Consider the following 71683-nt stretch of genomic DNA (forward strand, 5'->3'; position numbering starts at 1 on the left):
TTAATTTCTAAGCCGGTACTCTACCGCCGCTAATTTCCGATTCACCATTTTCAAAAATTCCATATTTTGAAAATTAGGGTTATTACATTCACTCCCCCCTTATAAAAATTCGTCCTCGAATTTTCATAATCCTTTTTCTTTTCAACTTTCAAACACCTTATACTTTTCTTTACTATTTCCGTAACTCGGAACTTTTTCCGATTCAAAGGTAACCTTACCTTTCACACCACAACATTTTCTTTACGGAATTTCTCACATATCGAAACACACTTGCTAAGACTACACTTAGTCTTAACTTAAGCATACCAACAAAATAACGTCTACTCCATAACTTAATATTTTCATGGAATTTCTATAGTTAAGTGTAACTAACTTTTAGTTATCTCTTAACTACCAATTTATCCTACATTCACTTAGGATAACCACACAATGTCTATATTAATTTATCTTCTATTACCTTTCATTTTATTTTTCTATAGACTTTCAAATTTCTTTTTATTAATTTCTCAAATCATATATGTATATTTTTTTTAGGATAACCCATTCTCATTATTCAAATTTTTTTTTAGAATTTAACATACTAAACCAAAATAAAAAATTTATCTATACAAAATTTTTATTATTTCCGGGAGTACTTGTCCGTTTTTACTCACTTTAAATTTTTTTTACAACTTTTTATAAAAATTTGGCCAACACAACATTTTCTTGAAAACATAAAATTTTCGTTCATAACTTCTAATATAACCGTAGCTCGGGATAATGACGGCTCTCACTATCAAGGAGTTGCATTTTTTTCTCTTTTAAACTTATTTTCATGATGAATGTAAATATTATCTTTATGCATTTTCAAAATTTTACATGCATGCCAAATACTTTTATGTTGGGTCCGAGCTTGCTATACCGTTTTAAAATACAAACTTTAAAATTTCATAGAAAAATTTTCGTAAGTTACTTTTGGATTTGTACTCCGAGAATAATTAAGATTTTCTTAATCTCAAATTTCTCTTATGATTTCTATTGCCATTTTCTCTTTATCTTATTCCATTATTGTATTTATTCACCACAAAATTCACATTTCACTCTACAACCGATTTATACTCCATATATTTTTTTTATACTCCTCCTTTCTACGTTAAACATATTTTTTTATATACTATATTACTCCAACTACTAATTTGTTGAGTAAATATATTTTACTACTTCCGTTTTATCTTTTCATTCATGTTTCATTTTATTTTATTTTCTATTCATTTTATCATACTATCATTTTTCACTTACCAATTATCTAACTTTTAAACTTAAAACGAAACTTAATCTTAAAGAATACCTGTCGCTACTCCCGAGATCTAAATCTCACTCCTAATCCAACGGAACATACTCCTCGGGATCCTCCTCCGGGTCTTCTTCCGGATCCTCCTCTTGCTCCTCATCATCGGGTATCATCACTCCAAAAATAGGATTCTCGGTATAGGGATAAAAATACGCTTGCGGTGGTGTTCCTCGGGCTAACATATACTCCTCTAATGCTAATGCACGTCCGTATAAGTACGGAAGTGGCCTCGCCCTCTCATTCAACAATCCATAAAACTCATCACCTAAACCGTAAATGAAACGGGAATGAACATCATCCGTATTCATCATCAAATCCGGTACCGCCGAATTAAACCTCATGAATTCCTCCATGTACTCTTGAACCGATTTGCTTCCCCTAGTCAAAGTATCAAGATAACCACCCAACAACACAAACCTATACCTCTCACGGCTCTCGGTTCTAGCCACCTCATCTAAAGCTTCGGCAACTCTTTCCTTAGCCTCAATAGCATTCATCTTAGCCTCTTTAAACTTGTCCACTCCCTTGGTGAACCAATCGGCTCTAAAGCTAGGGTTCGGTGGTTGCAACCCAACCGATACCGATTGAAAGCCATTTCCATTAACGTTGTTACCAATTTCAGCATTTGCGGTTTCCGGGGTCACGCTTCTTAAAAATTGCTCTACATTCACGTTGACCGATCCGGCATCCGCAACATACCGATTCCCTTGTGACATGTTATCCGAAAATCTAGACATACTGTCACAAAATAAAACCCATGTAAATCCCGTGCACATTAAACACACATAGTCACAATTTTCACACCATCGAAAACATCTCGGTTCAACCAATTACACCACGCAAAAAAAATTAAATCACATACTCACTTTGCACATTTTTCACATAGCAATTACACCATAAATTTTTCGGTTTCAATAACCCAATCAAATCTCAATTATCAATCACGTAATTGCAAATATTCACAAAACTACATTCCCAATTATCACATCCTACAATTGCAATTAATCACCAAATCACATTCTCAAGTATTAAATCACATAATTGCAATCAATCACAAAATCACATTATCGTTTCATCACAACATCACCAATTCAATTCCTAGGGAATGCTACGGAATAGAATTTTGAAAAACGATAACTTAGTCAAGACATGACATCGATTTTCTATTTTGCTGCAATAGATTTCCTAGGGATACTCATTCCTTCCTAGGAACTCGATAATCAACTCAACTTTTTACATCACGCCACATTATTGAAATTTTCGATTCGCACATCGAAAATAAAATCACAATTTTTCACTTTACAAAAATTTTCGATTCTCTTTTCAAAAATAAAAAATCACTTTTTCACACAATGGCCCAATTAATCGACCATTGCTCTGATACCACCATTGTCACGACCCGATTCCCGGATCGAGACCGGCGCTAGGGAATGGGAGTGGTTGCTCCGAAACCCGTAGCAAGCCTTAAAAATAAAATTCATTTTCTCTTTAAAACAATTGAACTTTTCTTATAAAAGTTTTCTCACATTAATTTGTTTCGAAATTCACTAACAACATTATTTATCTTGCATAATTCATACCAACAATATTCAAATTTAACATGTAAATCACATACATATAATTTCAACAAATACCCATTAATAAATTTTCACAAATTATTCATGAAATATTGAAATTATACATTCGGCCAAATCAAAATCCCACTAACACATTACATAAATTTCTATCATAAATCACATTTCAAATTATCATCTAATACAACCTAGATAACATGCAAAATTTCTAATAAGCATATCAAAATAACAATGGAAAAGAAATCATAAAATAATTCGGCAATTTCAAATAAAATGCCCAAAAATCTCCATTTTAAAATCTCAACTACATTCCACATATATTCACCCACATAACAAATTTTAACCCCAAAATAATTTATCTCATAATTATTATTATTATTTTTTTTATTTTTTTTAATCTCATTGTTTTCGGTTTCATAAAAAAAATATTAAATTTCCACACTTTAAACTTTAAAACCACCAATTTTTCTTAAGCAATATACCACATTTAAAACATGAAATTTTAAAATCCTACTTCATGAATATTGAAAATATTCGGTTCATAAACATCACAAATTTAACCCTTTAATTTTTCTTTTAAAATACTTAATTTTTTTTCCTCAAGAATCAACCTTTAACACCCAAAAATATTTATTTCCAGCTTTTTAAGCTTAGCTAATAAAACTTGTTATATTTAGAAAATTTAAAGCATAACTACCTTAAAAATTTTAAATTTTTCAAAACCAATCCTTACCCAAGTTTTATTCCACCCTCTAAAACCACAATCCATGATTGCATGCAAGTTTTAAACTCTTAAACCAAAATTTTTGTTAAAACCGAAAATTTCCAAAAATGAACAACACCCATAAATTTGATCCTCTTAAAAACCCATATTTTGAAAGAAAAATCATCTTTTAACAACTTTGAATAAAACCTCCCACTCAAGCACAAAACTTTAAAAAGAAAAATACCCCATCAAGAAGTTCACAAAGAAATCACTTAAAGAAGCTTTTATTCTTACCTTTTAAAAGCTTGAGTTAAAAAAAATTAATGGAGTTTGTTTTCTTCCTAGGGTTTGGTTCGGCTACAAGATTAGAGGAAGAAAGGGACTTTTGGTTTTTCTCTAGCAATTCTTTTTACTCCTAAGAAAATGGAGAAAAGAAAATTTCCAATTATAGCATTTTAGGTTGAAAAGTTGTGGGGTCTAAGTTGCCTTTTTTAATCTCAATCATTAGAACCACCATTAGTCATAGCCTATACTACATGCATCATGCCAAGTGTCTCACCATGTGTCAACTCTCCACCAATTGCTTTTGCTCCAAGTTAAGCTAATCTAGCTTAATTAATTATTTTTACGGTTTTCGAAGTTCCGTAAAATCTTTCTCGAAAAACGTTTCCGAACTAAATTAATCTCTTATAAGATCAAATCTTGAGCAAATATATTTATAATTTTTTTTTTAACGTTTTAATTATTTAAATCGATTTTATCATTTAATGGCCGAAAATTACAAAAATGCCACCCATGCACAATAAATCGATTTACGTAGCCATGCACACGTAAACATTTAAATAATTAATCTAAAATCACAAATAAATCAATCACATGCATTAAACACCGAAAAATTAATTTCTAAGCCGGTACTCTACCGCCGCTAATTTTCGATTCACCGCATTTTCAAAAATTCCATATTTTGAAAATTAGGGTTATTACAGAGGACTCGCCAAATATGAAAACAAATTCAACAAGGAAAAGCTAAAAATCAAATAAGGCATAAATATCTAAACATTAGCTTACTTGCGGGGGCGCTAATGATGGAAATCATAATATTATGAACCGAATCTTGTGGGATTCGCCTATTCAATACCGATAATAAAGGAGATTCTAGAAGATCCATCTTCTAGAAGAATAGGAAATATAATTCTTTTAGGAATCACATTCCTAATCAAGAAGTATAATCCTATTTAGGAGACTCATTCCTAAATAGACTTACACGTCAAGTAGGAATCCTTTTCCTATTTGGATGCTTATGTTAAATAGGAATTCCTTTCCTATTTAGAATATACAAGATACTTCCTCACTACTACTAGGAGTTTGAGGTATGCCTAAAACACAAAATTTATAACAAATATAATTATTCTCCCTTAAGCCTAAACTGACTTAAGCATTAGAGAGCTAATCAGACAATCCATCCGATCAGCCATCTATCTTCTTTTGCAGGCTAAACGTCGTCGAGAAGCCCGAACCCATCAATAATAATCAATCAATCGTCAATTTCTTTACATGCAATCACATTCCCAACTTGATTGAAGCATATCTCAAACTCACCAACATCACAAAATTACTTAAAATATCCATAATCGCGAAACACATCAATTATACAAAACTAAGAATGAAAGTTTAATCTAAATACCTTAGATCACTCTCCTAAAAAAAGTGGAACACTTCGATTGAAGTATTAGAAAGATATCGTCAATTTTGTACTTGAAAACTCTTTGAAGCAAGTTAGAGAAGAAAAATGTTCAATCTTCGATGCATGCAAGATTTCTCACAGTATAAATATTTGATTATCAATTTGAAAGTGTTTAGTGGTTTTATTTTTTAAATATAATGTCTCTACTCTATGGTGAAAATTAAGTTAGAGAAAACAATCAATAATAAAAATGGCACAATTGTGCTTTTAGCATGAGCTCCTATATGTAGAAGTTTATGCTTGATGATCATCTATTAGATTATCTAATCTATTGGTCCAAAAATTCACCCCCAGAAAAATCGCCTTCTCCAAATAGACGATTGTTTGGCTGCGGATATATACAAAACTCATAGTTTTACGATTAAAATGAATAAAATTAGATCCCAAACCAAAAAAAACAGCGAAACATTATGAAATACATTTTAAACATCCAAAGCATCACCCCTACACACAATAAATAAAAATTTACAATTTGGAAACAAACACATTCCGACAAACAAGACATAAACCAGTCGGAATTCACATTGGATAAGTACGAGATATTACATGGCACGAAACCAGCAATTGAAGCTGAGGTGAAAATAAATTGTTGGACCATTTGGAACTGAAGGAGTAAAACGAGACAAAATGTCTATTTTGAGGGTGTTTTTGTCCAAAACGACTATTTAAAGGGTGTTTTTGTCCAAATATCAAGGGCCAATATGAACCTTTGTTGATTAAAAACTCTCCTCAAAGAAAAAAAAAACAGAATCAATCTGATACTAATCTTCGTCTTCTTCCTCCTTTTCTTAATCCAGTAGTCCTAATCGGTACGTTTCCTTCGTTCTTTCATTCTTAAGCTGAGCACTCATTTGATTAATTATATCATAATTTTTGCTTTTGCTTAACAGCTCTGCTTGTGATCAAAATAAGCTAGGGTTAGGGTTTATCACTGTAAAACAAAATGAATTCTAATTCTAACTCCACTAAATTCTTTTCAATTGTATTGATATCAATAGGTTTCTGTGGCTTGTTTGGCAGTTTCTTACTTCACTTTATGCTTCCTAAGAAGCGACCTGTAAACGATCAACAACAAGAAGCCGAAGCGAAACCCGACGACTGCCCCACGCCCGCCCCTGCAGTGATCGTAACTGCTATCAATAAGAAGCATCAGATCAGTTCTGTTCTCTTAGAGTCAACGGCGGAAAATAACGGTAACAGCAGCAGCAGTAGTGGTGTGATAATGGCACCTGGGAGTGGTGACATGGCGCAGAATCAGCATGATATTGATGAGGATCTGCACAGCCGGCAACTTGCTGTTTATGGCCGGGAGACTATGCGCCGGCTTTTTGCTTCTAATGTTCTTGTTTCTGGCCTGCAGGGTCTTGGTGCCGAGATTGGTAATTTGTGAATTAATTTGTTTTATTTTTTATTTGGAATTATTTTTCATGATGATATGTGTTTTTTAGTGCATTTGCGACCGATTGATTGTGTGATATGTATATTTGAAATAATATACATGTAATTAATCATTTGCAACAAACAATTCAATAAAATGTAATTTTTGATGCCTTCTTTTGTTTGTTTATTTTATTGACTGTCGAGTTTCATTTAATTTAGGTCTTATAATTTTGGATCTTCAAATGCACTGTAGACATTATTTATACTATGTCATGTCCAAGATATCGAGTAACTTTTCATGCAAAAAATCAAGTTGTTTTTCCCTTCATTTCATCCCATTTTAAGTATTATCTTCTCTTTTTAGGTTGAAGAAAGAATTCTAGCAACTTCGTCGTTTTTAAACATGAGAATTGACTAACTAAATTTTAGTTGAATCAAGTTCTTGTACTTCTAGACTTTCTAAAAACAGTTGTTGGTTTGGTCAGTGGAACTCTTTCCCTTAATTATTGGCATTATTGTTTCTCTTTTTGTGTATGATTGAGAGGAAAGGAGAGTTGGTCAGGATTAGAACCTGGAAGAGTGCTATTTAGTAATTGGTCTTATTCAATTTCTAATGTCCCTGTGTCCTGCTATCTTATGTAATACACACACATCTTCGTGTCTGTCCCTGCTGCAGCTAAAAATCTCATTCTTGCTGGGGTCAAGTCTGTGACATTGCATGATCAAGGAGTAGTGGAGCTGTGGGATTTGTCCAGTAATTTCATTTTTTCTGAGAATGACGTTGGCAAGAACCGGGCATTAGCTTCTGTTCAGAAGTTGCAGGAACTCAATAATGCAGTGGTTGTTTCTTCTTTAACTGTGGAATTGACAAAAGAAAAACTTTCTGATTTCCAGGTTATTCCATCTTCTCTTTTTAAATCTCTTGCTGCGCGTCTATGTTTAAGAGTTATTTTTCTCTCTTTCTGTGAAACTTGTACAATAAATGGATCATATATCATGGTTGGCTACTACTAATTCATGGCTGGATATGCTACTGAATTTCATCGTACATGTGTTTAATTTGATTAAATTCAATCTGAATGATTGATTTTAATTTTTTAAAATGTTAATTAAGGTTATTATATTGGAGTGCGTGACCATGTGCACATTTAAGGTGATAATTTTGTTGATTAATTCTCTCTTTTTTCAAATATTTGTTTTTTTTTGGCTTATTTGACATATTTGAACAACATGTTGAACGTACTGATAAAACTTATGTTATCCAACATGAGTGAATAAATTGTTATTGCTGTACAAGTAGTGCATTTAATTTTCTTTCCCTGTTCTATTTTTGCCCGCACTTGTTGGGGAAGAATAAAATCATTAAAGGACATGTATTATGTTCCATTTTATTTTTGCAACTCACTTTTTAAGAGTGTTTGTCCTCAATCTTATTTCTGTATATTTTCTACGCATTATGCTCGACTTAATTCTCTTTTCGGTTAAATTCTGCCCTACAGGCTGTTGTCTTTACTGATATCAATCTTGATAAAGCCATTGAATTTGATGACTATTGCCATAGTCATCAGCCTCCTATCTCTTTCATTAAGGCTGAAGTTAGAGGACTTTTTGGTTCTGTGTTTTGTGACTTTGGACCTGAATTCACTGTTTTTGATGTCGACGGAGAGGAACCACACACAGGGATAGTTGCATCCATTAGTAACGACAATCCTGCTATAGTATCATGTGTGGATGATGAGAGGCTTGAATTTCAGGATGGAGATCTTGTTATGTTCTCTGAAATCCATGGAATGACTGAGCTTAATGATGGAAAACCAAGGAAAATTAGAAATGCTAGGCCATATTCATTTACTCTTGATGAGGACACCACAAACTTTGGTACCTATAAGAAAGGTGGTATTGTCACACAGGTGAAACTACCTAAAGTCTTGAACTTTAAGCCACTGCGGCAAGCACTTGAAGACCCTGGAGATTTTCTTTTGACTGATTTTTCCAAGTATGATAGGCCATCTCTTCTGCACCTAGCATTTCAAGCTCTGGATAAGTTCTTGTCCGAGTCAGGTCGTTTTCCTGTTGCTGGTTCAGAGGAGGATGCTCAGAAGCTCATATCTATGGTCAATAACATTAATGAACGCTTGGGAGATAAAAGAGTTGAAGACATCAATTCAAAACTTTTGCGTCACTTTGCTTTCGGAGCCAGGGCTGTACTTAATCCAATGGCTGCTATGTTTGGTGGTATTGTTGGACAAGAGGTTGTCAAAGCATGTTCTGGGAAGTTCCATCCTCTCTTTCAGGTCAGCAGTTTCTTTTCCGTTCCCCACAACCCATCAGCCTCTTTTTTAGTTTTAATTTCTTTCTTTCTTCCTTCCTCAACCTCACCCCACCCTGTTGACGACGGTCCAAGTAAAGTCCATATTTTCTATTTTCATATTCCATCCTTCCCTTCCTCTTCAGCCCCAATTGCTGAGCATCAATTTGATTGCTTCATTTTGTGACTAACTTTTCTTTCTGCCTGATGTTGCAGTTTTTATATTTTGACTCAGTGGAGTCGCTCCCCACAGAGAATTTGGATCCCCATGATTTGCAACCATTGAATAGTCGCTATGATGCACAGATTTCAGTTTTTGGATTAAAGCTCCAGAAGAAACTAGAAAATGCCAATACGTTTGTTGTAGGATCTGGTGCATTGGGCTGTGAATTCTTGAAGAATTTAGCATTAATGGGGGTTTCTTGTTGTAAACAAGGAAAGCTGACTATAACCGATGATGATATAATCGAGAAGAGTAATCTAAGTAGGCAGTTTCTTTTCCGTGATTGGAACATTGGGCAGGCCAAATCCATGGTTGCTGCTTCTGCTGCTTCATCAATAAATCCTTCAATGAATATAGAAGCATTGCAGAACCGTGTCAGCCCTGAAACTGAGACTGTCTTTGATGATGTATTCTGGGAGAATTTAACTGTTGTTATAAATGCTTTAGACAATGTTAATGCAAGATTATATGTTGATCAGAGATGCTTATATTTCCAGAAGCCACTTCTTGAGTCTGGAACCCTGGGTGCTAAGTGCAACACTCAGATGGTCATTCCTCACCTGACTGAAAATTATGGTGCCTCTAGAGACCCACCGGAGAAGCAAGCACCCATGTGCACTCTCCACTCGTTCCCTCACAACATTGACCACTGCTTGACCTGGGCTCGCTCCGAGTTTGAGGGTTTGTTTGAGAAAACTCCAGCGGAAGTGAATGCATATTTATCTAACCCAGTTGAATATACTGCTAGTTTGGCGAATACTGCTGATCCTCAGGCAAGGGATACCTTAGAACATGTTGTTGAGTGTCTGGACAAGGAAAAATGTGAGACATTCCAGGATTGCATTACATGGGCTCGCTTAAAGTATTCCCTTGATTTGATTTTTTGTTAACCTAATGATCATTGAACATGTTCTTTTTTTAGGTTATCACTTCATTGTTTTGACATTTGACATCATACTGTTTTTGTTATCAGGTTTGAAGATTATTTTACTAATCGTGTGAAGCAGTTGATTTATTCATTTCCTGAAGATGCTTTATCAAATACTGGCACTCCATTCTGGTCAGCCCCAAAGCGTTATCCTCATCCACTTAAGTTCTCAACTTCCGATCCCAGTCACCTCAGTTTTGTCATGTCAGCATCTATACTACGAGCAGAGGCTTTCGGCATACCAGTTCCCGAATGGGTCAAGAATCCTAAGCTGTTTGCTGAGGCTGTTGAGAAGGTGATGGTTATAGATTTTGAGCCAAAAAAAGATGCTAAAATTGTGACGGATGATAAGGCTACCAGTCTTTCTACTGCATCTGCAGATGATGGAGCAGTTATCAATGAGCTAATCGCAAAATTAGAACAGTGCAGGAAGAATCTGTCACCCGGATACAGGATGAAACCGATTCAGTTTGAGAAGGTACTCTTGACAGCTTCATTATGCAATCTGTATCTTTTCGCATTGCAAATTGTTGATTGATCATTCTGCTTGACTAAATATTATTATATCATCAACTAATCACAGTTATATGGTACTCAACGTCACTCTTGTTGTTGCATTTTCAGAAAATATTGTGTACTGAAGTAGAGTGTTTAACAATAAGATTGTACATTCGATTCGAATTGGTATATATTTATTTTCAAAATCAAACCAAACCAAGTTTAATAGTATAATTTAATAAAGTTCAAACCAAACTGAACAAGTCTTTTGGTTCGGCTCTGTTCGGTTGGTTGGCTTGGTTTAGTTTCCAGTTTGTACTGAAAGTGAACTGAATTTTATATTTTCACAATTGAATTTGTCGGTTAGGTTCAGTTGCTCAATTTGGTTCAGTTTTTGCACACCCCTAGGCGTTACTGATGTCTCCCATTTGTTTTAAGCAGATCAAGTTTCATGCAGTAGGCCCTTATTTTTTAAGATATGACATTATAACTCTGAATTATTTGTGGAAGTACAGGATGATGATACGAACTTCCATATGGATCTGATTGCCGGGCTTGCCAACATGAGGGCAAGAAACTACAGCATTCCTGAAGTTGACAAGCTGAAAGCCAAGTTTATTGCAGGAAGGATCATCCCTGCAATTGCGACATCCACAGCTATGGCGACAGGTCTTGTTTGCTTGGAGCTATACAAGGTTCTCGATGGAGGGCACAAGGTGGAAGACTACCGGAATACATTCGCTAATCTAGCACTCCCTTTGTTCTCTATGGCTGAGCCAGTCCCACCTAAGACTATCAAGCACCGAGACATGAGCTGGACTGTTTGGGACAGGTGGATTCTACGAGGCAATCCTACTCTGCGGGAACTTTTTGAATGGCTAAAGGAGAAAGGACTAAATGCCTACAGCATTTCCTGCGGCAGTTGCCTGCTTTGTAATACTATGTACCCTAATCACAAAGAAAGGATGGATATGAAGATGGTCGATCTGGCTCGGGATGTGGCAAAACTAGAATTGCCTCCAAATCGACGACATTTTGATGTTGTCGTCGCTTGCGAGGACGATGAGGACAATGATATCGACATTCCTCTAGTATCAATATACTACCGCTGAGTTGTAAGAGTTTCATTTAGGTGACTCCTCTTTTTGATCAGACAGCACCGTCTTATCATGTTGTATCTATGATAACAAAATATGAACACTTCTCCAAATTTTAAAAAATTCTAATAATTGTGTATACATATGAACTAGTGTTACAAATTGGCGGCTTTACATTGCCACCATTGCGATTTCTAATGAATTTTCTTGTGACGTTCGAATAAAATATTTATCCGGTACACTAAGACTTTAATTAATGTATCCTTATTTTTGTTATTCTCGCCAGTGATATTAGTTTTCGAGAAATTTGCTTTTGAATAATTATCATGTATTGTATAGTATGAGATTAGCCTGGTAGCAGCTTTCAATTGTTTGTGTTACTATTGTTAACTGTTACAGTGGTAGATGAAATCCAACAGCTCAGAACTACTTCAATCCAAAATCTGACTTTATCAGCAATTGGATAAAAATATCCATTATTGTAGAAAATATCTCCGTCCCAACAAATCTCGCTCCTGCCAAATATACATTACAGAATCAGACAATCAAAATATATCAGCACCCTCATCAAATCCATCAGAGCCCGCAACTCGGAAATCTAGTTGTTTCTGGAGCTTTAAACGACGGCGGTCATCAAAACATTCCCAACCTTCAAACTATAAAAAGAAATTAAGTAATTATTATTATGTTATACAGACCGATCCAATAGGAAATAACACAGGCAGAGAAGAAGATATTACCCGTCGAAGCATATCCATTGTGATTTCTGTGTTATGGAGATCCAGTGTCGAGAGTTGCAGGCACATCTTGAATAGTGTGGGAGGGAGAGACTTCAATCCATTGTTGCCGAGCTGTAGAGTCTGCGTTAAATTAGGAAATTACAAGTTTATATCGTCACTGAATGGCATATTCTTGCAAAGTTAAAATAATGAACGATTCCTTGGGACACTGTCATTGATCTCTTGCTAGGTGATATCGTAATTGGTTGGAATATTATGATTGTATTAGTAACTCGATACTCAAATGGCGGAACAAATGAATTAGAAATAAGAATGAAGTAGAAACCTTTAATTTACGCAAATTGCCAAATGATTCTGGCAAATCTGTCAGAAGATTATATGAAAGATCAACCTAGACCACGAAAAAACTTGGTCAAGACATTAATCAAACTACAACGAAGGGAAAAAAGTGCAAATTAGGAGTACATTGTATAAATTATTCAGTGTTATGAAAATTTTAAGCCCTGCAGATAATCCAAAATTGTTGCAATTCTAACTAAAACTTTTAACTTTGTCAATTATAGACAAACTTGAAAGATTTTATTTTAATCAATTGATCCTAATTTTGCTCACATGACAATTATTGAATAATCATTGTTTCTTATCTTTATCTAGTTTTTATTAAATTAGGCGAACTTGTTTATTATAGTCAAATACTTAATGTCTATCATGTGAGCAAAATTAGCTCAATTCATTCAATTAGATGGACTTGACTGCAAGTGAAATAAAATTCTTAAAATCAAGATATAATTCATAGAATTAGAAAATTTGTTTAAAATTGATAAAAGTGCCAAACATGTAGATTTGCCGAGTCATTAGGCGAAATTTTAAAGGAAGATGAAATCCTACCTCAAAAAGAGAAATACAGTCCCCAATAGATGTAGGAAGGGTGCATATCCTGAATCAAAAGAGCAGCGCGTAAAGCAGGCACCAAAAGAAAACCAAAGACGACATAAACACCTTCACCGACATTTACTTGTTTAAAGTTTTATGAATGTTCTGGATTACTCTATGCATCAAATTGAACAAATTCAGTATAAGAGCAAGTATTACATAATGAAGGTTGTATCACATATAGTTTCATGATGACCACTATATGCACAATACCTGTTATTATTGGCTTTCAAAACCTCCAGCTGAGTAAGGAGTCCAATTTCAACTGGGAGACAGTTCAACTTGTTGTTCGAGACATGAAGTTGCCTCAAAGACCTCAGAGCACCCAATTCAGATGGCAATGCCGATAAACTGCGTTCATCATGCTATGTTATTCACCATTTATAATACTCAAGTAACATCAACTAAGCCTCACTTCCAAGTTCAAGAGAAATAATCTACAATAAATACAATCCATCTTTTCAACTGTGTTTGACAGCTAACACCGGATGTACCAAAATTTTAAGACGTGGATTGCATTTTAAACCATAAAATAAGAAACTAATAAATTATTTTCTTTTCTCTGCCCCAAAGCTTAATATTTTCAATTCAAGTTTTTTTATAATTCTTATACTAAGTTCCCAGTGATATACTCCAATAGTATCCATAAAAATCAAAGGTTATGTTCATCATACCTACTTAAACTATAGAAGAATCTTCATTCTAATTATATCTTTGTCAATTTCTGATTTGAAATGAGTTAACCTTATTTTTAGAACTTATTTATGCAGCCCTAGTTTCTTGAAAAGTCTCACTGAAGAGCTTTTGTCCACTGTTTGCCGACATAAGATTTGCAAATTCATGCACAACACTGCCTTACTCTCCAATGTTAGGAACTGGCTAAATTACACACAACTCTCCAACAAATTTTGCACGGAACATCAGCATATACAGAATTCTGCAATGGAAGCACGAAAGTAGATGCAGCACAAATGATTTAGGCTGTTCATTGTAAATGCTAGTAGCTGCTTACAGGTTTTGGCTCAAAAAAAGTTGTGTCAGATGCTTTAAAGTGCAAAGTGCTTTCCACTGAATAGAATCATCTGAGAGGTCATTTCCATTCAGGATAAGTTTCTGCAAATATGTTAGACAAGAATTTTGTATTCACCCACAAAGAGTACAAGAGGAGCTTGAAAACCAGTACGTAAAAGTAAAAGCGTAATTCCATTTACCTGCATAGAACTTAAACAGCTAATTTTGGTTGGTATTTCTTGAATGTGGTTGTTACTGACATCAAGAACTCTTGTTGAAAGTCCACAAGCCCACACTTCATTTGGTAGCAACTTGCAAATTCAAGTAACCTCAATACTTAGAATATGTTATCCAAAACAAAGATAGTAATCAGCGACGAAGGAATTATCAAGAGCAAGGACAGAAAGGTTAGCCATTTAGCTGCTCCACATTAAAATTAAACAATGGTCTATCTGAACTATCTATTCCTAACCTGTTCAAAATTGACAGTTCCTAATCCAACAATACAACAAAATGCAAAGAAACCAAAACAGTAAACAATATCTGAAAATCAGGGAAATGTAGATGTAGGAACTCAAAAATACAATCAAGAAAGATTAGGTTTAATACCTTTAAGTTGGATTCAGCCAATGGAATAATTCCTGTAAGCTTCCATCGATCCAAATGAAACTTTTCAATAGAAACTTCAGCCTTTGGATTCACCGTTTTATCATTAGTTACATTAGCCCTTGAAATAGGACGAGGCTTAGCATCTTCAAGAATAGGGCCATCCTGTTTAACCCCAATATTTTATATCAATATTTTCCCATTTTGAACTAATTTAGCATGTCATAATCATATTATACAAAACTCGTTAAAGAACAACAAGCTGTCAAACTTAATTTTCCGAAAAAGGAGATACATAAAAAAACAGAAAAAATTACACTGCTATCAGAATCTGGATTTTTGTTTCTTATCAATTAGTGTTTCAACTTTTTAAGAATAAGCATTTCACGAACACTTCATTCAATCAACGTGTCCTGTTTCAGAAATGTTTCGGACACTTAACATTTCAGACATAAAACTTCATTTTTACAAAAGAAACCTTAAAAATACATCGTTTCGCTGTGTCTGTGTCTCGTGTCCGTGCTACCTAGAGTATTTAAATCTATTTTCATCGGTATGCTAAGAAAACAAACACAAGGTTCATTTTTGCTTAAATTTTAGTGTTATACTGGCAAAATAACATTAATAGTGTATACATATGATACATATTCCTATATGGCATCAAAATAGCAAAACAAATCAGACAATTTAAAATTTACATCCAACCTTATTAGCAATATAAAAAGTCGAAACACTAATTTAAACGAAATAAAAGTTCCGACACTAAAATAGCAAAGATCCCTATAATTTATCCAATAGAAAGGAGAATATACCCCTTGGTGCAAACCCTGGGAGGCAATGAGCATGATCCTGGCTCCATTAGTGAGCGCTGATTGCGCCACTGTCTTGGCGTCATCCAACACCGTGCCTGCAACAATTATCAAAGAAATTAAAGGAAATGAGTTAATTATGGTTTCTTGAAATTAAAAAAAATAGAGACCTTTGAAGATGAGCTTCTGGCCACGGGGAAGAACATTGGTGAGGGGTTGGAGAAGGGATTTCAGATCTTTGATTGTCGAATTTGAAGAGATTGATATGGGTATTGATCTTCCGCTGAATTTCACTGTTAGCTTTACTGAATTTTTCTCCTCCATTTTCTTTCTTTTACTGTTTCTGATTATAGTTATTTTTGGAAATGAAAAATAACGACTGACTTAAAACTATTTACAAAAAATACCAATATAAAAAATTAATTATAAAATATGGGGTGTATAATGTTGATACATCAAAACTATGAACCAAAAAATTTGAAAATAGTACTATTTGGTTTAATATCGGTATAATTTCAGTATATTTTTGATATATTAAAATAATTTTTTCTATATATTTTCTAGTTGATAACATATAGTATATTCTTTTTATATGTATTTTCACTATAGTTGGTAGTGAACCAGAAAATTTATTTACTATTAGTATTAGGGGTGGGCAAAAAAACCGGTCAAACCGATTAACCGAACCGAAACCGGAAACCCGAATCGGAAAATGTGGTTAACCGGTCCAACGGTTTAGGTTTAGGTTTTGATTTTTAGTTTTCATGGTTAATGGTTTAGGTTTAGGTTTTGGATTTCTAAAAACCGTGGTTAATCGGTTAACCGGTTTATATATATATTCATATATTTTTAATAATTAATAAGATATATTTTATGATCTGTAAAATAATATGGATTTTATAATATACACAATAAAATCTAATTATAAAAATATATTGACATATATTTTATTTAGGAATATTTATATATTTTAGGAGAATTTATATATGAAAATATTTTAATAGAAATTTGTTTTCCTTATTAAAATATTTACTTAACAGAAATAGGAATATTTAAGTATATAAATAGTAGAAAGTGGACGTGAACAACACCACAAACAATTCAAAAAAATACAAACCTAGCTTTAATATTACTCATAAATTATTTATAAATAATAATAGTTTTAAATATTTGCATTGACTTAACTATTTATAAGATAGTTTAGATTTATATTTTTAATATAATTTGAATTTCTATAGTTTTTTTTTTGTTTGCTAAAAAATCAAATAGAATTAAAATTTTATCTTTTTTGTCTTTAATTTTTCTAATGGTTATATGGTTAAAAACCGTAAAACCGAAAAACCGAACCGTTTTTTATGGTTAACCGATTTACCGGTTAACCGTTTAAAATTTTAGGTTTAGGTTTTTAATTTTAAAAACCGTATTACAATGGACCGGTTTACAAATTGCCCTCATGGACCGGTTAACCGGTCCATGCCCACCCCTAATTAGTATAATTTTAATATATTGTTAGTTTAATTTTTAGTATACGATAGTGTAATATTGATGTAATTTTTATTTAATATTAAAAAAGTCTACATATAATTTTGTTAATATTTTTAAAATTTTAGATATTTTTGTAAGAATCCCTAAATTTTAACATTTATCTTATACAAAATTTTATTATTTATCTGACCATTTAATTTAAAAATTTTATCACGTTGACAAATATTAATAAGATATATATTTTATTTAAAAGTAAATACTAGTTTACGTGATTATAATCAGATTAAAGACACAAAAAATATTTTAATTTAAATGGATACATCATCAAAATTAGATTGAAAATATTTAAAAAAAAATTAAAATTGAAGTTTGTTCATGTTAATAGCAGTGTTTTAAAAATCGGACAGGATCGACTGGTCGAACCGGGATCAGGTAAGTGGTCCGGTTCTAAAATAGCAAAAAAATCAGAATTTCAGTCGAACCAGACAAACCGGCAGTTGAACCGGTGATTGAATGCGGACAAACCGGCCAAAGAGAATTAGCGACGAAAAATATATATCCAATTTGCCCAAAATGAGAGTTGGTAATTGATATCGTAAAGTTTTAAAATTCGTATTGTAATTGCAAATCACACTAAAATTTGTGATTTCATTTGGAATTACTTTTGAGTCAATCATTAACCTAGCAGATCAGGATACCCTTTCATTTTTTTAACATGTATTGAAATTTATTCTAAAATCTCATAATTCTGAATCTCATAATTCTGAATAACACAACTTTAATATATTTTTCAATTCATTGTACTATATCATATACACAAGAACTCATTACAACATGAATTTACCTTACCCAATTGTATTATTTATAGAATCATTAGTATCACCCTTTTGATCAACAATAGAAGTAGACTGAGAAGACACAACAAACCCTTCTTCCAATTTCTTCCATTTCCCTTCTCTTGGCTCTGCAGATTCCTTTGCCGTGTCATAAGAAGCATGTAACCCGAACAGCAAGTAATACACCAATAACACACCAGTCCATATTCCAAATCTACCAAACGACGCGCCGTCTATCGATCCCAACAGAAAAATATTTATAAGAATCGAAGCCGAAGGCAGCCACGGCACCAACGGAACACCCCATAGTTTAGGGTCTCTTGCTTGCGGAACAAGAAACTTAAGTCCCGAAGTAGCAAATAGCCATATCAACACCGTTATCACATACCCGGTCCACTCGTCGCCTCCGAGCGCCCAGTTAACAGCCGTAGCAATGGACGAACCGAGTATTAGCGCGAGACAAACGACGAGCTTTACGTGATTGGCTTTCGTGGTTACGCCAGAAACGTAGTATCGACGAACTAGTAGCGCGATGGCCACGAGCATGAAGATGAAGAGAGTGGAAATTGAGAGTAGATTTGCGAGAATGTCCATTTTCGTGAAGAATGCGACAATGGCGGTAGCGACAATCATAACAACTGTGGCATGAACAGGAGTTCCCGTCCTTGCGTCGACATGAGCTAGCCACGGCGGCATCATATGGGTTCGAGCAATGTGGGTTAGATACCGAGCCTGACCTACTGCTCCCACTAGCAATGCAGTAGTCATACCTGTTAGAATTATGGCTTGATTAGTAAATGAGAATGATTAATTATATAGTACAACATGAGAGCTTAAAAATTTAAATGGTACTAAATTTTCACTCAATATTTCATTTTGATATCAAAAATTTAATTTTTATTTCAGACGACGAGGCTTTATAATACCTTGTAACGCACCAAAAGCGACTATATACTTAGCCCAATTCATTCCAACATATTCAAACGCAACCGAAAATGCAGCATCGCCATCGATCTTATTAGTCGGAACCATAAGGCACAAAACCGCTGCTAATAGACAGTACACGAAAGCAACTATCGTCATCGAACCGACAAGTCCTATCGGAACATCTCGAGCTGGATTCACAGTTTCTTCCGCCATTGTAGAAATCGCATCAAATCCAACATACGCAAAGAAAACAACAGCCGATGCCACGAAAATACCACGCGCCTCGTAAGGTGCAAACGGGGTATAATTTTTAATATTGGCTTGAGTTAGGCCCGCGATGATGATGAAGAGAATGGTGATAACGTGAAGAATGGAGGCAATGTAATTGAATCGCGAAGAGCCTTTCGTGCTAAGAACTGCAAGGAGACATATGATTGCAGTAACCCCGACTGAGATAGGGTCTAGATGGCTATAGTCATCGGGGAGACTGTGTGCGATGATGCGGAAATCATCGGGATCGTGGTTGCAGAGAGTTGCGAAATATGATGTCCATGATCGAGCTACTGCAGCTCCGCCTATTACGTATTCGAGGAGGATGTTACCGGCTGCAATGAAGGCCATGAAATCGCCAAGCTCTACTCTTAAGTAAGCAAATGATCCACCTGAAATCGGACGGAAATGTTAAAGATCATAGTAGAACTATTGTTGAAATCTCACTTAACAAATTCAAATTTTCGGTAAATTATAGTTATTTCACTTGATATAAAAAACTCTTCGTCGAAAAGTCTTACAATCGGATCCTTAACAATCCTAATTTAACAAAAGTGGACATTTACGTGTCGTTAGAGATAATAATAAATTATACTATATGATATATTGTCATGTTGGTATATAGTTTGGTATGATTATATAATGATTTCATAAATATAATATGATTTAAACTAATGAAAAAAATACAAATTGAAGTTCATATCAATTTGACACACTAACTAAAGTTTGAATACTTGCTTTATAAATAACCCATCATAAACTAAATAATTAAAAAAGATAGGTTGCATAAAATATAACTAGATGATAAATGTAGCCCTACTATGACAAAATAGATCTTTACAAAGCTTGTACTATAATTTTGCAGGCCGTCGATGTGGAAAGGTCAATGTAATCCACTATTGTTATACTATGGATCCATAAATATTATTTTAATTATATATATTAAAATAATACAATAAAAACAAATTATCAAATTTTAAAAATATTAAAAATTACATCATTATTTATTTTTAGGTAAATCCATTTGGGGCATGGCAATGCAGTCTTAAAGTGTAAATGTCAAATTTTGGGTTAATTTTTGGCCTAATGGTAAAAAAACCCAAACCTTTACGACTTATTGCAATTATATCCAAACCTTTTAATTTTTGTAATAATATCCAAATTGCATTTTTTTGTTGCAATAATATCCAAATTGCATTTTTTGTAGCAATAATAGTCAAATTGATGGCTAAATTTGTTGTTTTCAATTAAGATATTAGACTATTATTATGTTTTGAAGTATAATAATATAGTAAAAGTCCCAAAAAATTGCAAAAAATTCAAGAAAATTCACATAAAAAGTGCAATTTGGATATTATTACAACAAAATAATGCAATTTGGATATTATTGCAAAAATTAAAAGGTTTGGATATAATTGCAACAAGTCGTAAAGGTTTGGTTTTTTTTTGCCATTAAGCCTTAATTTTTGAGAGTTTAGACTTGAAATCAAAATGGAAGATAAGTCATTAATTGTCATTAATTATTGCGAAGTGTAGATAAACATAGTTTCTTGATTTGCTTTCCTATTGCTATCATCAAACTATTAGTAGTCAACTCAATTTGTCTGCCTCTGAGTCTTATAACAAGATGCGTAATCTACTAAAATAATAACTAAATTAATTTTACGTTATATCATATTCCATGTAAACCAGATTTTTTTAAGTCAAATAATCACTATAAACTACAAATTAACAAAAAAAACTTAACTAAGACAATAAAAATATATTATAATTTGTACGAGTTTATATTAATGACGAATAATTTATTTGGTTGAATGTCTATAAATAAAATATAAATTCCAATTAGATACAAAAAATCATAATATAATTTTTTTCATCTAGTATTCTATATCGTAAATTCTCTTTTTATGAATGAACGAAACAATATCTGTTTTCAATTAAATTAAAAAAATCTCCATTTCAATAGTGTGATATTTCAAATTACACAATCTACAAAACTAAATGCATAATATCAATTTAATCTATTTATTGTTGATAATTCTCAAATCCAAGTTAATTAAAACAAAAATAATAAAAAACATACCTGCAACAGGAATTTCAACAGCAAATTCAGTGTAACAGAAGACAGAAAGCATAGCAGAAACACCAGAAACAACGTAAGACAATATAATAGCAGGTCCTGCATGGTCCCGAGCTTCCAGTCCCGTAAGAACAAATATTCCGGACCCGATAACATTCCCTATACCGAACCACATCAGATCCCACCACGTCAGGTGCTTCTTCATCTCGTGCTCGCTCCGAGCTTTCATTTCGTGGAGCTCGATCGAGTCGAGAGAGCGAGTCAAGAGGCGATCCTTGAGCCGTTTCGGAGTTTCTCTAAGCGCTTTCATGTAATTTCCCCAGCTTTGAAATGACTCTTCTGGGAGAAAATCGTTCTTTGAACATGAGCATGTTCTTCGCCTGATTCCTTCATTTTCTACTCCGGCAACGGCGCCGGCCATGAGAAGATTGTGTATGTACAGTTGAGTGTGGAAGTGAGGGAGGGTTTATGTTTTTTTTATAAGGAAATAAGAAAAGTGAGGGATATGTTCTCTTGAAGTGGGAACAAGAAAATTTGATGAAATTGATAATGACAATTTTTATTTTCTTAATTATAGAAATTTTGATATTGACAAATTCGAATATGATTCTTTTTAATTATTGTATTCTACTGTTATCTTTTGTAAAGAACACTGGCCAAATTGAACTGTGAACTGGCTCAGTCAGTTTCAATCTAAATCTGTTAAATTTTACAATGTGTTTAGATTGGACAGAAATAAAAATGAGAGCAATTTCAGGCCGCTTTAATATTTTTAAAACCGAAATTGGGGGTTTCGGTTTCAAACAATTAATTACGGTTCTAATCATTTTTATCAAATAAAAGTTAAGTTTATTTTAATCTTTTAATTCATGACCAAACTTAACTTTTCAATCGAAAAATACCTATCAATAGTAGTTGAAAATATGGCTTTCTTAAAAAAAAACAGTAAATATTTGACTACAATTAAAATTTAATAGTCGAAAATTAGATCAAAATAAATGTTTTAAAAACATCTAGCCATAATTAAAAAAAATCAAAAAATAAATATTTTTTAATTGGTTAGCCCAGAAAAAATGAAGCAAGAAAACGACTGAAAACAATATACGACTGCATTATTAATAAGGAATATCCTCCTTGAATAATTACGACTTGATAAAGAAGTACTTCATGTATAAATGATATATTGATTCCGAAATTCAGCCATTAGTACATATTATTAGAGATAATATTCGTACAGAAACCTCACACAATAATTTAACCTTTTAATTATTTAATTATTTTATATAGTATTCTTATCATAATTCATAAGGTTTAGAGTTAATTTTTAACATCTCTCATTTGATTAGTTAATGTATAAAATAAAAGGACTCTAAATTTTCAGTCCACTCACGCAACAATTTGAACTATTGGTGTTTATAAATTAATATGTTTCAACAATAATATTTTTTTCCCAATTTTCCATTCATACAATTAGAACTAGAAAAAGATATAAACCTAATTGATGAATCACCAAACAGAATCCGAGATTTACCGACCTGCACACCACAAGCAAACAGAGGTCAGAAGGAACTCCGGTGGGGGTCACCGGACGTTCACTCCGACGCTCAAGTAAGGTTTTGAGGTAGACAAAGAAGAAGAAGAGAAAAGGAGAGTGCTTAGAGTAGAAAAAAGAAATTACCTAGGGTTTGTCCTTAAACCCTCTATTTATAGTTAGGGTTTAAGGACAAACCTGCCTTGCTGGCAAGCTGTGAGCCCAGTGGTCCCAGAAATCAGTTATGCTGACGTGGCAGAATATCCCTGCGGGAGGCACGGGTTGTTAGGTGTGTCAGAGAGAACATTCCTCGCGTACCTGTCAGAAGATATTTTGTGGTCCCAGGATCTGGCACACGAGCGTGTGCTCACGAGCAGGACCTCGGAGCCCGGTCAAGCCTTGAAGCCCGGATAACTTGGGGACCAAGTTATCATGGTTCTGGTATTTGAGAATGTCTCGAAGCTCGGGTCGTATGGTCCGGTCTTTTCGGGTTTATGAACCGGGAGCTCGGATCGGGTCTGAAGCGAATACAACCTGAAGCTCGGATAGAATCGTGGATCCGACCTTATCAGTCCTGAATGTCTCGGATGATGTTCGAATGCCCATCGATCCGGTGACCCCCCAAGCCGCATGATCTATGATTCTGAGAAGGTCGGGCGCAATTATCAGGTCGGCGAAATGCTTGATTTAGCGATGTTCGTTCGTGGCGAGGTTGCTTCGCCCCTATTAGATGTGCTATGTTATCACTAGTCCCCCCCAGTGCATCGGATATTTATGTCCGAGATGGTAGTGTTCTTCGAGGTCTCCAGTCACGTGAGTGGTGGCTCGGTTGTCCTAGTATTGACCGATTCTGACACCGAGCCGCTTGTCAGAAGGATTAGCTGGTGGGATGTGAAAGGACCTGTCCTTTCGAGTTGGCGTTCATGACAGTTGTAGGGATGGGTGTCCTTGATGACGGTTGTGCTTCTACTCATGTTTCAGCCACGTGCCAAGCAGTTACTGCTGGTGCAGTTTTCTAGGAGTCACGCTTAGTGGGAAGAGAGAGAAGATTTAAGAGGTGCCTTTTCGTTTTCCCTCTCTTTTCTTCCGTTATAAATTTCATTTTTCAAAACTTATAAACTTTTCGTTTCCTTTCTCAATTTCGATTTTTCTCTCTGCTCTTGAAAAAGAAAAACTCGTGTTCTTCGTCTTTTTCGAAGCTTTCTTCGCTATCTGCTGTTTGGAGGATTTTCTGTCTGTTGTTCCTGAGGTTTCCAGGTTTTGCCGTTGATCGTGATTTGTGCTTCCGGTTGCCTTGTTTGCTTTCTTCCCAGGATTTGCTGCGTTTTCTACAAGTAAGCGTTCTTAACTTCATGGTTCTTAGTTTTGGTTCTTTCGTTCCTGCTATGTGAATCTCATTTGCTACATGTTTATTTCCTGAAACTGTTGTTTTGTTTATGAAGTTTTTGCCTTGTCTTATTTAGATGCTTTGTTCTCAGTTTTTAGATTATATTGTATTCTCTGGATTCTGTGTTTTTCTGGTTTGAGTCAATGTTTGCTTGCCTCTGTTTCATGATTTCACTGTGCTTGAGGTTGAAATGTCTGAGTAGGTTTCTAGAGTTTCGATTTTATGTGTGGCGTTGTCGCTCTGGTAAAAATCTGGGAGATGAATTTCCAGAAAACTGGGGATTCATCGTGGTGTTCTTAGCGTTCTGATGATTTCACCCCTTAGGAGTCTTCTGTTGATTCATAATTTCAGTGTTTCGTTGCTTTTTGTTGTTTTTTGTTTTTTGAAAACTCGTCTCATCCGAGCTTGTTTCTTTGTCCTTTAGGCATGTCGGGTGAATCATCAGAACGTGAGGAGGGGAGGGGTTACGACGATGATGGTCAGGGGACGGCTGAGGCGTCTGTTGAGTTTCATGTAATTCGCTCTAGCCGAGCTAATTTCTCGGGGGCGGAAGAGGTGGGGACCTCGCAACCTCGAGTTTCGAAGAAAGCAAAGGGAAAAAATAAAGCCGCGGATGTTGGTGGCCAACCCGATGACCGGGACATTAAAGTGTCGCGGTGCACCACTGGATTTTTGGATGCCGTGAGGGCCACTTTTGGTATCCCGGAGGAGTATCAGCTATCCGTAGTCCCGGAGGGAAAAAGGTTAAACGACGCGCCTCCTAAGGATACGATCATGCTGACCTTGGAGCATCTCCAGTCTGGTGTCCGTTTTCCTATCTCGGAGCAGTACAAATGGTTGAGTAATTACTTTGAAGTACCGCTGTCTCAGATTCATCCGAACGGAGTTCGGCATTATTCTTGCTTCCTGCAGTTGTGTCAGCAGAACGGTTTGGTGGATTCTATGCGACTTTTCTGTTGTTTGTATCTTATGTCGCTAAAAGACCGGAATCATTTCGCGTATATCCGGTTTCGAGGGGAGAGGAAAGAGGTAGCGGGAGGTTTAGTTACTGGGATAACGGACTCCTTGAGGGACTTCAAAGAGGATTACTTCCAGATCACCCATCCGACTGCCTTTGAGGGGATGGTGACTACTTGGCAGGACAAGTGTTATAAACCGGATAAGTGGTTTCATGTCCCTGCCCCTTTGGAATTGGCTGATATTGTCAAACTCCGGGATGCAGCTCCCGTGGGGGACAAAGCTTATGCTGATGATCTTTGTCCCAAGATGTTTTTCGAATATTGGAAGAGCTCGGCTCCTGGTGCCTGTTTTCTTTGTGTTTGTTTGTTTTTTTTTTTTTTTAAAAAAATTTTGACCGTTGTCGATTGTTTCCTGCAGTGAATAGCATTGATGTGGCCAGGCTTGCTGGTAAGAGACCGGCGACCCGAGCTACCACCCCGGCCCCTGCTCCTGCTGCTGAAGCTCCCGCAGTTCCCGCTGCTCCTGCGGCCCCCGGCGTGTCGAGGCCCGAGGCTGCTGAGAACGCTGTCCCCAAGGTGGGCCTGAACCCCGTGCCTCTTCGGGTTCAGCTGCCGGGTGGGATGGAGATCCCCCCTACTGCAGAGCCTGTGGGGACCATCCCTTTTGTGAACTTGGATTCAAACGAGACCGTGGATGGTCCGGTCCAGAAGAAAACTGATCCCCGAGGGGTTGCTCCAGGGGCGACTGGCCCAAGCTCTAAAGCCCCCCGTGCTTCTATGGCTGACCTGCCGGATGTTTCTTCGGACTCTAGCACAGCGGCCTCGGGTCCACAGACGATTACTCGGGCTAGCTTCGCCGAGTGGGTAAGTCGTCACAATGATGGTGCTCGAGCTACTTTGAACGAGCTTCCTATTGCCGGTGATGTGGCCCGGGTGACCACTTTGCCTATTGACTTGGCCCACTATAAGACTCACAGGCCGGAGAATTTGCTGGCTGTTGTCTCCTCTCTCTGCCTCCAGGTATTTTTACCTTGTACTTGGTAATTTTTCGTGTTATGTTTTTTTTTTGGTACTTAGAGTATTTGATTTCTGGTTTCAGGCAGCTCAAGTATCTTACTTGGCGGACCAGAATGCCAGTAAGAATGAGGTTGATCTTTTGCTGGCCAAGGACCTTCTTCTATCCGAGCAGGCGAAAGTGCGAAATGCTGAGAGACGTGCTGCTGACGCCGAGAAGAAAGCCTCTGATGGAGCCGCCCTGGTAGCCAAGCTGGAATTGCAACTGAAGAATTCCGAGGATCGAAGGTCTGAGGACTTGGAGATGCTCGGAAAGCTGAGAAGTGACGTTAGTCGTCTGGAGACTGAGAAGGCTACTGAGAAAGAGGATTTCTCGAAGCAGCTCGCTGACGTTACTCGTCGAAATGAGCTGGCTTCCAAGGGACTCCGGGATTCTGTGGAAGAACTTAAGAAGAATTTGGCGGGAGCGGTCGATCGGGCCGAGAAAGCCGAGGTTCAAGTTGCCGAGGGTGCCACTCGAGAGGAAGGCTTATATGAAGATTTTCGCAGGATGCTGCACGTTGGCGAGATTCAGGTTGGCGAGTTTGTGAGAGGCCGATTTGGGGCTGACACCGACGTGTCTGACTTTAAACTAGATGTATTGGAGCTACACCGTCGGGCTAAAGAGTTGCCCGAGGATTATGATGTGCCAGCAGACATCGAGGATTACCTGGCTGACGACCAGGATCAAGGCCCAGTTTAGAATAACCGTAGTTGTAATTTCTGAACAATTTTTTTCTTCATTTTTGTAAGTTTGTAATTTTTTAGGAATGCTGAGCTCCGAGCTCTTTTGCTTTGTCTTGAATATTTTTCCTTGATTTGTTATATATTTTGTTTTTTGCTTGTTTAAATGCCTATGTTTTCTTGTTATATCCGCGTTGTTTTGAATGAATCTTTTTGCCCTGTTTTGTATCTTTGAAATTTTTGTCTATATCTATGATAACATGTTTCGTGTACAACTTGGCTCCGTTTCCGAGCTGGCTTTGTTAGTGTGACCTTCTTGGTTTTTCGTGGTTTCTAGACTCAGAGTTGGGAGAAAAATGCTAGAATTGGTTCTTTGTTATTCTGAGGTCAAGTTTAATCAAGTTGCTCGGTGTGAGCATTGCTGATTCTAGATAGCCTGGTGTTGTCATTGCTCGGGGTCAAAATTGCTCGTAGTACGTAGGTGGCCCATAGCCCGTAGATGGCTCATAGCCCGTAGATGGCACATATATAGCCCGCTGGTGGCACATAGCCCGCTGGTGGCACATAGCCCGCTGGTGGCACATAGCCCGCTGGTGGCACATAGCCCGCTGGTGGCACATAGCCCGTAGATGGCACATAGCCCGTAGATGGCACATAGCCCGCTGGTGGCACATAGCCCGTAGATGGCACATAGCCCGTAGATGGCACATAGCCCGTAGATTTTTTTACCGAGTAGATTGCTCGGGTTTTAAAAAAGACATGAATTCTTTTTAATCTTTTTATTCTTTGAGGGGAAAAACTTATGTTTGAGTTTTACAAAAGCCTAACTCAAATATAAGTGAAAAACCCCCTAGGTACCTCGAAAATGAAAACAAGTGACTACTGATAGTATTTCCGAAGAACCTGGGAGTTCCAAGTTCTCGGGAGCACCCTGCCCGACATGTGTGCTATCTTGTAAGCTCCTGCTCGTCCGACCTCCGTGACTCGATAAGGGCCTTCCCAGTTGGGTTCGAGCTTTCCCACTCCGGCATTTCCCTTAGCAATGTCTGCCCGTCTCAGGACCAGATCGCCAACTTGGAAACTCAGGGGTTTAACTCTCTTGTTATGATACTTAGCCATTCTTTGCTTGTATGCTTCGATTCTTAGCGCTGCCTGCTCTCTTCGTTCTTCCAATAGGTCTAGGCATAACTTCTGCTATTCCTCGTTCTTAGCCTCGTCAAAGAACTGGACCCTTAGAGTTGGCATCCCTATTTCCACAGGTATCATTGCCTCACACCCATATGTCAGAGAAAACGGGGTGTCTCCTGTGCCTGCCCTTGGGGTGGTTCGGTAAGCACATATGACCTTCGGTAGCTCTTCCAGCCACTGTTTATCGAACTCCCCCAGCCTGGCCTTAAGCCCTTTTAGGATCGTCCGGTTGGTTACTTCGGTCATCCCATTGCTTTGCGGGTGCACTACCAAAGTGAAACACAGGTCAATGTGCAAGTCGTTGCAAAATTCCTTGAAGGCTCGGCAGTTGAACTGCTTCCCGTTGTCGGTCACCAATGCTCTGGGTATACCGAAGCGACACACAATTTGCCTCCAGAAGAAATCCCTGATCCGAGCTTCCGTGATGGTACTCACTGCCTCTACCTCGATCCACTTCGTGAAGTGATCTACTGCCACTATCAAGAACTTTTTCTGCCCCGTGGTTGGTGTGAAAGGTCCCAGGATGTCAATTCCCCATGTTGCAAATGGCCAAGGACTGGTAATAGGACACTGCTCTGTAGTGGGAGCATGTCGGATGTTCTGATGCCTCTGACAGTTTTCGCACTTCTTTACTATCTCCTCTGCCTGCCTGACCATTAGGGGCCAGTAGTATCCCTGTAACACTGCTTTCTTTGCCAACATGCGAGGAGCTATGTGTGCCCCACAAATCCCTTCATGTATTTCTCTCAGAACATACTCCCCTTCCTCTGCCGTCAGGCATCTCGACCACGGGTGGGTGAATGACTTCCTGTATAAGACTCCGTCGAGGAACGCGTAGTACGGGGCTTGTCGCAAGATTTTGTATGCTTTATCTCTGTTTTCTGGCAGAGTTCCATCCATCAGGTAGTGGGCTATGTCTTGCATCCAATTTTCCAAAGGCTGAGTTAGAAAAATGGTTTCATGGTTGTCGATGCTGGAATGCTTTTGAACAGAGAAATGGACCCCTGGTATCTTTTCGTTCACTGTTGCTGCTTTGGCTAGTACATCGGCCTCTTGATTTTCCAAACGAGGAACTTGCTCTATAACCCATTTTCCTCCAAGCTTCTGAATCTTGTTTAAGAAGAACTTGACTCTGTCCACGTATCTTCTCATTTCTGAATCCCGAGCTTCAAAAGTACCCAGGATTTGACAAACAACTAACTGAGAATCACTCCTTATCGTTACGTGCTCGGCTTTGACCACGTTTACCATTCTTAATCCGATCAACAGAGCCTCATATTCCGCGACATTATTGGATGCCGGGAAATCAAATTTCACCGAGCTTCGGAGTGTGACTCCGTGAGGGCCTTTCAAGACTACGCCTGCTCCAGATCCTTCCAGATTTGATGCCCCATCGACTTCTAAGACCCACCGTAGAAGTTGTTCGTCAGGTTCCTCAGGTTGGTCACTTGCTGTGGTCTCGGCTATGAAATCTGCCAATACTTGTGCTTCTAGAGCCGGTCTCGGTTCATACCGGATGTCGTATCCTCCCAGCTGGACCGACCAGCTGACCAGCCGTCCCGACATTTCTGGCCTCTGCAACGCTTTTCTCAGAGGTTGGTTTGTCCGTACTACAATGATGTGAGCCTCGAAATATCTCCTTAGCTTTTCCGCCGCCACTTTCAATGCCAAAGCAAATTTCTCAATTTTTGGATATCTGACCTCCGGGCCTTTCAAGACCCTGCTGAGATAGTAAACTGGGGTTTGCAGACCTTTATCTTCCTTTACCAGGACTGCCGCTGCTGTCTCGTCATTCACCGAGAGATACAAATATAAGATTTCCCCTGGCTCGGGTCTACCTAGCACTGGGGGTGTGCTGAGGTAAACCTTTAGCTCTTCAAAAGCTGTGTTACACTCCTCCGTCCACTTGAAATTCTTTGTATTCTTCAGGATTTTGAAAAATGGCAAACATCGTTTGGCCGAACAACTCATGAACCTTCCCAACGCTGTGACTCTTCCATTCAACTTTTGCACTTCTTTTACCGAGCTCGGGGCTTTCATGTTCATTACTGCCTCTATTTTCTCTGGGTTCGCCTCGATGCCTTTCTCCGAGATGAGGTGCCCTAGAAATTTCCCAGACCAGACTGCAAAGACACACTTTTCCGGGTTCAGCTTGAGGTTAAAACCCTTCAGCTTTTCAAAAGTTTCTGCCAGATCCCCTGCGTGATCCTCGATCCCCTTGGATTTCACGACTATGTCATCTACATAAACCTCGACGTTTTTGCCCAGTTGATCCTTGAAAACATGATTCATGAGTCTTTGATAGGTCGCCCCAGCATTTTGCAAGCCAAAAGGCATCTTCTTGTAGCAATATGTCCCCAGATCCGTTGTGAAAGCTGTCTTTTCTTCATCATCTTTACACATCGGGATCTGGTGATATCCTTGAGAAGCATCTAAGAATGCATAGACCGCAAATCCGCACGTTGCGTCCACCAGTTGGTCAATGTTCGGCAGAGGAAAACTGTCTTTTGGGCAGGCATTGTTTAGATCAGTGAAATCTATACAAAGTCTCCATCTACCGTTGGACTTCTTGATCAAGACCACATTTGCCAGCCACTCCGGATAATCTACTTTCCTGATGAATCCGGCTTTCAAAAGCTTCTCCACTTCGTCTCGGATAGCAATCTGTTTCTCTAGAGAGAAAGTTCTTTTCTTTTGCTTGACAGGCTTGCACTTAGCATCCACGTTTAACTTGTGCGAGATTATCTTCGGGTCTACCCCTCCAATATCCTCTGGCTTGTTGGTAAACTCCTCCACATACTGTTTTATCCGAGCTATGATAGCTTCCCGGTGCTCATTTGGCCAATCTACCCCCAGCTTTACACACATCTCGGATCCCTCTGTAAGTTCGATCGTTTCTAAGTTTTCACGGGGTTTCTGAGCCTTTTTCTCTCTGAGGAGCAGCTCCGGTGTATCGATGTTCATCGTTTCCACCGTGCTGCCCATAGTTGCCATGTAGCATTGCCTAGACAGGGTTTGATTTCCCCTAATAGTTATAACCTCGTTTTCCACTGGGATTTTCATCATCAAGTAACGAATACTAGTCACTGCACCTGTGCTATACAACATAGGTCTACCAAGGATACCATTATACGCTAGAGGCATGTCAACTATCATGAACAGTGAACGTACCTTCCGTGTTGGTTCCGCCAGGATCCCTTCTGTTCCGTCCTCCTGAGGTATTTCGATGCCGAGCTCCAAGTCTAGCTCGACCATGCCTTCTGGGGTGACCGGAGCTCCTCCCAGCCCCAGGAGGGGAATGTTCACATGTTTAAGATCAGTTCTGGATCCTCCCATCGACAAAAAGACTGACAGAGTTAACAAGTTAACCGAGCTACCATCGTCCACCAGCAATCGTTTTACCCATTTCGATCCAATGATGGCGGATACAATCAAAGCGTCTTCATGAGGAAAATCTACTCCTTTCGCATCCTCTGGCCCGAAAACAATGTTAGGCCATGGCGACCCCGTAGATACCGACATGACCATCTTTTGCTTTTTCTTTCTGCGTTTGCGACCATACTCGGATTCTAAAGTTCCTCCTGAGATAGTGTTGATTACTCCCGTGACTTGTGTTTTCTTTGATGGGGATTGGGCTTCCCTGCTCCCCCCTGGCTCCGACCTGACCGAGTTGACCCTCGTATTTCCTCGGTCTTGGCCCTCCTTGGCCACAACAAAATGTTGTAATCGCCCCTGGCAGACTAACTTGTCTATCTCACTTCGCAAACGTCCACATTCCTCTGTTTCGTGGCCATAACCATCATGAAAATTACAGAACTTGGATCGGTCTCCGTCTTTTACTAGCCTCGGTGGATAACGAATCTCTTCATTGTTGTGCTTGATCCATGACAGAATCTGCTCCCTTGGAGTATTAAGCGGTACATATTGTCTCGGTACTCATGCTCGGTCCACGTATCCTTCAGTTTCTCCCCCAATACTGAAACTTGGCTTAGTACCAGGCCCCCTGCTTGGCGGACTGGTTTGAGCATTGAACGGCTTGTTACCCCTGTACCCCGAAGTCTCATTCAGAGGTCGGTACCGATCTTGGCTACGGTTGGATCCCTAAGTATTCTGCGTTTTACTGGGAACTGGGCTAGCCATCCCGTAAAACTTCCTCTGCCTTTCCTCATCAAGATTGATATAATTCCAAGCCCTGTCCATCAACTCGGTGTAAGTGTCAACCGGGTTGGTGATCAGGCTGTCTCGAAAAACTTGCATGCTGGTGTTATCTTTCATAGAATCGATGGCAGTATCATCGTTTAAGTCTTCTATCATGATCGCCTCGGCATTGAACCGAGCAATGTAAGCTTTCAAATTTTCTCCCTGCTTTTGAAAGCATTTCTTTAAATCGCTGGATCTTTTCTTTCGCTCGATGCTCGGGGCAAAGTGGGTTTTGAAGGCCATAGCGAGCTCCCTGAAACTAGTAATAGAGCCCTCCTTGAGGTTCTGGTACCACTTTTGCGCTGCATCGCTCAACGTTGAAGGGAACACTTTGCACACCGTGGCGTCTGAGACACTTTGGACTCCCATGGCAACCTGAAAGCAACTTAAATAAGTCATCGGGTCGGATTTACCGTTATATCTGTCAATGGGCGGATATTTAAACTTATCTGGGAATGGGTCATCCCATATAGCTTTTGACAAGGGGCTAGCAATGCCACAGGTAGTGAAAGGTCGAGACTCTGCCTTATGCCCTTTATGCTTATCCAGCTCGGCCTGGACCAGACGAGTAACTTCGTCATACAAAGTTTTCTGATGCTGTGACGCTGCACCCGAGCTGTGACGCTGCAACCGAGCTGTGAACACTTTCTGCCCCGTTTCTCCTGACCGGTGGAACTCCTGCTCTCGCGGTCCGCAGAGGATCTGCCTCCGGGTCTGGGTCTCCCCTCCCCAAGCCAGCGTCACCGCGCTGTGTCCCCGGTGGTAGATTCTCGTCTTGCACCCCCTCCCTTCGAGGAGGAGGAGGATCATTCCGACCTTCGTCTCTCGGAAAAGGGCGATCATGCCGACCTTCGTCTCTTGGCAGAGGGCGATCCTGCCGACCTTCGTCTCTCGGCAGAGGGCGATCATGCCGACCTTCGTCTCTCGGCAGAGGGCGATCATGCCGACCTTCGTCTCTCGGCAGATTAGTGTCACGATGATCTTCGCCTCTCGGTGCTTGATGCTCTGTGGGACCCCTAGGTCTGGGTCGTGGGTGATCGTTCCGACCTTCTTCTCTCGGAGGACGACCATCCTGAAACTCAGCAGCTTGGGGTGGAGGGGCCACGGGGGTGGCCGAGGGATTGTAACTTGGGTAATACTGGGACATGACTGCAAAATGCATCTGCTGGGCCTGGTGCAGTTGGCGAGCCATGGATTCTAAATATTCTTGAGCTTGTAAGACCGCCGGAGGTATATCCTGCCCAGAAGTTGTTCTTGTTCCCGTAGCCACCAGTGTAGCGTCTACCGGGAAGTTGAGTTGAGTGGGAGACAAGGTATTGTGGAGGAAACTCTGAGGCACGGTGGTTCCTGGGGTGGATAAGTTGGTGTGGCTTGCATCTGAAGCAAAAGGGTTTGCCCTAGGATAGTTTTCCAATCCATACAAAGGCACAAATCCAGCTCCACTGCCGGAGGCCCTGGATCCTCCCACCTGAGTATTAGCCGGAGGAGTTGTGATCACAGAGGTCCGACCACTAGCTGACACTCCACCAGCCACGTTAGTGTCGGTAACCGTAGTTCCCTGAGGGTCTACCCTGTCCAAAACAGGATCATCAGCCATTGTTTCTTGTCAAGATCTGATCAGCCACGTCAAAAGAACCAGAGCAGAACAGGGGAATACAAAACGTTTCCCACAGACGGCGCCAAGTGATGAATCACCAAACAGAATCCGAGCTTTACCGACCTGCACACCACAAGCAAACAGAGGTCAGAAGGAACTCCGGTGGGGGTCACCGGACGTTCACTCCGACGCTCAAGTAAGGTTTTAAGGTAGAGAAAGAAGAAGAAGAGAAAATGAGAGTGCTTAGAGTAGAAAAAAGAAATTACCTAGGGTTTGTCCTTAAACCCTCTATTTATAGTTAGGGTTTAAGGACAAACCTGCCTTGCTGGCAAGCTGTGAGCCCAGTGGTCCCAGAAATCAGTTATGCTGACGTGGCAGAATATCCCTGCGGGAGGCACGGGTTGTTAGGTGTGTCAGAGGGAACATTCCTCGCGTACCTGTCAGAAGATATTTTGTGGTCCCAGGATCTGGCACACGAGCGTGTGCTCACGAGCAGGACCTCGGAGCCCGGTCAAGCCTTGAAGCCCGGATAACTTGGGGACCAAGTTATCATGGTTCTGGTATTTGAGAATATCTCGAAGCTCGGGTCGTATGGTCCGGTCTTTTTGGATTTATGAACCCGGAGCTCGGATCGGGTCTGAAGCGAATACAACCTGAAGCTCGGATAGAATCGTGGATCCGACCTTATCAGTCCTGAATGTCTCGGATGATGTTTGAATGCCCATCGATCCGGTGACCCCCCAAGCCGCATGATCTATGATTCTGAGAAGGTCGGGCGCAATTATCAGGTCGGCGAAATGCTTGATTTAGCGATGTTCGTTCGTGGCGAGGTTGCTTCGCCCCTATTAGATGTGCTACGTTATCACTAATCAATATCAAATACAAAAAATAAAAATTCATAAAAAAATAAAATATTGGAAAAACATGCATAATTTGTTTTAATATTTTTTTATGAAATTATTTGTTTTAATATTCAATTCATTACAATCACACATTTTTCATGCATTCCACCTAAATCAGAATTTACTGCGTATATCATGCAAGAGAATAAGAAAATAAAGATGGCAAGAAGGCTGTTTTGTTCATGTCATGTTGAATTTATCATTGAGTAATGAATTTCATTTATAAATAAAAAAAAATTTATGCCAGAGTTTTTTCTTTCGCAAGAGAACTATCCGATTCGAGTAAAGATTAATCTGAATATAGAAGATTTAAAGGTGCCGTATTATAGTCGAAACCCGTTCAGAACACCTCATAGTTAGATAAAAAAAATTATGTGAGGGTGATTATTATAGATCACATCTATATGAAAATTACAATATTGTCGGCTAATGGGTATTATTATTACGAAACAGTACATGGATTCATGGAATCTCCGTTCGGCAAACAAACAATGAAGACGTCAAAATGAAGAATCAACCAAAATAAAGACAAAAATGAGTTTTACTGCTGCCCGGGCAAAAATGAGAATCTCACAACCTGATTTTTTGTTCAAATTTAAAACATCAATTACAATTTTCTTAATTTCAACTTTTCCATACATTTTTTTTTTCAAGAATTAACATATTAATTTTTGAAATTCTACTAATAGCTCAAGTGTTCATCATCGATCATAAAAAGTAAGGTATTTTATTTAAATTTTTATTTTTTAAATAAATCAATTTTATATCAATTGCAATCTAATTAATTAAATATAATATCATCATATTTATGGATGTCGAAGTGCTCTATTATATAACACCTATTTTCCGGACAGGTGATAAGGGTCTGAAGCGTTCAATGATAATTTGCTGAGAAATCTATCAGGGTGACGAGCTACCGATTTGCTTGCTGGAATCTAAGCAGGCGTAGTCTGTGAATAGCTGTAAATTTAGAGGATCAAAACGTAATTAGTTATTAATAGCATATAAAAATCCAAAAAGATATGATAATTTTCTGAGAAATCTATCAGGGTAACGAGCTATCGATTTACTTCCTGCAATCTAAGCAGGCGTACGTGCATAGCTGTAAATTTAGAGGATCAAAATATAATTAGCCGCGAATAGCCCAAAAAAAATTCAAAAAGATTCCAGTTTAGGTCTAAGAAATTTGATTAATTGCACTATCTTAAAAGTAGATGGGCCAATTTACAAGTTTTATAAACTAAAATTGATCATAATCAAACCCATACGGTCCTAAGAGTCAGACATGTTTTTTTAGTCATCAAGTCTTAATACGGAATTCACTCACTTTATAGTAGTTTTTCACTAATCCAATCACCTTAATTACCTATCTTAAACACATTAATTAAAATTAGAAAAGGGTATAAAAATAGTCTGACAAAATTCTAACCCTAACTAACCCTAAACCTAATTAACCTCTATAAATAATACTGTTAACTTACTGAGTCAGAGGTCGGACCAGAAACATATAAACCCTAGCATACAAAATTCGATCCCCTCCCCCTAAAAAAACCCTAGTTTTTCGAACTACACACACACCACACGCAAATCACATCAATTCCAGTATAGAAAAACACTAAGCTACGCTTTGATTCTCCAAGAACGCAGCCTGCACAGACTCGAAGCTGGATTTCGCATCCACTTCTCCAGCAAACGAGCTAAGGAATCAGACCGGTAATTCTGAGCACTCTCTATTTTGTTCCTTTAATTTTTGTATGCAATGATTAAATTAGGATACATGCTTAACTTGTTTGTTATTTTGCCATCAAAGTTGCCATATTAACTAAAATCCAAACTTTATCAAAATTATCATAAAATCAATGAATTAGCATGTTAATGTCTGATTTAATATATTTTATATACTCAAAATAAGAAACCCAGTTAATTGGATCTCTTAAGATGCATATTTAGTGTGTTTTTAAGCTTGTTTGCCATGAAAAAAGCTATTCCGAAGTTGCTGTAATTTGTTATTTTCAAGATTTAGATCAGCTCTAAACCCTCTTTAAATACCATATTTGAATTCATGTTCAATTTTATGCGGTTTTGACTACTCTTGCATGAAAATTGGAGTCGAAACGAATGAGAACGAAGCAAAATAAAACGAGCTACTAAACCTGCCGACATACCGCTGCCGCCGCCGCTGAAACTGACGGCGCCGCCAGAATAAAGTGGCGCCGCCGGCACAATAACATGCCGGCGCCGGCAGTTTAAATTTGCGCCGTGTTCGTCGTCCCTACTTCCCAGATCCTGCTTCCCAAACCCGATCCAGACTTCCAAACGCGTTTTCGGGCTCGTTCGGCCTCGAAATCACGCCCGGTTTGAACCCAGACGTAAATAATTCAATGTAATTTTATATATATAATGTAACGGGCAATAACCAATGTAAAACGGACTCAGAATTCCAATAATATAATATAGCGTATAATTCGGGCCCACGAGCCCGAGGCCTGTAAACCCAGCAATTTCAAGAGATGATTCAGGGTTCACCAAAACTCGGAATCAACCTCACTTTAAACCGATTGAACCATACTGACAAGACCGACAACTCCCATGTTTTGACTGAGAGTCAATTCTGACCATACCGACAGTCAAATCCGCGCGAGTGCCAGACACTCAAAGTCAACGAGGTTTAAATGTATCTTTAACCTTGCATGTTTACAAATTGTACATGGGCCATCTTGCAATGTTTAACGGGTTCTAAGAAGTACATCAATTAACCGGTTAAAGCACTAATCACATAAATTAGCGAGATAATGCAATTCCAGTCTGTCACTTAGACATCTTATGACTACCACGAAAATGTAGTAATGGTTGTATAGGTTTTTCAAGACTCACTAATAAAATTAATCAATCAAACATTTACATCTGATTTAGAGTTTATGCATGTAAAATATCCGGACCATCCAGACTTTGCTACTTGCTAGAAACTTTTAAGGTTAGATGTATGTTTATGAGTACCTGCTACTTTCCTCAAATGTCAATCCAGATCAAGTAATATGTGCGTCAAACGTGTATACTGCTTTCATCCCTGTTTATTTCCAGCTTTCGTATCCCGTGAACTGCATATATTGTTGAGATGAGAATAAAACAAATATGTCCAGTAAATAAAGCGGTAACAGATAAGCCAAGCACAAGAGTCTCGGGGAGGTCTACGAACCCTAGTCTTTCGTCTGATGCACGATAATCTTACCTATAAGCGAGTAAGGTTAACTAGTAGGTTAAAAGGCATTTCCTAGTTGAACTAGGTGTCGACTCCATTTTTCAAACCATTTTCAGATCGAGGAGTCCCTATCCAGCCCCGGTACTCATAGCCGATCTCACGCTCTGGCGTTGCACTCCAACATCCAGAACGTCTTATGCGGATCAGTATCACTCACAGCCTCATACCTTGGTCGTTTGTACTCGTGATTGAGGAGACCTATCAAAGGTATATTAGTCTGTGGAAGCCTTAAACCAGTTACTATCAAAACCCATCGACTCAGTCCACATGCATTCCAGCATAGACACTACCCTCTAGAAAATTACCCAACCTAATGTTTGTATTTGAGGCATGCTGTCAATGTAATGATTCCAAGTTCAAGTTCTTAAAAAAATACCATTTCAGTCTTAGTCTTAAGTCCGGCCTAACAATTTTTCCAGTTTCAAAACCATATTTTCAAAACATCCTGTTAGACCAGACGTAAAAATACAAAACTCGATCAAGTATCCCTTTACTTGATTACTACTCCAATACTAGTCCGGTCAAGTGTCTGTCCATGCACTTGGCCAGCCGAAAGGATAAATTATTCCATATTTCAAAACAGACTTTTGCGTTCATTCTATGCTTGCAGACCTCCAGAAGGGACAAACGAACCCTAGTATTTGGTCTGATGCACGTTAATCTTACCCATAAGAGAGTAAGGGTTACCTAGTCGGTTAAAAGACATTTCCTAGTTGAACTAGGTGGCGACTCCATTTTCCAAACCATTTCCAGGTCGAGAAGTCGGCCATAAGCCTTGGGCGAGCGGCCCCCGAACCCCGCTCCGCTCACCCCTATATTAGTGAAAAAGTTAACAATCAAAAGAGTGCATATACTTTTTATAAAAATTATTCTCATAAGTTGGGATTCAGTGTTAGAAAACAATATTTGAAGCGTATTGATGGACAGATAAAAAGATAAAAAAAATTGTTATTCAAAATAAGATCAAAAGGGTGTTGATAAAAGGTGCGGACAATTTAAATCGGATGGTATATTTGAAGTTGGTTCTTTTAAGGCAGATTATACTCATGAACTTACTACTACACTGATGATATATATGTTAAGATCAGGCCATCCCAGCCTACCCATCCCTCCGTCAATGGCTACAAGATGCCTCTTATTTCTATTTGGTACAATTTGATGATGATGATAATTCTATATTAAATGTGTTCTGGAGACACACTAGAAAATGACAAATTACCGACAAAAAATCTTGATTTAGCAACAAATTTCAATCTTTTATCAACGAAAAACTGATTTAGCGACGAATTTCAGTGGTTTATCGACGAAACATCCATTGATAAAATGCTATTTTCTAGTAGTGGATGGTAGATCAATTATTGATTACCAACACTTTGAAGATGTTGTATGTTTCAATACAACTTATAGATGAGTATGCTAAGCCATTTGCACCATTTGTTGATGTTAATCAACATAAAACAAGTATTATATATTATGGAGCTTTGCTATATGATGAAACGATATAATAATTTAAATGGTTGTTTAAGACTTTTCTCAAGTGCAATGTCCGGAAAACAAAATACGACGATATTTACAAATCAATGTCCAACGATGGCCAAAGCAATTGAGGAGGTTATTTTTTTACACTTATCATCTATTATGTGTGTGACATATTTAATACCATGTTTTTCATTCATCAAAACAATTTGCAAATAATTTTAGCTCCCACGTATCTGATTATAAAGAAGAAGAAGAAGAAGAAGATGAAGAAGATAAATGGCTTCAAATTTTGGGTAATATGCTTAATAAGTACTCCCTCCGTTCCACAAAATAGGCTATTTGGACAAATACGGGATTATAAAAAAATAGTTAGATTAATTAAAATTAGTTTATTTATGTATTTTTCTATTTTTAGCCTTTAATAATTTTTTAAATAAATAAATAATATATTAATGACTAATTTTGTATTGGTGTATTTTGCATTGTTGTTAATAACTGATATTTATTCCATATTGGAACATGGAGCAATTAATTAAGTTAAAGACAATAATGTATATTTATTAGGGGTAATTAAGTCTTTTAGTTTTAAAATTATTAACCAAAATTAGAAGGTGGCCTATAATTTGGGACGGGCAAAATAGAAAGGTGACCTATATTTACGAGACAAAGAGAGTATATGCTAACTGCTAATAAATGGTGCAGTGGAATTTTTAAAGTGAAAAATAGGTTATGATATACGGGCGGCATATGTTTACAGCTGATATGAAAAGCACACAATGAAGTGAATCAATGAATAGTGTTCTAAAGAAATACTTAGATGCAAATAATAACTTTATATATTTTGTTTGATAATTAGAACAGATTTTTATCAGATAAACAGTATGACGAGTTGTTAATGTAATTGAAAACGAGAGAAAGAGTCTTGGTTTTACAAGTTAATGTGGAGATGTTAAAACATGCTTCAAATATATAAACTCTAGTTGTATGTAAAATGTTCCAAAATGAATATGCGAAAGTTCGTAATTGTGTTATCCACAAAATTAATAAGTCTGAATTGTTACTAGTTACAAAGTTCAATATGGCAGAAAAAAAAAGTATTTACTTTATAAATATCAACAAAAAATTAGTTGTATGAAATTTATTTTTGTGGAAATTTTATACTCACATATTTTGAAAGTCCTTGATAAAAAATATCAAACAAATTCCACCACAATACATCTTGAAAAGGTTGAAAAGATGCAAAAATTAGAATGATTAAGGACAATTATAGCATTGGGGTTGGAAGTAGTCCACAAGAGTCTATTGGAAGATGATATTCATTATTGCGTCATAATTTTTCGAGAAATGCATCAAAAAATGAAAATACATATGAGCATGCATGTGAAGATTTAAAGAAGTTACTGAAGGATTTACGAAAAATGAAGGTAAGTAGTCAGCCAACTAGTTCATTTAACTCAATAAATAATAAAATATCTTATCCAGTTGTGTGTGAAATCAAGTCAAAAGCGAACGTTAGACATCCAAGTAACAGAATTAGAGGTGCTTTAGAAAGAAGAAGAAAAAAAGTTAAAAAACAACTCAAATCGCATGTATTTATTTTATATAAAACATATTTATTTATTTTATATGATTTTTATATTAAAATATTCTAATATTATTTGTATATGAACTGTTTAGGCTGAGAATAAAAATATCACGTATATTCTTACCGAATAAAAAATTTAAATTTTGAATTACAAGTATTGAATAATATGACTCAGGTACACATTTTAATAAATATTGTATGTTATTAATCCATTTGAAGGAATCAAGTGAAAGATATTTATCTAAAGAGTCGATTACTTTTTAAGGGATGAAAAAATATTTATCACAAAATGACTATTCTTATTCATACTCTAATCAAAATAACTTTTCATACATTTAATTTTTTCAAGTAATTGATAACTTAATAATTAATTATTTTAATTTAATTTTTTTATTACTATTTATTGATATCTACAATTATACATTTTTTTGTAGCATGCAATTACAAGTTCTAAAAAATAAGATCGAATAAATTATGATTTTTTGTTGAATTAATTTTTTGTTTTATATTTAGAATTTATTTTGTTACAAAATTATATATAAATATAAATTAACAGACAATTTTAATAAATTTTATTTTAAATATAGTCAGATTGAAAAGTTTATTTAATGAAATAATTAATCAACTGTATTATTAAAAATTTGTCGGGGCTCCAGCATTTAAAATAGAAATAGGAAATTGGCAAACAGGCTAATTAACCAACTCAGTACTAGCTAATAGCCAGTTCAGTCCAAACTAAAATAAAAATAAAAATACTAACATAGATATTATAATATACAATTATATATTATTATATCATTGATCGGTATTCTATTTTATCAAAAAATAAAAATTGATATCTCACATTATCATTTTGTAAAATTCGTGTTGTAATTGCAAATCACTCTAAATTTTATGATTTAATTTATGTTTACTACTATTGCGCTACACCCATTTTTTAATTACCATTATAAGTTAGGGAGAAAAACAGTAAAGACATAATTTTTCTGACAATGTTATTTAACCTAATAAATTTAATTCATCTTATTGTACCATCTGACGTGTCAACAAACGAGTGGATTTTTTAAAGTGGAAGATTAAAGCATACACTTTTCAATAGAAATTGAGTAAAAAGAAGTATGCTACATAAAACGATATAATAAAATGTGTTAAAATTGTTGGATTAAATATCATTTTTCTTTTAACAAATAAAACGTGAACAAACAATAGAATTACAAATTTTCCTCTAATTTTGGAAATTGTTTGCCTTAAATACTTTACCCAAAAAAAATCATTATACTGCCATCTTTAACAAAAAGATTCAAATAATTTACAACAAAAGCAATTAAAAGGACAACTTAACACTATCCATAATTAGAATATCACTAGCTGTATCTGATTAAATTTGTTCATCTCTTCATTTACAACTGTATAATAAATTAACTACAATTTACAGTTTTACATTCAAGGAGTATTATTTTGAACTGTTAGATGAATAATACTAGTATTTTGGATATAATACATTCAGGAGCAGTTCTATTATAAACCATTAGATTAACAATTAATATTTGGCAAAATATTTATATTTACCTACAATTTTAGCCATTTTTACCAAATATATCATATTTTAAAATTCCAATCATATATACAACAATTTTTTCTACTTTAACCAAATATATCCTCAATCGATTTGAATATGATATGACGCGATGTTATATACGCCACACAAGATTAATTTTATATACATAGATGTATAACATGGCACCATATCATCAAATTGATAATGCATATATTTGACAAAAATTGAAAAGATGATGCTAAATATAGCACAATTTTAAATACATATTATATTTGAAAACCTGCTAAAATTGTAAATAAATATAAATATTTTACTTTAATATTTTGATGATGAAATTAATTATCAAAATAATAAATTCTAAATAGGTAAAAAAACAATTGTAAATATAAATTTTTAGCAGTTATAACAGCTAAGATTCCATTGACTTTGTTATTGCATATAAAAGAAGTTGATTCTCATTTCTTCTTCTTCATCATGTGGTTTCATTTATTTCCTTCTCCTACTACTCTGGAAAGGTAGAGAAGATCTGAATCTCTTCTTTAACCTTCATCCCCGATTCGTTTTCCGGCAATTTCTCTCTCTAGATTTCTTTATATTCCACACTCTCTCTCTAAATTTCTTTTTTACCAATTTGTAAAAAATGGGAGTTGACATGGAAGATAAAGGAGATGGAGGAATCCGAAGGAGAGGATCGTGTTCGTGCACGAAGTCAGATTTCTTGCCAGAAGAGTCATTTCAAAGCGTCGGGAACTACATGAAGGCGCTTAGCGAAACTCCGGGGAGGTTCAAGGACCGGCTGCTGGCGCGGTCCCTGGACTCGACGGAGATCAATGAGATTAAGGGGAGAAGTGAGCATGAAATGAAGAAGAATTTGAATTGGTGGGACTTGATTTGGTTTGGCATTGGTGCTGTGATTGGTGCGGGTATTTTTGTGCTGACAGGTCTCGAGGCTCAATCTGCTGCTGGTCCTGCTGTGGTGCTGTCTTATGTGGTTTCGGGCATTTCTGCCATGCTTTCTGTTTTTTGTTACACCGAGTTCGCTGTTGAAATCCCTGTTGCTGGTACGTTTCTGGTTTTTTTGTTTAGGTTTTTGTAATTTAATGTAATTCCTATATGCTGCACGAGATTTCTAAAATGAAAAACATCAAATGATTTTTTTCATACAAGTAAGATTATAAATTAGTCAGAGCGAAACTTTGAAAATCGGATAGGCTTATAAAAAAAATTGAACGGTGTTTCATGTAATAAAAGGACCATGAAAATGCAAATTAATAACAACATATAAACTCATTTGAATGAAAAAATTTGGTGAGCGCTAAATAAAATAGGGTTAATTACATATAAAATTATGACCTTTGCGCGAAGTTTCAAAAATAACATTATCTTTAAAACGTGTCAATTATAGACACCACCTTTCATTTTTTTTTCAATTTCATCATGAGCACATTTTTTGGTGAAATTTTGCTGACTTGGACAGCCGATGGATCTGCCACGTGTCATGCCACGTCAGCAAAAATGCCATTAAAAATCGCCGATGTTATTTTTGAAAAAAAAATGAAAGGTGGTTTCTATAATTGACATGTTTCAAAAGTTATGTTATTTTTAAAACTTCGCGCAAAGGTCATAATTTTATATGTAATTAACTCAATAAAATAAAAACCAATAGTAAATAGAATTTTGGATGGATTTGCTCTATAATAATCAAATATTTATTTCGGATAAGGAGGAAATAAATCTTAATTTTTGCGTTGGAAGATATAACTAGATATAAATACTTTTCTAGTGCATGGAAGACTTGTTTAATATATGACTAAAGAGCTATCTTTAGTCTGCAATCACTGCTTGACCTAAACCAAGTTGGGCACATGGGTTTCTTCTATTGAATATATTCTTGCATAACTATATTAATAATACCAAAGAATTAAATTAGATGTCTTTTTCTTGAAGAAAACTTAGAAAATTAATTATTCATATACATGAATACAAAAATATAAAGTTGACTTTTTTCATGATTAGTAGAAATGTAACTCAATATTTGACTATATGGTAGGCTGTTTTCATATTTTATGTAGAGATTGTCCATTAGATTGCATAAACAACTTGTTTTATTATTGTTATTATTATGGGGATTGAAAGAGAGTGTTTATCTCATACAATGGTTGTGCCATGTCATACTTATAACAAACCAATGAGCATTTACGATAGGAAATTTTTTAATAATTACTTAATTTTTTTATAATCAATTTTTCCACATGCCTAACGTATCATTATTTTGTTGCACGAATGACATGGCGCAACAGTTGCGCGTAATAATTTTTCTTGAAAGAGCGGCTATTATAATTTTATTTAATTATTTCTTGTTATCTCCATAAAAAAATCGACCATACCTACTTTTTTATTATACATGGGTAATTGATTCTAACCATCATTGAACTTTTCAGTTTTTTTATTTCAGTCACTAAACTATAAATCATAACAGATGTGATATCTCAAATATAAATCATATTTTAGACACTTGCATATGTATCTCATTTTTTTAGTCGTTGTGTAAATACGAGTAAAGGGTGAATTCGATATGTGAATTTATAATTCGGATCAAATTATTCACTTTTGATTATTTGATCGATTAAGAATAATATAAATCAGTTTAAGAATTGGGATGACTGAATTTTATCAAAAGTTGACAAAAAAATCTTTACTAATCTAAAATTTTAAAGTGTTGTTTTTATTTGATTAAAATGATTAAAATATGTTATTTAATCCTGAGTCACAGTTTGAAGGATAAGATTGACCATTTGACCCTGAGTTGATTATTTACAACATGAAGAAGATTGAAATAAATTTTTATTTTTGGCTTTTCAGGTGGTTCATTTGCATACTTAAGAGTAGAGCTAGGCGACTTCATGGCGTTCATTGCAGCCGGCAACATCCTCCTTGAGTATGTCATCGGTGGCGCTGCGGTGGCTCGTGCATGGACATCGTATTTCGCCACCCTCTTAAACCATAAACCCGATGACTTCCGCATCATAGCCCACAGCATTCCCGACGACTACAATCACCTCGATCCGATCGCCGTCGCTGTCATCGCCATCATCTGTGTCCTCGCTGTTCTCAGTACAAAGGCCTCGTCTCGCTTCAATTACGTCGCCTCCATTGTCCACATTGTCGTTATTCTCTTCATCATCATCGCCGGACTCATGAACGCCGATACCAAAAACTACCGAGACTTCGCTCCGTTCGGCGCTCGTGGTGTTTTCAACGCTTCCGCAGTTCTTTTCTTTGCTTATGTAGGATTTGATGCTGTTTCAACAATGGCCGAAGAAACCAAGAATCCTGCTCGAGATATTCCGATCGGTCTCGTCGGTTCGATGGCGGTTACCACCCTGTTATACTGTTTAATGGCGGTTACACTCTGTTTGATGGTTCCGTACCAGCAGATCGATCCTGACGCTCCATTCTCCGTCGCGTTTCAGACCGTCGGGTGGGACTGGGCTAAGTACATTGTCTCATTAGGTGCTTTGAAAGGGATGACAACAGTTCTGTTAGTGTCTGCGGTCGGACAGGCTCGATATCTCACTCATATTGCTCGTACACATATGATGCCGCCGTGGCTAGCTCAGGTTAACGCTAAAACAGGAACACCGGTGAACGCCACGGTGGTCATGATGGCCGCGACCGCTGTGATTGCTTTCTTTACGAAGCTTGAGATATTATCCAATCTTTTATCAATATCAACTTTGTTTATTTTCATGTTAGTTGCATTATCTTTACTCGTTCGACGATACTACGTCGCGGGCGAAACGACATCAGCGAATCATATCAAGCTCGTCGTTTGCTTGACTGTTATCCTCGGTTCTTCCATTGCTACGGCCGCGCTGTGGGGTGCGGGCGGAGATGGGTGGATCGGGTATGTAATTACGATACCAATATGGTTCTTGGCTACATTGGGATTATTTTTTGTTCCCCAAGCTCGTGCACCAAAACTATGGGGCGTTCCGTTGGTTCCGTGGCTGCCATCTGCTTCGATTTTGATAAATATATTTCTTCTGGGATCGATCGATAAAGATTCTTTCATAAGATTTGGAATTTGGAGTGCTGCTTTGTTAGTGTATTATTTCTTGTTTGGATTGCATGCATCGTATGATACTGCTAGGGAATCTGAAAAGAGTAGGGGTGAAGAAGGGTTGAAGATAGAAGAAGGTTCATTGTAAATCTATTTTTCAACTCTAAATATATGTAGCAGAATTATTATTGAGTTTATGAATTTGTTAATTAGGTGCTTAATTTTCTTGTTTTTTTTTCTAAAGGAAATTTTCTATATAGATTGGATCCTGCTCACAAAAACTCATCATGTAAATGTTATAAATTGAACAAAGGCCAATGCGCTTGCTGAACTTATAACACATAATCATTTAATTCAGTTTTTATTTTTTTAGTAACTAACTTCAAAATTCTTCATTTTTATATCAGATTACCATATAATTTATATTTTTATTGCAAAAAATAGGTTTACAATAATTTTATCGCAACAATTAGGAAAAATTTTAACTTTTTTGTGCATCACTTGAATTTGTATTTCACGCGTTTTAAAAATACAATTATGTAATAATTTGACCCAGAAATAAAAAAAATTAAAGTTAGTTGCTCAAAAAAATAAAATTTAGATTAACTAATTTAGTGTCACAAGTGTAGAGAACGCGTTGATCCTTTCTTCATGACTATGAGACTTCAAAAAACTTGGAGAATACAAGGAAGTTATTTTTTTTTCTTTTGGCAAATTTTCTGTGTATACATCTGAGACTTGATGTTATATGACTTAATATATTGGCGTTGATTGGATCAACCCTCAAAAAATATTATTTTGATTTTGAATTTAATTTATCTTTTCAACTCTACGTTTTGATTACGCCAACGTAGTTTTTATTTGGAATCTTTACATAATATCTAAAAAAAATATTTAAAAAATTAAATCTCCAAATTATGAGCTTTTTAGTCATATTCCAACACATCTTAATCTTTTTTATAACTCCAGCGGGCATCACAGTTTCAGACAGTTTTTAAAAACACATTTAGAAACTGTTTTTTAAACACTGTTACATAAACATTTTTTTAAAGGATTTCAAATGGTTTTTTAAAAAACACAATTTACAACCGTTTTACCATTTCTTAAACAGTTCCAAAACATTTTAAAGCGATTTCAAACGGTTTTCTAAAACACGTTTTGCAACCGTTTCTAAAACAGTTTTTAAAAAACGGAGTATTTTTATAAATTTATTGAGTAAAAAATTCGAACTTGGAGAACTTTTTTACAAATAAAGTTAAAATCAAATTATTTTTGACAAATTCTCTTTTTATTTAATGAATTTTGTTTAATTGTCATTTTTTTAGTGAAAAGGCTTATTAAGTGGTTAAGTGGTCATTTAGTCATCAATTTTATCAAATTGTTCTTTAGTCACCAGATAAAATTTATTTTCTTTTAAATTATACAAATTCACTTATAAATTTCTAAATTTTGGAACAAATTTAATTATTTAAACTTCAATTCACAAAAGTTTGAAATTTTATAGATATTTACAACAATTACAATTCAGCCTTTAAAACTTTTCAAACTTTTGTATGTCTTGTTTAGTAAGAAGAGAGCTACTGACTAATAAAATTATGAAACACTGATAGACTGTTAAATCGGGTATGATTGTCGGCCAAGAGTCTTTTACGACATGTTGAATTTAAGGATTATCATGAATATAGGCATTTAAGTCAAAGGAGTTATATGTACAATCATGATTTGATGACAATTTATTAATTTATATGAAATACCACGTATATATCATCTAACATTGATGTTCAACCTACTCAATCAATGATATCTACATCTTTATTCTAATCTTCGCCAAGTAGCATGAGACGCACTATCTCCACCCATTAATATCTTGGCTCAATACATATTTTGACCCCTGAACTTGTGCCCTTTTATCCATCTAACCTCTAAACTTAACGTCTTATCTATCGAACCTCTGAATTTGTTAAATAACCCGATTTGATCCCTGAACTTGATAAATACGTAAACATTGAACCCCTCCATATATAATTTCTTTTAGAATGTTTCAAGTGACAGGTGGACGCGGAAAGATTCAATATTTACATATTTATCAAATTAAGGGGTCAAATCGGATTATTTAACAAGTTTAGAGGTTCAATAGGTGAGACGTTAAATTTAGAGGTTAGATGAGTAAGAGGGTACAAGTTCAGCGGTCAAACTATGTATTAAGTCTTAATATCTTACATTAATCCATAGAATTAACGGTGATGTCAATCTAGGATATGTGATGTCCTATTCATATATCAAGTGACCATGAACTTTGTTCAGACAACTTGTATAAAAGGCTGTCACTCGTATTTTTAACACTTAAAATAAGATTCTTCTACAACGTGATCAAAGACAATAATTAATAAATAAACACTTATAATATTTTAAATTATATATATATATATATATATATATATATATATATATATATATATATATATATATATCATTGTCATATGGATTAATTTATACAAGTTCACATGAACAAATGGCATTATACGTATTACTAACAATCTCTTTCATTATACGTACTACTAACAATCTCTCATTTGCATTAGTATCATTCAAAATAAAAAATCCTATAAATTTATTTTGTAATTAGGAAATCATAATTCATTCTAGTCATACTATAAATTAATATAACACTCATATAGACATTTGGTAATTATAAAACATTAGTCAACAATAAAACATGTTTATAAGTTATACCCTGTGAACTAATAAATTATAGGCTTAATTACTTAAAAACCCTCACCTTTAACTTCTTTTTCGTTTATACCCTGACCTAGGAAAATTGTCACATATACTCATGACCTTGTCTTTATGTTTCACCTCTACCCTCGAGGTATTAAATTTACCTCTTTTCATTTGACAAAAAGTTTAAAATAGTCCTTCATTTTTAGTAAAAAAAAATTCCACCCACCGTCACCGTCCTCCTTCCGTGGAAGGAGGAACCGTCGTCCTCCTTCCATGGAGAAGCAGTTGTTCCTCCTTTCCCGGCGTCCGTTTCGAAAATCGAATTTTTTTTATTAATAAATAATAGGGAATAATATTGGCGGTTTTTTATATTGGAGTACAATTGTAGGTTGTAATTAAAAAAATATTTTATTTTATTTAAATTAAAAAAATTAATTAATTTTAGGACTTATTTGAACGTTTTTAAAGATGAAGTATTTGTTTGTAATTTTTTTACTATAAAAGGTATAAAATAACCCTTATATTTAGTTGTTTTTAATAAATCATCTTTTTTTTTAAAAATTTGGGGTAGAGGTGAAACATAAAGACAAGGTCATGAGTATTTGTGACAATTTTCCTAGGTCAGGGTATAAACGAAAACAAAACTAAAGGTGAGGATTTTTTAAGTAATTAAGCCTAAATTATAATTCAAATGGTATAAGCGTTGGGCAGCAATCTGTTAGATAGTGGGATCGATTTTTTCCACAAGCGCTCCATCTTTCTCTAATTATCAAAAAAAAGTTATAACCTATGAGAATTTTATAGCTTTAGTCGCGACACTTTATTTTTACCAAGCATTAAAGTTATTTCATTTTAGTTTTAACTTTCTCTTATTTTGCATAGCTTTGAAAGATGCACAAATATGAGAACTTGCTCCTGAATCTAAGTAGCCAGGTCATGCACGAGTTATTAAATTTATGGTTATTGTTATTATATATCTTCACCTTTGGCCTTTTTTTTATTTAAGCACAATCTATAAAACGTCTCAACTCATATTCCAACTTTTTCAAACTTTTCATCATATAGCCCATTTTGCGTTTAATGTGTTATCCGTAAAAAATGATGTTGTTTTTGGCCGTGTGAATGACCAAAACGATGTCGTAGATGGCCTTTACGCAATAAAATGAAAAGTTTGAATATATGGTGCCACATTTTTTATATTATGCTCAAATAAAAAAAAACGCAAAAGGTGGGAATATATAGTAAAAATAACCCTTAAATTTATTGGAATTATAAGAATATGAGATAAATTTATCTTCACAAGATTCATCTTTCTCAATTTTCTGTATTCTAAGTATTTAAGACAATTTTTTTTAGTATATCCTTCCTCCTGACAATACAAACACTTTCCTAAGTCAAGCGCTTTGCCTTTTCGTTCATGATAGTTTTTTTAGGTTTGACATTTTCACTTAAAGAAGTAACTATTTTGCTCTTTAGTCTTTATCTCAAGTTCACAATTTCTGTCTTTGAAATTACACCTCAAAAGTCTATCATTAATTTATAAAATAGCAAAGATCTCTAATTAGTAATTATATTATCTTATATTTAATATAATGATTTGGTCTTAAATCATAGTAGCATCCCACTATTCTTTTCAAAAACCTACACTTATAAAATAGAAAATGTGATTCAGGTACTTGCTCTATACTAAACTCTTCAAACTTTTTTATTGATTGTGTGGTGAACGATAATAGACATCTTAGCTGGAGATTCACAGGGTTTTATGGCAACCCAGTTCAGGGGCAGCGAACCCACTCTTGGACTCTCTTGCGTAGATTAAGTAGTTGCCAGAATATGCCTTGGTTGTGTGGTGGTGATTTTAACGAAATCACTTGTAATTCAGAGAAACAAGGAGGCCAGTTGAAACCTGCCTATCTCATAAATTTTTTTAAAGAGGCTCTCGAAGATTGTGGGTTGTTTGATGCAGGTTGTGTGGGAGATGGCTTTACCTGGTGGGGTAATAGAGGTACAGGCATAATAAAAGAAAGATTGGATAGATATGTCATGAATTTGGAGTGGAACATGTTATTCCCTGAAAATTCAGTCCACCATTTGGATTTCTGGGGTTCTGACCACAAACCAATCTTGATGTGTGGATTGAGACAAGAGGGTTACGAGGTAAAATCAAGGAGAAGAATGACTAGGTTTCATTTCGAAGAGACCTGGACTACAAAAGAGGGCTTTAATGAAATTGTGGAAGAAACTTGGAATGGTGCAGAGGCTCCAAACTCTCTTCCTGATGTGGTGGAGCGTTTAAAAAAGTGCGCTAGAGTCTTCAATTCCTGGGGTAAGCACTCTGTGGGAGATTTGAAAAAGGAAATTGCTAAGAAGAAGTCTGAGTTGATGCAGATGCTCAATGGTGTTGACATTCCTGTTGGCCATATTAGAGAGGTGGAACAGAGCCTAAATGAGTTACTGCAGCAAGAAGAGATCAGCTGGAAACAAAGATCCAGGGCTGATTGGTTAGCATATGAGGATGGAAATACGAGATACTTCCACAGAAAAGCTACCCAAAGAAGAGCCAGGAATAAAATTTCTGGTTTGCAAGATGCTATAGGAACATGGAAGGAGGAGCCAGATGATGTTGCTAGAATTATACAGGGGTATTTTAACAACTTGTTTGACTCTGCCCAGCCTAATACAATGGAGATTTCAGCTGTTACTCAAGCTGTCCAAACTAATGTGACTGATGAAATGAATATGAAACTCGGAGAGGCCTATCGCGTGGAGGAAATTACAAAAGCTCTAAAAGAAATGGCTCCAACCAAATCCCCTGGGAAGGATGGATTTCCTGCGTTCTTCTATCAGCGATACTGGCATGTGGTGGGGAATGACATTTCTAAGGTATGCATCAGAGTTCTAAATGAAAATCTTGATTTAAGATCGGTTAATGAGACCATAATTGCCCTTATACCAAAAGTTAGGAAAGCTACTAAAATGGCAGAATTTAGACCGATAAGCCTATGCAATGTTATATATAAAATTGTGTCTAAGGTGCTTGCCAATAGACTTAAAGTGGTGCTTGATAGGGTGATTGATAAATCTCAATGTGCCTTTGTCCCTGGAAGGCAAATCATTGATAGTGCGTTAATAGGCTTTGAATGCATTCACATGATAAAGAAGTCTAAACGTAAGATGAATGGTCCCTTAGCTATTAAATTAGACATGTCTAAAGCCTACGATAGAGTTGAATGGAGCTTTATCGAAGGAATGATGTTAAAAATGGGTTTTAGTAATGATTGGGTTGCAAGAATTGTGAATTGTATGTCCTCTGTTAAGTTCTCCTTTTTATTAAACGGTTCTGTCAAGGGCTGCATTGTGCCTAAAAGGGGACTTCGTCAAGGGGACCCCTTATCCTCTTACTTATTCTTGATTTGTGCTCAAGGTCTCTCTAGCCTAATTAACCAGGCTGTAGAGAATAGATTGATTGAAGGGATTAAGTTTGGAGATAACTGTCAGATTTCCCACATCTTTTTTGCCGATGACAGCCTATTATTTGCTAGAGCTAACAGGAATGAATGTTTAGTGATTAAAGATTTGTTGCAGATTTATGGTAGGGCATCTGGTCAAGTCATAAACCTGGATAAGTCTACTTTATGTTTCAGTAAGGGTTCTGTCGAGAGTCTTCAAGCCGAGTTACAACAGTTACTTCAGATTCCCTTAGTGAGGTGCCATGAGAGGTACTTAGGTCTCCCATCAATGATTGGAAGAAGAAAAAAGCAAAGCCTTCAGGCCATTAGAGAAAAAATATGGCAAAAACTACAATCATGGAAAGGCCATTTGTTCTCAGCAGAAGGAAAAGAGGTTTTATTGAAAGCTGTCATTCAATCAATACCAGTTTACTACATGAACTGTTTTAGAATACCTAAAGGGCTGATTGCAGAGATTGAAAAATTATGTAACAAATTTTGGTGGGGTTGCAGTGATGGGAAAAGGAAAATCCATTGATCGACTTGGCAATCTTTGTGCCAGTACAAGTGCAATGGGGGCATGGGCTTCAGGGATCTGGAATGTTTCAACAAAAGTATGCTTGCTATGCAAGGATGGAAGATCTTGTCCAAACCCGATAGCATTGTAGCTCAAATTTTCAAACACAGGTATTTTAAGGTGGGATCTTTTATGATGGCAGGATGCCCTAGAGGGGCCTCATACAACTGGAAAAGTATTGTTTGGGGTAGGAGCATTCTAGAAGCTGGCATTCGATGGAGGATAGGCAATGGACACCGAGTTAATATTTATTCTGATAAGTGGCTGGCTAGAGAGAAAAGCTTTCAAGTTATAAGCCCTCCCAGACTTGAAGGTAAAGCTACGGTGAGCACCCTTATAAACCCAAGTGGGATGTGGAACTATGAGCTAATTAGAGACCTGTTTTTGCCCTGCGATGTTGAAGCCATTCTTCAAGTCCCTCTTGCCATAACAAACCAGGAGGATACCATTAGATGGCATTATGATAAAAAGGGGGCTTTCACGGTTAGAAGCGGATATAGGGTTGCGGTGGATATGAAGAACAACTCGTCTTGCTCAAACATGAACCTGATCCAGAGATGGTGGAAGTATCTCTGGAAGTTGAAGCTACCTGCCAAAATCAAGATCTTTATTTGGAGGTGCTTTCATGAGTGGCTCCCTGTTAATACGAGCCTAATCAAAAGAGGAATGCAAGTAAATCACTTGTGCTCTACTTGTAAATCAGGAACTGAAGATATCATGCATGCCATATGGTTTTGTAGAAGAGCAAAAATAGCCTGGAAGAGGTTGGTCTTCAGATCAAAAATCAATCCTGGTACAGATTGGAAGAGTAAAGATTTCCTTATTAATGCTTATACAATTTTAAATAGAGAAGAGTTTCATATTTTTGCTGTGTTGCTTTGGTTGATCTGGAATAATAGGAACTCTTGTCTTTTTGGTAAAAAAGTTAAACCAGCAGACACCCTCTTAGACTGGGCAGAGAGCTACTTTGAAGAATATCAAAATACTGTTGTGTCTCTAAGCAACAAAAGCCTCAGAAGTTCTAACGGAAGTGGAAGAGCAATGTCTGCAGCAATGGATCTGAGATGGGTTCCTCCCAGGAAGGACACTTTTTGTGTACAGGTGGATGCGGGCTTTGATAGGACCAATAATGCTTTTGGAACTGGTTTTGTAATCAGAGATGATAAGGGAGTGGTCAAACTGGCAGGGTGTCGAAAGTATTGCTGGAATACATAAGTGGATATTGGAGAAGCTTTGGCAATTAGAGATGGGATTGCAGCAGCTGTGGAAGATCATCTAACTCCTTTTTGTGTCAACTCGGACGCCAAAGGTGTAGTGGAGGCTTTCAATCATAAAGATAAGCTTTACAATGAGATTGGCTTGATTGCCTCAGATTGCCGTGATCTGATGACTGAAGTGAGCTGTTATGGTTTTAACTATGTTAGTAGACATTTTAACAAAATTGCTCATCACTTGGCCAAGAAGGCTCTCAGAGACAATGTTTCTGGCCAAGTTTGGAAAGGAAATGTTCCTCCAGAATTTCAATGCTATGTAATGGCTGATCATCAGCTCTTTGTTTTAATATAAATCCTTTTTATCTCAAAAAAAAAAATAGAAAATGTAAATTTTTGTTGGAAAATATTCAAGTGGGTAATTGAACTTTTATAGACATTGGTGTTTTTTTCAAGTTGTTAATGTTAAATTAGAATCATAATGTTAATAAATTAACACACACTTGTTCATTATATCTCATATGATGTTCAACCCTTCGACTTATAATGATTCAATCCTCAAATGCTTAATATTGTTATAACATCTTCACATTAGCTAAATCTTACCCATTAAATCATTGAATATATAAAATTGAACATTGTATACGTCCTGTTCTTTGTTCTTGGCACATTATGTTTTTTTTAATAGAGTTTCAATAAGGTCTCTTAAACATACTATCTCACTCTCATGCATTCGTAGCCAATGAGATAGTTATTTAAAGTTTGTTAAACTTTGATTCAATGGAGAGCCATATTTAACCATCTCATGATAGATAAATTAAAACTTAACTTTTCAACTTATTAGAAGATTATCTTGGATTTTTTAATTTACTAGATCTCATTTTGCACATTAGTCGTTTTAGTATGCATCTCATACATCATTAAATATCTCATACACAACCTAAAATGAATTATGCATACACACATATGATTATGGAATTTTCTAAGTCTAATTCCTTAACCATAAGGAATGAGCTAACTATTGCAAAGTCATCAAAATGATTCCCGAATCATTTGCTTTGACTTGTGAGCTTTCTTTTGGTACCAATAAATCATCATAGAACATCTAAATACCTAGTCCGACCTTCGAACCACCTGAAACAAAAAATCAACTTATTTTGTCATTTTTGGAAGAACCACTTTGCATGGGCGAAATCTTAGTTAACGGGGGGTTGAACTCCTATTGGCCAGCAACCTCCGGCTTTGTCGTTCCGCTTGTTTCGCTTGTTTTGCATGTTCTGTTGATTTTGCACTTTTATATGACAACTCCTTGACATATACTAAGGTGCGAGTACAACATAAAATAAATAAAAATACAAAATCTAAAGCCTAAGAATTATAGCTATATGCTCAATCAAAATTTCTGAAAGTTCATGATATCAATCAACATTCATTCAATCGAAAATACAATAAGACTTCACGATACAATGGCTCTGATACTATTGTTGGTGCTGTTTGGAAGCGAGGATTTTAAACATGTATTTTAATTTAAAATCAAAATTATACAAAATAAGGGTTGATCAAATCAACACTGATATATAAAATTACGTACCATCAAGTATTAATAACATGCATTGAGAAAGCTACGAAAAAATACCTCTTGCAGATATTTCAAAGTTTCTTGAAGTTCCAAAAGTACAAAGACATCTATCTCGTCCACATAAGAATGCTTCTGATTGAATCCTCACCTTGAATTAATCTACTCAAGTTTCTCTTATAGAAAGACCTAAAGCTAACCTCTTGCTAGATTAATTTTTTATTTGAATATTTGCTAACTTCTCTCAACTTAATAATTGGTATTTTAAGTTATAGTTTGATTATGTCTTACACCATTTTTTGTGTTAGTCTTTATCTTTAAAAGACTTAGAAATGAATATAATTTAAAAACAAGAGGATGGTAAAATGTAATTTATGTGCAACATAAATGTTTGAACTCTTCAAACATCTCTAACTTTTTTAAAAGTTACATCATTTCAAAATTAAGAAGTTGGTTCAGTAATCTTTGTACATAAACCTTTTCTATATATTAAGAGATAGTGGAGTATGTAGAGAATTTCCACCAACTCATCCTTAAGACACATATGTATATTAGGTGTCGCACACTTAACATATATGTTGACATTTGCGATTAAAGTATCACACACTTAATATATGTAATAGTTAATTACGTATAAAATCACCACATTTATACGAAATCTCAAAAATAACACGACCTTTAAAACGTGTCAATTCGGAACACCACCTTTCGTTTCTTTTCAAAAACAATATCGACAATATTTAGTGGTGTTTTTGCTGACGTGGCATGACACGTGACACTCCCATTAAGTGTCCAAGTTAGTGAAATTTTATTTGAAAATGTGTCCATGTTATTTTTGAAACAAAATGAAAGGTAATGACCCTGAGCTGACACGTTTTAAAAGATTGTTATTTTTGAAATTTCATGTAAAGATGTTGATCTTATATGTAATTAACCCTATATATAATAAAGCATATTTTTTAGGTGTAATTAGTAAAAAAAAGATTATGTAGATAACTATTTATATTAATTCATCGGGTTTAATATAAATTTAGTGTCTGAACTTTTTGAAAAATGACAATTTGGTGTTTGAACAAAATTTTATATCGATCCCATAGGTGAACTTGTTTATAAATTACAAGTTGATGTGTCCAGCAGGTTTCTTTCCGGTAGCCATTAAAAACGCAGTTTATGTGGAAGGGATCAATTTGCACATAGACAAATACTTATTAAACGCAAATGACGTGAAATTTAGGGGTTGACTTATTTCAAATGGACAAAAGAGCCCTTTACAACGGTAAAAAAGAATCCCCTAGAAGCACAACTAAAGCCTTCTTCTTTCTCTTCTTCACTGTGTATTTCTGAACTTCTTTCTCTTTAACTCTTTCTTTAACATTGAAATGGAATTTTGCTATTGTGATAGGAGATGCGTAGAGAAAACTTCATGGACAGACCGAAATCCTGGGCGAAAGTTCGTGACATGCGAGATGGGAGATTGCAGCTATTTCAAATGGACAGGTGACGAATTGTGCGAGAGAGCCAGTCGAATTATACCTGGTTTATTAAGAAAGATTGGAAGATTAGAAGCTGAAGCAGCAAGAAGCTGGCGAAGGGAAAAGTTCTTATGGGCATGGGCAATATTTTCTGTTTTAGTTCTTATATTTAAGTGAAATGTATGCTGCAATCTGATGTACGATCTGTATGGTGTTTTGTAGTTTGTGATGTTTGTAAAACTGAAAATATTGTGTTGTTTGTTAAATTTATGGATATTAATGAAAATTGAAACTTTGAGTTGAATTTGTTGCATTGTTAGTGTTTGGGTGAATGTGTGAATTAAATGATGGGAAGGTGTTTCATGAATTGTCTGAAAGAATGTGTTTGATGAAATGGCTAAGTGAATTAAGCTACATAACAAGTCACTGAATGTGTTCGATGAAATGCCTGAAAGAAGCTACATAATTTATAGGCAATACACAACTGCAATTTCAAAATTCTTGATCATAAACTAAGAAAAAAAAGTTAAAATACAAAATCATATATAACTTGAAATTGGATAGTATCATATCACAATTTCAAATAGCCAACATGTTTGATACAAAATATCACGTCACTGTGTTGGTTTTAATCAGTCTCAACACAAACAAAAGCACCTAGGATATAGATCGACTTCAGTTCAATCATTGCTACAAAAATCTAATACAGAAACTAGATTGACTTGAGTTCGATCACCACCTAAGGTAAGCAAAAAGCTTGGTAACAACCTAAGCTGTCCAAAACACAAAATCTTTACATAAGCTCCTTCAATTATGCTGTAGAGTGCTCGGGCAAAGTGTCTGGAGCTGGTTTTGATCTGACAGAGTCTTGGGTAGTGATAATTGGATCTGAAGTCTCAGCTCTTGTAGTCCTTTTAACCTTCTTGCTGGCTCTAGTTCTTGCTGTCGTCTGTGAGAAAAAACATATGAAATGCAACTCTTATAAGTCACATATATATGACAGAAACTCAAAGAAAATAACCATTTGTAGCCAAATAATCAAAATACAAGGCAGATACCTGTGGTTGAGATGTAGTCGCACATTGTTTTCCCCATCTCTTTAAACCCACTCCTCTTCCAGTCATAAATGATGGTTCAGGTTCATTACCAACTCTTCTAACACCTTCACTGTGAATGACCCTTTGACTTGTGGTTTTTGGCTACGAATAAAAAGCCATTTAATTATGATGCACTAGCTACTACATATAAAAAAACACAATTAACAGCCAAATAATCAAAATAAAAACCAAAAATCTTACATTTGTCACGTAAGTGTTTGTCATATAATCATTGTATACACCATATCCTCTAACAGGCTAGCTATGCAATCCTGGAATATAAGTTGGATTACTTTTTGCAGCTGGATTTCTTCTCTCAAAAGCTTTCACATTGCTCCCAAAATTTCTTGGAATGATTACTGGATTGGTGACTCCAGTAGTTAATGCAGTTGCTGCAGGATTTCTTCTCTCAAAAGCTTTCACATTGCTCCCAAAATTTCTTGGAATGATTACTGGATTGGTGACTCCATTAGTTGATGCAGTTGCTGCATTTGAGTGTGATGTTTCACTCTCCTTTCCTTTTTGTGTGTCATGTGCTGCTCTCACAAACTGAAAACAAGTTGAAACAAACACTTGCATTATAGAAGTTGTTACATAAACTTTATACTAATTGACTACCATAACTTACAGGCAATTTTGATATCCTAGCAGGTTGCTCCCTTGTCACTTCTTGATTCCCAGTCCTATTACCATCTTTTGGTGGAGCTTTAGGGCACTTTTTTCTATTGTGACCCTTCTCAAAACAGACTTGGCAAGTCATGACTCTGCCCTTTCTAGATAACTTATACCCACTGGAAGCTTCTCCTTCTTATTTTCTTCTGTTTTTTGCAGGTCTGCCAGGCATCCTTTTGAATGGAGGGGCTGAGGTGGGTCATATGGGGTTTTTTTCCAAAATTTCCTCCCATTCATTGGTTGCATCATGTGCATGTATGCCTGTAAATAGGTTTCTTTCCTAAACCAATGGGAAATGTAATCTTCTGGTTGATCATCTAAGTATGAGATAGCACAAAATGCATGGGGGCAAGGAATACCTGTTAAGTCAAATTGTCTGCAAGGGCAAGTTCTGTTTTTCAGACTGACTACATAGCTATCTCCACCTTGCCCTATTTCAAATCCATCATCCCCATTCCATAACACTTCACAGTTACCACTTTGTACCTTACTCTCATGGAGTTTTTTTTCTTATTCTATTACCAAAATCACCTATCCAGTTAGATGCAAGGTCCCTATTAGTATGCAGCCTATTCATAACTAAACACCTTATGTCTTCTAACATGGAAATAACATTCTTAGTTCTAGCTTCTACAATTTTCCCATTAAAAGCCTCAATTAAATTATTATCAACTATATCACACTTTACCTCAGTTGTAAAGTATGCTCTGCACCAGTGTCTAGGGTGGGTAACCAACATGTCATCAAAGCCTTTTTGTGTGAGTTGTCTCATTGCCTCCATATTTTTTTCAAAATCAGGCATATTCGAAGACTTAGCACATTTCCACCATTGCTTCTGCAAATCCTCTCTCCTTCCATTTTTTTTCCTCCAATTAGCATAAAGGTGCCTTGCACAACACCTCTGTTCAGCTCTAGGTAGCAAATCAGCTACTGAATCCAACAAGCCCTGCAAATTATAATGCATATAAACAACAATACACCCAAAAAACAACAGTACATTTACTAACTAACAACCTAACTAACATTTGCTCACTAACAACCTAACTAACAATTCATAACTACTAACAATTCATAACTACCATATAAATACAGAGTTGAGATATACCTTTTGTTGGTCAGTTATAATGCACCATCCTGCCCCTTGCCCCATTTCAAGATCCTCTGCAAGCATTTGGATGAACCAATCCCATGTTTCCCTCCTTTCTGTGTCAACTAAAGCCCAGGCCACAGGAAACATTTGATTGTTTCCATCCCTCCCAACAGCTGCTAATATTTCTCCTTTGACATTTCCTTTCAAAAAGCAACCGTCTAGCAAAATCACCCTTCTACAACCATTCAGTAGTCCTTTCTTTAAACAGTCAAAGTTAATGTACAATCTCTGAAACATAGGCATAGACTGTGGCAAAGGCCTTTCCACTTTCATAATAGCTCTACTGCCAACATTGGATCTCCTAATCTCCTCAAGGTAATCCCATAATAAAGCAAACTCTACCTTAACCTCACCTTCAAGAATCAAATTTGCTTCATACACAGCCCTTTTCACCTTTGTTAAACTCATGTCCAGCCTTAAGTCAGTCTTCATTAAAGACTTCAAATCAACCAACCTCATTCGAGAGAGACACTTGTATTTGCACAAGTAGTTCTTAGCCAACCACTTTGTAGTCACTCTTCTATTCTTGAATGTAACCAGGCAAGTATGCTCTGGATTGTAAGTCTTTATCAAAAAAGCCTTGCTTTCTGTTTCCTCTGAGGCATAAATATGAAATGGGCATGAAGCCTTAACACACCTAGCTCTTACTTCTTTCTGTGTGTTTCTAACCAGTTTAATCTCCCTTCTTTCTTGAATAGCAAATCTAATAAGTGCTTCTTTAAACTATTGTGCTCCTCCAGTCACTTTCATACCAAGAGCAAAAGACAGCTTCTCTGCCTTGCTTTTGAACAAAGGATGGCTAGACCTTCTCCTCTGGGCATGATCACCATCATCCTCATCATCTGTTGTCACTGGGCTATAGCATTCATCCTCTTCATCTGAATCCCAATAATCAGTGCCACTTCCCTCTTCCTCTACACCTTTGCCAGTTTGTTGTTGCTCAGTTGCTTGAACTGAAGGTTCTACCTCTTCATTTTCTGCATTTTTGTATGCTCTAATTTTATCTGCTAACTGCTTCTTTTTCTCCTTGAAATCCCTCAAAATAGATCTAGATTGTACCAACTCTTCATCAGATGACATATAAGGGCAGTCCACAATTTCTTCATCAGAAGGCTCTTCATCTTCACTAGCTTGACCATGGTCAACATTCAACTGAGTAGCTTCATTAGCTGCAACTCCTTGTGCTGCAATTACATCTTCACTAGCTGCAATTTCTTCACCCACTCCATTACCTTGAATTTGCTCATTAAAACTGTCATTATTAGGTCCAACCCCCACATCTGTAAGCCTTATCTCATCTTCATCTATTGACTCAGTGTTAATGTCAGTTATACCCTCACTTATAGGGACATTACCAAAACTGCCCTCAACAGAAACCACATTATGCTCAGTGTACACTTCTATCAATTTATGCTCTAGTAATAACTTTAATAAGTCTGAAATTGACCATTCAGTCAGCAGCCTCAAGCCATGTGCTAAAGACTTACCTGGATATCTAAAGTGAATCTTGCTAATTTGTTTGTTTCCTAGCAAATTCTGTATGATGTTGGTAAAATACGACAAAGTAAAATTAGCAATATCAACCTCCACATGCCATAGCATTCCCCCATTATAAACCTTTTGGGTCCCTCGTAAATCTCCAAAAAAAGTACCCCCCCAATACAAATCAATAACAGGCCTGCCACTATTAATCATAAACAAATACTTTAAAATACTATTAAAAATTGGGTTTGAAGAATATTCAAAGATTAAAGGAAAAAATTAGGTCAAAGAAGGTAAGTTTTAGGGATTATAAAAGTTACATACCTTGTCATTGTATGCAAATGCTTCACAAATTTTCTCGCATGTACGCAAATTAAGCAAAATCGAGTTTTTAAATTCCCTTTTCCAGTCTTGATCAGGCGTTGCAGTTGATTTGTGTCTTCTCCTTCGCACAAATTGCAGTAATTATTTCCCTAAATTTAACCTAATTTTCTAACATCAGTAACTCAGTCCAGTTTTGATAGATGGAGGGGCAAAGAATGTCATTTTGCTTGTCACATGAATGTCACATGTTCCATTTTAATTTCCATTAAAATTTAATTCCATGTCATTAATACCACCCTGTATCTTTCAGCCATATCACAGTCCATGTCACCATTTTCGAAAGAAACCTGCTGGACACATCAACTTGTAATTTATAAACAAGTTCACCTATGGGATCGATATAAAATTTTGTTCAAACACCAAATTGTCATTTTTAAAAAAGTTCAGACACTAAATTTATAAATCCTAATTCATCTCATCTCTATTAGTGTAGGATTTTTCCACTATCTTTAATTAGTGCACAAACCAGAAAAAATGCCACCAATTCCTTAATTAAGCCATCAATCTCATTTATATCTCATAAATATTAATAGGATAATGCCAAAAAAAATCACGCAGTTTAAATTTTTTTATTTTCATACATGAACTAAAACTTTTTCTCAAATTCATACACGGCGCTGAAGTGACACTCATTTATTGGTGTAAAATGACCTCCACCTCAGATAATTACATTAATGGAGCCGTGACACCTTAGCATCGTGCATGAATTTGAGAAAAAAATGATAGTTCGTGCATGAAAATGAGAAAATTTAAACTGCATGATTAAAATGAAAAAAGGTGTAAAATTGGTGAATTTTTATGACATAACCCATATTAATACCTCTGATGAACTTTGTTTCTAATTTAGGCTGAATTTCAAGATATGCTAAGATCTTATCCAAATTCAATCTTTTAGAATAATTGATTGTAAATTTTAGGGTTAATTCCATAAAAAGTCACGACCTTTACACGAATTTTTATTTTAATCACAACTTTTAAAAGTTGCCATATAAAATCACGACCTTTCATTTTTTTTCAAATCTATCACCAAATCAATTTTTGGTGTATTTTTGATGACGTGGCCACCATAATCCGGCAGATTTGAAAAAAAAATGAAAAGTAAAATTCACCGGAAAAATAGTCGGTGATAGATTTGAAAAAATATGAAAGGTCATGGTTTTATATGGCAATTTTTAAAGGTCGTGATTAAAATAAAAATTCGTGTAAAGGTCGTGACTTTTTATGAAATTAACCCTAAATTTTATTGTGTTTGACTAACTATATTCATATTTAAATGACAACGAAAGATATAAGATACAACTTTTTATTATTTTAATAATTTAATGCCATTAATTATTAACTTCAATAATATTATAAATAATATCTAGCATTACATATTAAGACCATCCAAATAAAAATAAATGACGGAGTATTCTAATAGACCAATATTCATGATTAGCTTAAACTTGATTTTTTTTATTAAAAGATTCTGGTCTGAACTAGTGTTACAAACGAGAAATTCTTGTGTGAAAAAAGTTCGCAGCGTGAGGTTTCATCGTGTGACACGTGGCAATAATGTAATAACCAATCATTAAATACTGTTTATACCAAAATTAAAATAGCTCAATAGCCCAAAAATAAAAAGAAGCCTATAGCGTAGAATTTTCAGTCTCCAGAAGCTCGGTATCTCCAAAAGCTCAAGATCTTCTAGTTGCTAGAAGTTAAGGATCACCAAATTGTCAAAAGTTCAGAATCTCCAGAAGATCATATCTTCAAGTTGCCAAAAGTTCGGAATCTCTAAAATATCAAGATCTTCAAGTTGTCAGAAGTTCAAGATCTCCATTTTTCAAAAGTTCAGGATCGCCAATTATCCTAAGGCCTAAGAGTCTAGAATAATCCCCAGGAGATTTTAGTCAGTGATCAATTGGCCAGCCCAGAAATGATTTACCAAAAATCCAAAATCTCAAAAGTACAAGATCTCACATTTTAGCATGTGCGGACAGTTTTATCAAAGCGGCAGTGTTTATAGAAGTGGAGAAAGTGGAAACGTGGAACATGGGCAGTTAAAATCAGTTGAGAATTTGGCATTTTTGAAAAGACGCTATAAAAGGCAGAAGAAGGCAACGATTTGAACCTCCAACCAAATCAAAAAAAAAAACACTGAAACTCTCAAGAGAATTCAATATCAAATGCTTTAATTTTATGAAATCACTTGTACCTTAATTTACATTTTTCTTGTTCTTCAACATTATCTTAATTGCAATTTCAATTACATTGTCAATTTTACTTTTTTTAATTACAGAAGCTTTCTTTCATTTTTAAACTGCTCTCAGAAGATATATTTAAAGAATTTGTAGATTTTTTATGTTCTTTGAAAATCATTCACAATTGATTAATTATTTTTCAAAATCGTATTTTAAGGTATAACCCTCTGCCACGCTCACACACTCAAAGGCACCAACCGTTTTCAAAACACAGGAAACAATTTGGCATACTCAGTAGGGCTATCAAAAAGATGGCTCTAAAGACACACAGTATTTTGAAAAAAGATACAACCGACTCTCAGGAAGAGAAAAGTGTGTCTGCAACAGCAGTGCTAGAAGTACTTGCCAAACGGTTGAACAATTTGAAAAATCGCTCGCACCTTGTAACCATAAAAATTCAAAGGCGCCACAAAATGTTGTTTCTGCAGTATGACATATTACTGCAGAGAAGGAGAATGTTAAAATATAATAAAATAAAAAGAAAGGTCGAAACCACGACTAACATGAAAGAATCTAAAAAATATAGATTTATAAAAATGAGAGAAAATTTCTGATTTTCTAGAATTCGGACAAACTATGACTTGTTTTTATTGTTATTATTGTTATTGTTATGTTGTTAATATTTCTATCATATATGATTGAATTCAATAATTGAAGAAAGGTAGGCATATTGGCCACCTTTTCTTAGTGTTGTTCGAGTTTCCATAGCAATTGGAGTATATGAAGCAAGTTCGAACATCTGAAACTGTCAAAACTTTTAAAATTACAAAAGTGTCTGATGCTAGAGCATCTAGAACTACTAGATAGTCTGGAACTATTAAAGCGTTTGGAGCATATGTGTAACCCCCTCTCTCAAATATATTAAAACTAACTCAAAAATATATATTTAAATTTAATATCATAAATTTTTTATTCAAACGTTAACCTTCTCCAAAATAACAATATCTCATTACATCCACAACTAAAAATATAGTCTCAAAACCAAATACACGTAGATTAATTTAAAGTAATAAATCACTGTTCTAAACATTCCCCAAATAACTGTTTGTAAGAAAAAGTGAATCTAACTCGAATAACATCGTTGACCCATCTAAACAAACCAAATCAGCTGACTGCATGAAGCTAAATAAATAGGTCACTATGGTCTATCTCCTGAAAAATAAGTGGCAATAAGTGAAACTGCCTACTCAATAAAATATAGCTAATTATATTTATATGTATCTACGACAACAATAAATAAAGCAAATAGCAAAATATAATTTAATTAAACTATAAACACATTAACTCACATATAAAACCCACATATATAATCACTCAAAAATATATATTTAAATATATTTGAGAGAGGGGGTTACAATATGAAACTATTGGAGATGTTGGACTGTTGAGGTAGATGAAATTCAGATAACAATGTAAAGAATTTATAAGTTGCGTTCAATTTTGGTTAAGAAAAATTATATATGAAAACCATTAAGGCTTTTTTAGATATATACCGAAAAAAAGATAAAATATTCTTAAAAATACTATCTCAAATTTTTATTTTTTTGAGAAATACAATTTGTAATTTTTTTTTTCAAAAATAACTTTTGTTATTCTCAAAAATATTTTTTTTAATCTCGGAAATACGATTTTAGTTATCCAGCGGTATACTAACACCATTGGTTAACCAAAAAACAAAAATATTACAAATTTAAACCTCTATTACTATTAAACTAGTTGAAAATTCTATTACAAACCCCTCCGCATTCATCACCGCAAGAGCAACCGTCAAATCAAATCTAAATCGTCTTTTTTTAAATCTAAAATTATTGATTAATCATTAGTTAACCATTTGTTAACCAACGGTGTATTAAAAACGAAGGTCATTGGTGTATCTTTAGTACACCATTGGTTAAATTAGCAACAAAAATAAAATTTAATAACAGTTAACTAACAATTTTATTAATAATATATTCAAAATAACATTTATTACAAGTTATCCAACAGTTTACCTAATGTTAACCATTGGTTACCCAACACCCAAAAAAATTATAATTCTCATAACTCAAACAACAAAAAAATAAGCAAATCCATAAACATTTTACATTGTTGCGGCGCCGCTGTCCCCTTCTCCAAGCGGATCTCCTTGGCTAATTCATTTAATGACATCAGCCTCATCTTCTCTACAAGTTACCCAACGGTTTACCTAATGTTAGCCATTGGTTACCCAAACACCCAAAAACATTACAATTATCATAAGCATTTCCTCAAACACTTAGAGTGCAGGTTGTGCAACAACAAAAATCAAAAACTGCTGTTGACGGTGGATGAAGGTGGCGGGAAGAACGGCGGCGTTTCGACGGCTTGAAGGGAGCGGAAGCAAAAACAGGGCGGCTATGGCTAGTCTCCTCCTCTTCTTATTTCTAAATCTGAAACCATTTTAACAAGATCTGTAATTTTTTCACTTTCTTTCATTTTTTCCTTTTTCTCCAACCACACCACTCAGATTCATCCAAACAACTCCAAATTTAAAAAACAAACACCAAATCTTATCTGTACTAGAACAACCAAACGATTTACGATGGCGGAGGACTTGTGACAGCAACAGCGGCAGCGGCAGCTTGAGGTTGGCGGCGACGACCTGGGAATTGAAGGCCTTTACGATTTGGTGATGATTGAACGGAAGAGAGGAGAATTGAGATATGAAATTAGGATTAAAAGTGGCTGTGATTTTAATCGTATAATAGAACATAATAGAAACCTAAAAATCAAAAGTAGAAAACCTAAAAATCAAAAAAAAAGATGGAAATTGTATTATTCAAAAAGGAAAATATCAAACGTATTAATGAGAATATTTTAGGTAAAGACCGTTTTTTGTTTAATTAACTCAACCATTAATATATATATAGGAGGCATTGTTTATACCAAATAAAAATAGCCCAATAGTCCAAAATAAAAAGAAGCCTATAACCTAGCATCTCTAATTCTCCGGAAGCTCAAGATCTCCAAGTTGCTAGAAGTTAAGGATCATCAAATTGCCAAAAGTTCAAAATCTCCAGAAAATCAAGATCTTCAAGTTGGCAAAAGTTTAGAATCTCCAGAAGATCAAGATCTTCAAATTGTCAGAAGTTCAGGATCTTCAATTTTTAAAAAATTCAAAATCTCCAATTAGCCCAAAGCCTAAGAGTTTAGAATAATTTACAGAAAATTTTAGTCAAGAATCAATTGGCCAGAAGCTAAGAAATAATTTGGCAAAAATCCAAAATCTCAAATGTTCAGGATCTCACATTTTAGCACGTGATGGCAATTTTATCAAAGCAGCAGTTTTTATAGAAGTGGAGAAAGTGAGAACGTAGGACGTGGGCAGTTAAGAATCAATTGAGAATTTGACATTTCTAAAAAAATGCTATAAAAGGCAGAAGAAGACAACAATTTGAACCCCCAGCTAAATCAACAAAAAACACAAAAACTCTCAAGAGATTTCACTTGTACCGTAGTTACATTTTTCTTGTTCTTCAACATTATTTTAATTGCAAATTCAATTACATCGTCAATTTTACTTTTTTCAATTACAGAAAATTTCTTTCATTCTTAAACTCCTCTCGGAAAATTTGTTTAAAAACTTGTAGATCTTTTATGTCCTTTGAAAATCATTTACAATCATTGATTATTTTTCAAAATCATATTTTGAGGTATAACTCTTTAGCACGCTCACATACTCCAAGTCACCAACCGTTTTAAAAAACACAAAAAACAAATACTACATTAATTATAGTTAAAATTTAATTAATTAATATAGTACTTAATGATTAGTTATCACAATTTTTTTTTTGTCAAATCACCAAAAGAGAAAAATAGGATAATAAACTCTCGGGGTCACTAAGGTTACCTTGAATTACAAAATAATCACTAAACTTCATTTTGTTACAAAACAGTCACTGAACTATACCTTTTGTTACAAATGGGTGTCACTCATATAAAACGCAATGTTTTTGCTTACGTGGCAAACCAAAATTACAAAAAGGGACATAGTTCAGTGACCTTTTTGTAATAAAATGTATAATTCAATGACTTTTTTGTAATTCATGAAAAGTTTAGTGTTCTTTTTGTAACAATATTAGCTTGAACATAGCTTGAACACGCCCCTTTGTAACAAAATGTATAGTTTAGTGACCATTTTGTAACAAAATGAAGTTTAGTGATTATTTTGTAATTTGAGGTAACTCTAGTGACCTAGGGAGTTTAATATCCGAGAAAAATATATTGCTATCAAAGAAATCAAGCTTACAAAACCTGGAGATAAGCCCGGGAACAAAACTGCAAGAGCTAGACAAAAAAATCAAAAACAACCCAACGCAACACTGCTACAAACAAAAGAAGCCGCCAACTAAAACAGGCTCACACAAGAACTTTAAACCCCATACTTTGCATCTGCAATGAGCTTGATTTTGGCATAGATTTGATCCATTAATTCTATATTTTGATTAAAGATGGCCTCATTACTTGCTCTTCAAATGCAATACACACAGGTATTGAACCAAAGTTTTCTCAACTTTGTTGTTCTAGACTTACCAGTAGATCTTCTAATGAAGAAGCTGATTTCTCTCCTCCATCTGAAGATATTTCTCTGGAAACCCAATCTGTCAAGAACTTCCCTCCAAATGGCCGAAGTAAAAGCACAGTTGAAGAAAAGGTGCTCAATATTCTCAGTCTCATTATTGCATAGAGAACAGTTATCTGAGTTTATAACTCCCCAATCCTTCAACTTTTTCTTTGTAAGTAGCATGTTCAAAATAGCCAGCCAAGCTATAAATGAACATCTTGGAACATAACCAAGATACCAAACCAAAGAATGCCAGCAGACTTTCCTTTAATTTGGAATCAGACTTTTACATGCACTATTAATGGTAAATACGCCATTTTTCTGAGGTTTCCAAAGGACTTTATCATCTCTATGATTATCAAGTCTGAAATTTTCAGTGATATACTCCCAAGTTGAACTTGTTTGGTCATCAATGGGATCGGGAAAGGACCAACCATTGTTCCTCCACATGCTATACACCTTTGTTGACTTTGATATATCAGCATCTTCTCTGCAAATATTTGGGAATTTTTCCACCATGGATTCACCATCAACCCAAGGATCATACCAGAAGTTAAATGTTTTTCCATTTCCCAGCTTATATTTAAAAAGACACTTGACTTCAAATCTTATCTTTAGCAAGTTTCTCCTAGTCCAAGAACCGTCATGGGGTTTTGTAATGCCCCAAAAGCTCATATTTTTGAGCTTATTTGCTATAACCCCATTTGTCCACAGAGTAGGCTTCAGATTTCCAATCTCTCAAATATGCTTTGTAATAGTAGCAGTATTCCACACAACAATAGGCTTAATTCCAAGACCTCCATAGCACTTCCCATTGCTAATAGCACTCCAGCTCACTAGAGAACCTTTTTTATAAGTACTGATACCATGCAGAGAAATTTTTTGCAAATGGCTTCAACTCCCTGAATTACAGTCTTTGGCAGCACAAACACACTACACCAATACACATGCATACTTAACATGACTGAGTTAATTAACTGCACCCTACCTGCATAAGATAAGCCTTTGAAGTCCAAGCAGATATCCTATTTGTAATCCTTTGAATCAAGCCAGAACAGTGCTCTTTTGAAAGTCTTGAAGAAATTAAAGGGAGTCCCAGATATATTTGATAAGCAAAATTCCCTCTTGAAAATTCAAGCATCTCAGAATACTATCTTTTTAATCTCCAGTAGGACCATTAAAGAAAATGGAGCTCTTTTGCTAATTTGGAGCTAATCCAGTACACCTCTTAAAACTCATAATAGTCTCATTAATGATTCTGACATATTCAAGATCTCCATTACAGAAGATGAAGAGATCATCAGCAAAAATTAGATGAGATATCTTGAGGGACTTGCAGTTTTTATGAAACTTAAAACTATACCCAAGCTTGGTACTTCTGAATATAATTCTGGAAAAATACTCCATGCAGAGGACAAAGATCAAGGGTGAAATGGGATTCCCTTGTCTCAAGCCTTTCCCTCTTGAAAAATAGCCAGTAGCTTCCCCATTTATCAGAATGGAAAACATAGTTGTCTTGATACACTGCATTAATCAGGTTTATAAACTTTCTGTGAAACATAAAACCTAACAACATTTCTTCAATAAAATCCCAGGCCACTGAGTCATAAGCCTTTTAGAGATCAACTTTGATTGCACATGAATTGTCCTTTCCCCTATGATAATTTCTGACTATAGCATGAGCCAGCAGAATGTTCTCTGAGATATTTCTATTAGGGACAAAAGCAAGTTGGGAGGAACTTATAATTTTCCCTATAATTTTGCTAAGTCTTTTAGTAAGGATTTTTGAGATACCTTTATATACCATATTGCAGCAAGAGATTGGCCTGTAATCATTAATAGACTCAGGGACTGCAACTTTAGGAATCAAAGTGATTGAAAGTAGAATTCACTTGTTTTAGGAGTCTTCCAGAAGAGAAAAACTCATTAACAGCTTGAATAGTATCATTCCCAACAACACTCCAAGCTGTTTTAAAGAAAGCACTGCTATAGCCATCTAGCCCGGGTGCTTTATCATCCTTGATGGAGAAGAAAGCCTCTTTTACTTCCTCTGCAGAGACCTCACAATCAAAATCATTTCTATCACTTTCAGACAGAACATACCCCTCCTGAAAAATACTAGGATCAACATTAGCTC

At 35.8% G+C, this 71683-nt stretch overlaps 6 protein-coding genes across 6 annotated transcripts; 2 read left to right on the plus strand and 4 right to left on the minus strand.

Annotated features, from left to right (window-relative positions):
- Positions 1–6065: 6065 nt before the first annotated feature.
- LOC126672741 (ubiquitin-activating enzyme E1 1-like) lies at positions 6066–12014 on the plus strand. Its single transcript, XM_056105268.1, has 7 exons — positions 6066–6163; positions 6375–6733; positions 7411–7628; positions 8234–9028; positions 9259–10127; positions 10239–10671; positions 11207–12014. Exons 2-7 carry the CDS (start codon positions 6391–6393, stop codon positions 11801–11803), a joined length of 3255 nt encoding a protein of 1084 aa, XP_055961243.1. The 5' UTR covers positions 6066–6163; positions 6375–6390; the 3' UTR covers positions 11804–12014.
- Positions 12015–12134: 120 nt separating this feature from the next.
- On the minus strand, positions 12135–16248 carry LOC126671570 (LRR repeats and ubiquitin-like domain-containing protein At2g30105). Its single transcript, XM_050365353.2, has 10 exons — positions 16058–16248; positions 15891–15985; positions 15082–15243; positions 14673–14783; positions 14474–14574; positions 13675–13812; positions 13417–13465; positions 12854–12919; positions 12529–12648; positions 12135–12444 (listed from the first exon to the last, which is right to left on the minus strand). The coding sequence occupies exons 1-10, from the start codon at positions 16209–16211 to the stop codon at positions 12334–12336; spliced, it is 1107 nt and encodes a 368-aa protein (XP_050221310.1). The 5' UTR covers positions 16212–16248; the 3' UTR covers positions 12135–12333.
- A 1885-nt stretch (positions 16249–18133) lies between these two features.
- Positions 18134–22006, minus strand: LOC126675154 (cationic amino acid transporter 1-like). Its single transcript, XM_050369755.1, has 3 exons — positions 21489–22006; positions 19135–19797; positions 18134–18978 (listed from the first exon to the last, which is right to left on the minus strand). The coding sequence occupies exons 1-3, from the start codon at positions 21904–21906 to the stop codon at positions 18218–18220; spliced, it is 1842 nt and encodes a 613-aa protein (XP_050225712.1). The 5' UTR covers positions 21907–22006; the 3' UTR covers positions 18134–18217.
- A 6287-nt stretch (positions 22007–28293) lies between these two features.
- Positions 28294–31350, minus strand: LOC126672742 (uncharacterized). The gene is made up of 5 exons (XM_050366697.1): positions 30868–31350; positions 30263–30561; positions 30039–30142; positions 29536–29945; positions 28294–29397 (listed from the first exon to the last, which is right to left on the minus strand). Exons 1-5 carry the CDS (start codon positions 31348–31350, stop codon positions 28294–28296), a joined length of 2400 nt encoding a protein of 799 aa, XP_050222654.1.
- Positions 31351–32388: 1038 nt separating this feature from the next.
- LOC126672743 (uncharacterized) lies at positions 32389–32886 on the minus strand. Its single transcript, XM_050366698.2, has 2 exons — positions 32543–32886; positions 32389–32479 (listed from the first exon to the last, which is right to left on the minus strand). Exons 1-2 carry the CDS (start codon positions 32884–32886, stop codon positions 32389–32391), a joined length of 435 nt encoding a protein of 144 aa, XP_050222655.2.
- Positions 32887–43303: 10417 nt separating this feature from the next.
- Positions 43304–47151, plus strand: LOC126671305 (cationic amino acid transporter 1-like). Its single transcript, XM_050365067.2, has 2 exons — positions 43304–43928; positions 45730–47151. Exons 1-2 carry the CDS (start codon positions 43508–43510, stop codon positions 47076–47078), a joined length of 1770 nt encoding a protein of 589 aa, XP_050221024.1. The 5' UTR covers positions 43304–43507; the 3' UTR covers positions 47079–47151.
- Positions 47152–71683: the final 24532 nt, after the last annotated feature.

The sequence above is a fragment of the Mercurialis annua genome, linkage group LG3 (assembly GCF_937616625.2).
Source record: "Mercurialis annua linkage group LG3, ddMerAnnu1.2, whole genome shotgun sequence".
Lineage (NCBI taxonomy): Eukaryota > Viridiplantae > Streptophyta > Magnoliopsida > Malpighiales > Euphorbiaceae > Mercurialis > Mercurialis annua.

Excerpts from the sequence above, each read along its gene's own strand:
- LOC126672742 (XM_050366697.1), bottom strand. The coding sequence starts at position 31,350 with ATGAAAATCCCAGTGGAAAACGAGGTTATAACTATTAGGGGAAATCAA. Across the intron at positions 29,946-30,038 it reads CCTGGTAAAGGAAGATAAAG|TGGCGGCGGAAAAGCTAAGG; the intron begins GTCTGCAAACCC and ends TGGCATTGAAAG. Across the intron at positions 29,398-29,535 it reads TGTTGATCGGATTAAGAATG|ATTCAGAAGCTTGGAGGAAA; the intron begins GTAAACGTGGTC and ends TTCTTAAACAAG.
- LOC126675154 (XM_050369755.1), bottom strand. The coding sequence starts at position 21,906 with ATGGCCGGCGCCGTTGCCGGAGTAGAAAATGAAGGAATCAGGCGAAGA. Across the intron at positions 19,798-21,488 it reads TGTTGAAATTCCTGTTGCAG|GTGGATCATTTGCTTACTTA; the intron begins GTATGTTTTTTA and ends GTCCGATTTCAG. Across the intron at positions 18,979-19,134 it reads CGCTTTTGGTGCGTTACAAG|GTATGACTACTGCATTGCTA; the intron begins GTATTATAAAGC and ends TAATTCTAACAG.
- LOC126672741 (XM_056105268.1), top strand. The coding sequence starts at position 6,391 with ATGCTTCCTAAGAAGCGACCTGTAAACGATCAACAACAAGAAGCCGAA. Across the intron at positions 7,629-8,233 it reads AAAAACTTTCTGATTTCCAG|GCTGTTGTCTTTACTGATAT; the intron begins GTTATTCCATCT and ends TCTGCCCTACAG. Across the intron at positions 9,029-9,258 it reads AGTTCCATCCTCTCTTTCAG|TTTTTATATTTTGACTCAGT; the intron begins GTCAGCAGTTTC and ends CTGATGTTGCAG.
- LOC126671305 (XM_050365067.2), top strand. The coding sequence starts at position 43,508 with ATGGGAGTTGACATGGAAGATAAAGGAGATGGAGGAATCCGAAGGAGA. Across the intron at positions 43,929-45,729 it reads TGTTGAAATCCCTGTTGCTG|GTGGTTCATTTGCATACTTA; the intron begins GTACGTTTCTGG and ends TTGGCTTTTCAG.
- LOC126671570 (XM_050365353.2), bottom strand. The coding sequence starts at position 16,211 with ATGGAGGAGAAAAATTCAGTAAAGCTAACAGTGAAATTCAGCGGAAGA. Across the intron at positions 12,920-13,416 it reads ACTGTATTTCTCTTTTTGAG|GTTGATCTTTCATATAATCT; the intron begins GTAGGATTTCAT and ends TTCGTGGTCTAG. Across the intron at positions 12,649-12,853 it reads GCAATTTGCGTAAATTAAAG|ACTCTACAGCTCGGCAACAA; the intron begins GTTTCTACTTCA and ends AATTTAACGCAG.
- LOC126672743 (XM_050366698.2), bottom strand. The coding sequence starts at position 32,886 with ATGACTTATTTAAGTTGCTTTCAGGTTGCCATGGGAGTCCAAAGTGTC. Across the intron at positions 32,480-32,542 it reads ATGAAAGATAACACCAGCAT|GGCTTGGAATTATATCAATC; the intron begins GCAAGTTTTTCG and ends GTTGATGGACAG.